The sequence below is a fragment of the Geotrypetes seraphini genome, chromosome 1 (assembly GCF_902459505.1).
Source record: "Geotrypetes seraphini chromosome 1, aGeoSer1.1, whole genome shotgun sequence".
In the NCBI taxonomy this organism is placed as follows: domain Eukaryota; kingdom Metazoa; phylum Chordata; class Amphibia; order Gymnophiona; family Dermophiidae; genus Geotrypetes; species Geotrypetes seraphini.
The window spans coordinates 49,620,806-49,692,894 of NC_047084.1; the positions used below are offsets into that span (position 1 = coordinate 49,620,806).

Here is a 72,089-nt window from a genome sequence, read left to right on the forward strand (position 1 = left end):
CGAAAAATACGGTAGATTGTGAGCCTGCTGGGACAGACAGGGAAAAATGCTTTGAATACCTAAATAAATTAATGCAAACCGTTCTGAGCTCCCTGGAGAAAACGGTATAGAAAATTGATTGAACAAATAAATAAATAAATCTATGACTGGAACCTTTTAGTTCTCCTTCTCTTAACATGCAAGGGCACAATTGGAAACACTCACAATATAAGTTATTCACTTCATTACATTGGTTAATGCTGTAGAAAATTTTCCTCAGAATGCAAATTTTGCTATTTACCTTTTTGCATGCTATCTTCAAACTTTTCCCATAAAGATTAAGGGGTCCTTTCACTAAGGCGCGCTAACCAATTTAGCGCATGCAAAAAGCTGAGGCGCTCATAGAATATAATGGATGTTTTAGCATTTAGCGCACCTTAGTAAAAGGACCCCTGAGTTAGATATTAAACAAATACCACTTCATCAATGCCTAGAAATGACTGAAACTACCCAATTCTTCTGCAGCACAAGCTCATAACTGTGCATCTTAATTTTATCTATTTGAATTATAAAATGCTAGCAATACTATAAACTATAGAATACTGTGCATTAATCCAATAATATAACTTATTTAATAGTACAATATCACTAATCATTCCTGCCAAATTGCTTGCACATTTGACCAAGTAGTATAGACAGCTAGGTTGACTGCAAGCGATAGTATCAAAAATAGAGCCCACCCAAGGATGTGCAGTCAGAGAAGAGCTAATGCAAAGATAAAGTATGGATACATAAAACAGTAAGACAGGTTGGCAAAAGGTCCAAAATAAGGTATGTAGGAGGATTAAAGAGCAAATAGATGGGAATGGTAGGTCATGAGAATTTCCGACCCAAGGGCCTTGCATTCTAGGCGATATCCTTTCTTGTGCAGGTGGTTAATTTCTAGACGGTATATAATGCCAAACACCACTGCGTGCTTTACGAGCCAGATATATCTTTGTTTGAAAAGCAAAACTTCACTCCTGGCCCAAACTATTTTTTAATGTGTGGGAGACCTCCTTGAAAACCTGTCACAAGTCCTTCAAAAACATTGCAAATATACGAATGCACTGTTTTCTTCTTCAGACACACCTCCCCACTCCCTGTGTGCAACAGAATGTTTGCCTAACCTTTCCATATATCTGACTCAGATACTGCTCAGTCTCACACCGTGGGGAATGGGAAAAGGTCAACAGACAGTGTAAGGAGTGTGTGTGTGTTTAGTTCTTCACTAAGAAGAAGAAAAGGCAGAGGGATTTTAATAAGTGTGGGAGGTAGTGTTTCCAATGTTTGGTGTTAGTCTCCATGCAGAATGGGTGTGTTGGCATTTCCATTTTATGGGTTATAAAATGCTTGATCTCTGAGAAATGTCCATGGGAACCAGACCTAGCTGCATACCCCAAATAACTGAAGGGATTGTACATTAACTACTACTTAATTCTGTCTTTCTTTCAAATTGAAAAGGCTGAACATGCTTAGTTTGTGCTATGAAGTGTACTGTACATTCACATGCTGCCACAGTGTAGTACTTTGGACAACTCATGCATGCTACATTTAACATTTGCAAGGGTGATTTTATTTATTTATATTCCACATCTCCTACAATTCTATACAGATTACAAATTATTCAGTTTCAGCAGGCTCACACTCTATCTAATGTATCTGTGGAACTGGGGGATTAAGTGACTTGCCCAGGGTCACAAAGAGCAGTGCGGGATTTGAACCCACAACCCCAGGGTGTTGAGGCTGTAGATCTAACCACTGCACCACACACTCTCCATGAATGTGACCTGCAGTTTGTTCTGTAATGGATGTCTGCAAAGCTATGCATTATATACATGGATGTATGTTTATGGCTGATTGGCTAAGTTGTAAGATACTGAGGCTAGAATTCAAAGAGTTTAAGCTCCTAATTTTGAAAAACAAGATCCTATAGGGCATGTCCTGCATTTGGATAGATTAGGCATATGCACAGAGCAACAAAATTTGGGGGCAGTTGTCCACGTCCACAAAGCAGGAGAGCAACTCATTAATGTTGCTTTAAGTGCAACAATATGCCTTTCGATACAGGCCAATATTCAAGAGCTGTCGTGTACCGCCCTTTCTGATAGGAAGTTTGCATCAGAGGGGGCAAGGCCATCCGTGCTCGAGTGTGGGCCTATAATGAAAGAAGCATTACTACTCTGAGTACCATTACAGCTTCAGGCATGAGAAGAGTTAGGAATCAGGATGAGAGCAGCAAGCCTGGCAAGAGAAAAATGCTGAACCCAGGGGTAGGAGGGCTTAGAGGAGGGGAGATGGAATGCTGGGCAATTAGGTGTTTAGAAAGAGGAATGGAAGATGCTGGTGGGGGATGGGGAGGAGAAAGCGAGATTCTGGCCTTCAGGGGCACAGATAAGGGAAAGGGGAGATGCTGGCCATCTGGGAGTGGTGGGTAGGGAGGGGAAGGAAGGACACTGGACTACGTGGATGGTTTTGAATCATGTCTTGGGGGGGAGGAAATGCACAGCTGATGGTTCACCTGGGTATCAGATACCCTCAGGCTGGCCTTTGGTTCCTAAATTGGGCTCAAAAATTTACTAGATTACTTTCATACAGTTAAGAATACTAGTGGAGTATTGACAAGGAAAATCTCTAATTTAATCTTACCCCCCCTTTTCAGGCCCCCCTTCCTCCTGATCCCCTTTCAACCCTTCTCTGAAAGTCGCCTAGAGCCTGAATAGGTATGTGCAACTCACAAATATAAGATTAGATTAGATTAGAAATAGAGTTAATAAGATTTTTAGAGAGATAATTGTCAAATCCTATACCATCAGTAATACAGTGTAATTAATTTCCTTTTGGAGTTTAGAAAAATGGTATAACTAGTTCCTTTCACTGAAATAGAAATATACTAGACAGTATTCAAAAGCACTTGAAAGGGGCAATTCTATAACTGGGCACTTCTAGGGTGCGAGGTTGGAGCCTATTCTCTAAAAGAACCTAAGAGCCTAGGATCCATTACAAATTACTAGTGTAACGTAGAGCTGACATAAGTGCACAGCCCTAAATGCAGTAGGGATGCACATGACTTGCAATATTCTGTAAGTTACATGTTGTCACCGGCAGCCTCAGGGCAATGGGTCCCGGGCTACCGGGACAAGAAAAAGTACTCTTGTGCACCGCTGTGGGCGGCACAAGGAAGAAAAAGAAAATAAAGGTTTAGTGAAAGGATCCACCAACACGCTAGGTAAGTAATTGTCAAATAAAGGACTGGATTTATTTCTTAAATCAAAAGAAACAGGCTGCTTCACTGGACTGTCCACAAACCAATCATAGAACAAAAACCAACTTGTCAGGATTCTTGAAAAATAAACATAGTCCCAAAACATCAACCTTGCATAACTCCACAGTCTCCGAGTTGCAGGTAACTTCAGGTGGTTCTAAACTCACCAACATGCAAACCTTATTCACAAGCTGTTAGTGCTCCACATTAAACTAGTAGTCCCAGCTTAGAAGGTTTCAAAAACAAAACAATAATCAAACAATCTTCCCTTTATGTAGTTGAGCCTGGCTTGTTCCAGTGCTACGATATTGGACTTCCCAGTAGCAACTGTGCTGGCCAGGCGGTGTGCTCCGTGGATCTGAGCAGGAGAAAAGCAGCTACAGAGAGAGGCAGAGGGAGAGAGAAGCCAAAGAGGGAAAAAAGCAGATAAAAGAGCAGGAGAGAGAAGCAGAGGCAGGAGACCAAGAGGGGAATCGGTGAGAGTTAGCTCCACCCACTCCCCGACATCCACCACCGAAGCTCTGCCTTAAAAGGGGAGGGGCCAACGGAGCAGAGTTGATCTGAGCAGGAGAAAAGCAGCTACAGAGAGAGGCAGAGGCAGAGAGAACAAAAGGGGGAAAAAAGCAGATAAAAGAGCAGGCGCAACCACAGCAGACCCAGAAGGCATCCGCAGCAGACCGGCAAGCAGACAGCAATGGAAGCAGCAGACGGAAGCAAGATGTTGAGCTACCCAGTTTTCTGTATCGTCTGCCATATGTATGATTACCTCCCCTCTGGGAGGCGGTCTTACGTATGTGCCCGATGCAGAGAACTGGAGAGCCTGAAGAGACAAGTCAGACTCCTGGAGGGCAGAATATTGGAACTGGAGGCACTTCAAGCAGGGGAGGAGGGAGACAGAGATGCAGAGAACATCCAGACAGAGGAAGCAGAGGACAAGACAGAAGACACCATCGAGGAAGAAATCCGAGAGCTGGAGAAGTTCATAGAGGAGGCATACAGGGAGGCCGTGGAAAATCACCGGCAACAGTGGAACTGCCGAAAGACACCTACAGAGAGTGTGGACCACCCGACAGACAACCACCAGGAAGAAATGGGTGATACAGTAGCGAGAACGAAGGATACGGACCTGCGGCAGGAGAGATGGACATACACCAGGGACACGGACCTGAGGCTGGAGAATCAGGAGAAGATAGAGAGGACAGCAATCGTCGTGGGTGATTCCATCAGCAGACAAGTTGACAGCCGCATAGCGGGAGGAAGACTTGATCGGCTGGTGACCTGCCTACTGGGAGCCAAGGTAGAAGACATAGTGAGCCACATCGACAGGATTCTCAACAGTGTGGAAGAAGAAGATACGGCGGTGGTGATCCATGTGGGGATGAACAACGTGAGCAATAGGAACTACAACAGGGAAGTACTGAAGGACCAGTTCCGGATGCTAGGAAGGAAGCTGAAGACCAGAACGCAGAGGATAGCATTCTCGAAGATCCTGCCGGTACCCAGGGCAGATGAGAAGAGGCAGATGGAGCTGCAAGCAATCAACGCGTGGATGCGGCGCTGGTGTGAGGAAGAAGGATTCCACTTCATGCGCAATTGGACAACGTTCTGGGGGAAGAGCAAGCTCTACAGGAAGGATGGACTCCACCTCAGCAGTGACGGAACGAGACTACTTGCAAGCAACATCAAGAGAGAAGTGGACAAGTTTTTAAACTAGGAACAAGGGGAAAGCCGACAGTCGACAGAGAGAGAGAGTCGATGATTCGGGAACCAGTATACCCAGAGGATACTGTGCAAGAAGATAGAGAGAAAGACTCACCGGATTTCAGGCAAGAGAGATCGAAAAGGACACAAGAGGGAAGGAAATGCAAGAAAGGAAAAAGCTGCAAACTCAAGTGTATGTACACAAACGCAAGGAGCCTTACAAATAAGATGGGTAAATTAGAAGCACAAAAAGATAACGTTGACATCATAGGCATCACGGAAACATGGTGGACTGAGGAAAACGTCTGGGACACTGTGCTACCGGGATACAAACTATACCACAGAGACAGAGTGGCTCAAAAAGGTGGGGGCATTGCCATATACGTCAAAGAGGAAATTGAATCTGCTGGAGAGAACACGCCACAAGTAACGGATAAGTTAGAGTCTCAATGGGTCAAAATTCCAGGAACAAATGGCCTGGAAACGAAGATCGGCATCTACTACCGACCCCCAGGGCAGTCCAAAGAAATTGATGGAGAAATGACAGATGAGATTAAACGCAACTGCAAAGGAGGCAACACAGTTATCATGGGTGACTTCAACTATCCGGGAATAGACTGGAACCTAGGCACCTCCGGCTGCATTAGAAAGACCAAGTTCTTGGATGCTGTAGGCGATTGCTTCCTGGAACAACTTGTCAAGGAAAATACTAGAGGAAATGCAATTCTGGACTTAATTCTAAATGGCCTGCGAGGACTAGCACAAGATGTAGAAGTAGAAGGGACGCTGGGAAGCAGCGATCACAATATGATCCGCTTTGATCTGGACGCAGGGGAGAAACATCGGTCCAAAACGACAGCCATGGCACTGAACTTCCGAAAAGGGAATTACGAAGGGATGAGGCTCATGGTAGGGAAGAAGATTAAGAAGAGGATAAGCACTGTAAAAACGCTAGAGCAAGCTTGTTCCCTTTTTAAGGACACAGTCACCGAGGCGCAAAATATATATATACCACGTATCAACAAGGGATCCAAGAGGAAAAAGAACAAAGAACCGGCGTGGCTCACTGTAGAGGTGAAGGAAGCGATCAGAGACAAGAAAACTTCATTTAAGGAATGGAAAAGGTCAAAAACGGATGAAAACTGGAACAAGCACAAACATCATCAACGCAGGTGCCATAAGGCGGTAAAAGGGGCCAAAAGAGACTACAAGGATAAAATAGCAAAGGAGGCGAAGAACTTCAAGCCGTTCTTTCGATATATTAAGGGGAAACGACCCGCAAACGAAGTGGTGGGACCATTGGATGACCATGGAATAAAGGGAGCACTAAAGGAGGACAAAGCAATCGCTGACAAACTGAACACATTTTTTGCATCTGTATTTACCGAAGAAGATGTACACAGCATACCGGAACCCATCAGGCTATATGCTGGAAACAAAGACGGAAAGCTGACAGGATTGACGGTCAGTCTAGAGGAGGTATGTAGGCAGATTGATAGGCTTAAGAGCGATAAGCGATGGCATCCATCTGAGGGTCATCAAGGAACTGAAAGGTACCATAGCTGAACTGCTTCAACTAAAAGCCAAGTTTCTGCTGAACAAGAACGTGCGCTGGTAGGGCTAGTTTCAGTTAGGGTGCTGGTCTTTGACCAGAGGGCCGCCGCGTGAGCTGACTGCTGGGCATGATGGACCACTGGTCTGACTCAGTAGTGGCAATTCTTATGTTCTTATGTGATACAATTGCCACAATTAGGCCCTCAATCCCACCTCTTTGAACGCCGGGCAAACCCCACCCCCTTGGCTTGAAACAGTTTAACTCCCACAAGGAAAAAGAAAAGAAAAAACCAATTAACAAAAGTCCTCCACAGTTCTTATAAATATTCCCACCATGCTTTAGACTCAACAGGGTCATCAGTTGTCAACTTCAAAATAGTCCAAAAACAAAACATAGGAATTAATAATCCACATAGGCAGTTTTTCACTACTTGCCCTTGGACCAGCACACTTCCATAGGTTGGACTCCGCCTCCGCTCTGCAGCTCAGCAGTAGGCTCCGGTTCCAGTTCCATGTCTTGAGGGTTTTCAGACAGGTAAGGAGAGAGTTCTGCTCCGGCTTCTGTTAGCTCCATGCACTCTGGCTGTGGACTGCCCTTCAGAGCTCTCAGCCCTGAGTGTTGTTGCCAGGACTCTTCCTGCAACTGCTTCTCTTCCCTCTGCCCCTCTCGCAAATCAGTCTGCAGGTTTAGAAGACTGCAGCCACGCCCCAAACTCCCAGGTGCAAAGGATATCCTGTTAGTTATTCTAGGACTGCGTGGGGGAGAGGAAAACTACAGCTCGGCTCCCTGCCTCTCTCTACTGGCAAAGGAAGGGAAATCAGGCAACCTAACAGTCTGAGTTTTAATATGGCCAGGTTGAGTTTGGTCTGCTTTAGAAATGGGTCTTACTCTAGGGCCAGACCTAGCAGGCACAGCCTGCATATCACAATGTGTAGGTGGGAGCCCTGCCTAAGTATGCCCCTTGCAAGTACATGATATCTAAGTTAAGCAGATAACTGCAGAGCAGTACTTGGACAGAATGTTGGCATTTATGTGTGTATATTAGTGATTTTTACAGTATTATAAATGTGATATTGTACTTCTTATAGGTATATACGGAATACATGTTTTTAAAAAAAATAAATATGTGCATACATGCCATTAGTCTAAATATTTATACATGTAATGCATGCAAAAATGTGGGCTCCTAAGTTGCAAGAATTGTCCTTTAAGAAGGTAATTCTAGAAAAGAATGCCTACATTTAGGGTAATGTGCCTACTTGGACATATTCCATAAAAACAACAGGTGTTAATTTTCTTTATTAGAATACCTGCATAACATGCCATGAACATGCCCTTATTCTAGGTGTGGTTTCTCAAACCTGCAATAGAGCTGAAGTAAATGATCACACTTAGATCACGAAAGAACATCCATAAATTATAGTGCTCTTTCCAAACTCCGCAGATGTGAATGGTGACCTGCAAACTATGTGCCATTGCGCTTAGGTGCCATTTTACAGATTAACATGTAACTGGATTATTGGCATTTCCAGCTACAGATGTGTGCAGATATGATAGTATTTTGGTCATTTATATGCATTTTGGTGCTTATATCTTGGTGTCTTCTATTTAGAATTAGCTCCTAAGGTGGCAGTTTTATATCTGAGTGTTCTGTGCTCCCAAAAAGGTGTCTGTAAAAGAGTCAGGGATTCTCCTTCAATAATGATGTTATTCTATCACTGGGCAGCAGAGGGCACTGGCCCAGTGGTGCAGAAACTAGAGCTCCCAGGATGCACTGGCCTCAGCAGTCCTGCTGAGTCATAGGAGCGGTCTTCCAGCAGGGAGGAGAATATATGCTTGAGCCTGGGATCAATTCAGAGAGGTCCCTGAGCGAGAGAGGTGAACTCCTGATTTTTCCCTAGATAACAGCTAAGGACAAAGCTGTGGGAAAAGGACCGATGCCTTTACTGCTTGGCTGAGGTAAGCCAAGCTAACTTTCTGTAAAGTGTGAGGCAAATTAAAAAGAATAAAATTGTTTTTCCACATTCCATGTTTATTTTCATGTTCTTATGGTTGGTTAGAAACATAGAAACATAGAAACATAGAAAGATGACGGCAGAAAAGGGCTACAGCCCATCAAGTCTGCCCACTCTACTGACCCACCCCATTAAGTCTGGGTGCTAATGACTTAGTTCTTTAGCTCGACCCTCGTAGTGATCCTACGTGGATGTCCCATTTATTCTTAAAGTCGAGCACGCTGGTGGCCTTGATCACCTGCATCGGAAGTTTGTTCCAGTGATCCACCACCCTTTCTGTGAAGAAGTACTTCCTGGTGTCACCATTAAAGTTCCCTCCTCTGAGTTTGAGTTCGTGCCCTCTTGTGACCGATGGTCCTTTGAGAAGGAAGATGTCGTTTTCCACCTCGACACGTCCTGTGACATATTTAAATGTCTCAATCATGTCCCCCCTTTCCCTGCGCTCCTCTAGAGTATAGAGCTGCAATTTGCCCAGTCTTTCTTCGTATGAGAGACCCTTGAGTCCGGAGACCATTCTAGTGGCCATCCGCTGGACCGACTCGGCTCGAAGCACATCTTTACGTTAATGTGGCCTCCAGAATTGCACAGAGTACTCCAGATGAGGTCTCACCATGGCTCTGTAAAGTGGCATTATGACTTCAGGCCTGCGGCTGACGAAGCTTCTCTTGATACATCCCATCATTTGCCTTGCCTTAGATGAGGCCTTCTCCACTTGTTTGGCAGCCTTCATGTCTGCACTGATGATTACTCCCAAATCCCGTTCTTCTGAAGTCCTAGCTAGTGCTTCTCCATTCAAGGTGTATGTTCTGCATGGATTTCTGCTGCCGAGATGCATGACTTTACACTTCTTAGCGTTGAAGCCCAGCTGCCATGTTGAGGACCAGTTTTCCAACATGATCAGATCCTGCGTCATACTACCCTTGAGACTGCTTTCACTTACTATGTTACACAGTTTGGCGTCGTCGGCGAACAGTGCTACCTTACCCTGAAGCCCCCGGGTTAAATCCTTTATGAATATGTTGAAAAGAGATGGTCCCAGGACTGATCCTTGCGGCACTCCGCTAGTCACCTCCGATGTCTCAGAGAGGGTGCTGTTGACCACCACCCTCTGAAGTCTTCCACTCAGCCAATCATTGACCCATGCAGTTAGTTTCTCACCTAACCACATCGATTTCATTTTGTTTAATAGTCTACGGTGCGGGACACTGTCAAAAGCTTTACTGAAATCCAAGTATACCACGTCCAGAGACTCTCCCGAGTCTAGCTTTCCTGTCACCCAGTCAAAGAAGCTGATAAGATTGGATTGGCATGACCTGCCCCTAGTGAATCCATGTTGACAGGGATCCCTCAGATTTTCCTCATCCAATATCATGTCCAATTTACCTTTAAGTAAAGTTTCCATAAGTTTACACACTATTGATGTGAGACTCACCGGTCTGTAATTCGCAGCCTCCGCTCTGCAACCCTTTTTGTGCAGAGGGACAACGTTGGCTGTTTTCCAGTCCAGGGGGACTCTCCCCGTACTTAGAGAGAGATTGAAAAGCATGGCTAACGGTTCTGCCAGAACATCGCATAGCTCTCTGAGCACTCTTGGGTGCAAATTGTCCGGTCCCATGGCTTTGTTCACCTTGAGTTTTGACAGTTCTCTGTAAACATTTGCTGGTGTGAACTCAAAATTCTGAAATGGGTCTTCCATGTTTTGCTTTGCTTCCAGACGTGGCCCGTGCCCTGGTGCCTCGCATGTAAAGACTGAACAGAAGTAATCATTTAGTAGTTTGGCCTTATCGGAATCTGTTTCCACATAGTTCCCTTCTGGCGTTCTAAGACGTACTATCCCTTTTGCGTTCTTTTTTCTGTCGCTAATGTATCTGAAGAAAGATTTGTCTCCTTTCTTAATGTTCTTCGCTAGAGTTTCTTCCATTTGAAGTTTGGCCTCCCTGACTGCTGTTTTGACCGCTGCAGACTTTGTCCTGTATTCAATGTTTGCTTCTTTTTCCCCCATGCGTTTGTATGAGAGAAATGCTCTTTTCTTCTCTTTGACGAGGTGCGAGATCTCATCAGTGAACCATTGGGGTTTCTTTTTTCTTTGCTGTTTGGTTACTGATTTAATGTAGCGTTTAGTTGCCTCATGAAGGGTTGATTTCAAGGTTGACCACATAGCTTCCACATTATCAGTTACTTCTTGAACCTGGAGCGTCTGATGGACAAAATTTCCCATGCGTGTGAAGTCGGTGCCCCGGAAATTGAGTACCTTTGTTTTTGTTTGTGACCTAGGGAAGCCTTTCTTAAGGTTAAACCATACCATGTTATGGTCACTGGTGGCTAGCGTTTCTCCCACCGAGACCCCCGAGACGCTTTCCCCGTTCGTAAGTACCAGGTCCAGGATGGCCTGGGCCCTAGTGGGTTGTAGTACCATTTGTTTGAGCCGTACTCCCTTCATGGACGTTAATATCCTTCTGCTATCACAAGTTGTCGCTGAGAGTGTGTTCCAGTCTACATCAGGCATGTTGAAGTCTCCTATCAGAACAACGTCTCCCCGTAGGGTGATATTCTCAATGTCTTCAATTAATTCTGCATCCTTGTCCTCCGATTGTCTTGGAGGTCTGTATACCACACTAAGGTACAGGCATTTTTCTCCGCTTCTGGCCAGGTTTACCCAGATGGATTCCCCAGTATACTTGACATCCGTGATCCTGGTTGTCTTGATGTTCTCTTTGATATAGAGTGCTACCCCTCCTCCTAACTTACCCTCTCTATCTTGTCGAACCAGGTTGTATCCTGGTATAGTTATATCCCACCCATGAGAGGTTGTTGGATTGTGCCTCTGTTTTTATGGTTAAAAACTCTTTGGAGACTTCGTCACAACAAGTGGAGTAGGGAAACATATTTAATGGATAATAAAGGGCTAGGAAGTCAAATTGGCTTAGTATGACAATATATGACTCCTAAAAATAGTATTTTCTAATGAGTTGCAACACAAAGCTGTTGAATATATACTTTAATCTAATTCATATTCGTATACACTCAGAAATGTGTAGTTCGACCAAGAGCCGAAGCTCCTATAGTCGAACTCACCATCCAATCACTGTGTATAAAATCGTGAAAGCTGTGAAAAAGTGCTATTCAAAAAGTTAAAATCTCTATGTTTGATGGCAAAAAAAGGATGTTCCCACTTAGCTTTTAGGGTTTTCAACAGGTCCCAACATGGTCCATGGTGGACCTGTTGAATAAATGGCGGTACCTCTGAGCCCTGCAGCCCCAACGATCAGCTCAGCCTAGATAGCAGAGGTAGTGGCCAAGGTAACTACAAGTTTTGATAATTTACTTGATAAGCGTTTTGTTCCACTCGATAATAAACTTGCCAAAGTCCAGAATAAATTGGAGGAGCTTAGCAAAGAGTTTAATATAGTCCAGTAACGCATTGGGAAACTAGAGGACTGTGTGAGCAAAGTGGAGAAGTCTCATACAAGTTTGGCCTTTATTTGCTGTCATGCTTCTATGTTTCTAAGAAAGGAAACTCTGCAATGAGAGGACATAGATTGAAGTAATCTAAGGAAATACTTTTTTACAGAAAGGGTAGTAGATGCATTGAACAGTCTCCGGAAGAGTTAGTGGAAACAGAGACTATGTCTGAATTCAAGAGGGCCTGGGATAGGCACGTGGGATCTCTCGGAGAGAGAAAGAGATAATGGTTACTGCGGATGGGCAGACTAGATGGGCCATTTGGCCTTTATCTGTCGTCATGTTTCTATGAGTTACGCACTTGCCAAGAGAAACTGGAAGAGCTTGAAAATAGGGTCAGAAGGAGTAATTTATGAATCATTGGATGCAGAATTGATTGGTTTTCTCAAGGCTTTATTTCCCCGGGAACTTCATCTGCCAGCCTATTTCGAGCCTTTGCAGATTGAAAGAGCACACTGATTAGGGGCCTACCAACCAACTCAGACCTGCCTGAGAGTAGTCATAATAAAGATATCGGATTATGCACATAAAGTAGTCATCCTACAAGACCTGCGTGGAGGCCATTAGTTGCAACTTGAAAATAAAAAATTGCTGTATTTTCAGGATTATTCATTGGTGGTTGTGGCGAAGTGCAGGAATTTTGCCCCTGTATTTACCCAGCTTTTTGAAAAGATAAAATTTGCATTGTTGTATCCTGTTAGAATAACTTGGCATGGACAGAATAAACTGCTTGAATTGATGAAAGCAGCTTGAGAATTTTTGACCATGATCAATGCTGACTGAGGACAATCCTTGTAATCCACCTGACATGTGGGCTTCAAGTCCTTGGGCTCCTTTTACTATGCTGCGCTAGCGTTTTTAGCGCACACTAAAGATTAGTACACGCTAACCCCGCGCTACACAAAAAATACTAACGCAAGCTCTATGGAGGAGTTAGCGTATAGCGTGCGTGCTAAAGCCACTAATGCAGCTTAGTAAAAGGAGACCCTAGACTTCCAGGAACATTCAACAGTTTTGTTTCCCCTCTGTGACTGTTTTTGTCAAAATAATTGCGAAGGACATTGCACCTAGTTGGATTCTAGCACCGGGCTTATAAGACACTGTGTTTTGAACATTTGAAGAGGGTCTGGGGTGATAATTAATTATATTTTGATTGGAAAATATCCCATTTCCCTATTCCCCCCCCTTTTTTTATTTCCTGATATACACAATATAATGCACACGCATATGTACACAATATAGTCTTATTACTACATAATGGTAACCACAAAATTTTAAAAAACCGCACAAAGCACACTGTAGAGAAAATGTTAATTATTATTTATATTTGTGGGGGTTTCAAAGCGGTCAAGGCAGATGACTTTAAAATATGCAATGTCACCTCAGTAACAACTGTAGAAAAATAGACAAATATAGTGCAAAATATAGACAGCAGATATAAATTCTCAAAACTGACACATGTCGATCCTAAATTGAAAATAATATCATTTTTCCTACCTTTGTTATCTGGTGATTTCATGAATCTCTGGTTGCACTTCCTTCTGACTGTGCATCCAATATTTCTTTCTTTCTGCCTCCTGCATTCTTCCTCTCCTTCGGACCTCACTCCCGTCACCCAACCAACATCTCTCTCTTTCCCTCCATGGGTCCAACTTTTCTTCCTCTCTCCTTCACCCCCATTGGCAACTTGTCTCCCTCTCTCTCTTACTGTCCTTCTCTCATTCCCTCTCTTGCTGCAAAGGGGGGGGGGGTGTCGCACTCCTGGTACTGGGTCCTGAGTCGGATACAGGGCAGTGTGCAAAACACTAACTCTGTCATGCCTTCAAAAGTTGAAAGCCCTGCTGGGATAATAATGTTCCGAGAAAATAATAGTCAGAATGGCAACTGTTCTCCCAACACAATAAGGCTACCGTTCAGTCACTGTTCAGATAAGGAAGGCTTTATTTAGTAATGCAGCCAATGTTCAAAATATATCCAAAATAAGAAAAAAAACAATTCAAACAGTTTATCTGTTCTGGCTAGTAGCCCTGCAGTCCTTCTGACTGCCAGGTCAGCACAAGGCTTACCTTGCCTCAGAGTAAGTCCTGGAAGTTCCTCACCGGCTTCTGTCAAGCAAAAAAGAAAAACCTTCAAAAATTGGTGAATATTGCACAGTCCAACAAATAACCAACTTGACCTTGAAAAGCTCACTCTGCCTGCCTAAATATAGTCAGGCTTTCCCCTACCAACACTAGTAAGTTGGTGGGGGTGGGGAATTGCTGAATCCACTCTCAAAAATAGCCTAATTGGCCCCGCAATCCCAACCCTGTAGATCTAATGTGGATTCTGCCCCCACAATCCTCACTGTAGCAACCAGTGGCTTAACTTTCCAAAACAGAAAAAAAAAACCCCACAGTTCAAAGTCCTTTCCCGACAGGACAGCTTTTCCCAGCAACGGGCTTTTAAATTTTCCAACAGCCAGCAAACATACAGTTCCTTTCTCTTATAACACAGTGCAGTGGAAAGTCTTTTCAAGCAGAGAAAATCAAAAAGTAAACTTAACTTTCATCCATTTGGTCATCAATCGGTTCCAGTGAAATGTCCATGGCTTCCTCCGGTCTCAGGCAGTCTGGCTGGTTTACCAGTAAGGATTCCTCTGGATCCTGCATTTCCACTTCATTACCTTGCCTGACCTCTGGAGCACCAGATATCCTTCCTCTCTTTCCCTGTACTTCAAGACTTGCTTCTTCAGGTCATGGTATCAGCAGTGACTCTCACATACTACTTGCTGCTATCCCGAAAGTCTCCCCTTTGCCATGGAGAGACATCTGAGTCAGATGGAGGCAGTGTATGGGAATTGCTGCCGATACCGCAATGAGATTTGATGCTAATTTGACCCCCTCCTGCCTCCGATTCAATGCTGATTCAAATCCCCCCCTGCCTCCAATTCAATGCTGATTTGCCCCCTCCTCCTGCCTCTGACCTGAACAGCAGCGGTAAACAGGCTGCTCAGTGACCTGCCACGTCTTCAGTGATGTTGTCAGTGACGCGGTAGAAGGAAGACCAGGAGCAGTCTGTTCACCAGTGTTGCTGCTTTGATCTGGAGGAAATGAATCCATTCAAATCGATTCACCAAAGTGAACTGGTGAATCAATTCGAATGAATCAGGCAGCATTACCACATCCCCCAACAAGTGGCTCGCGTACCCTTACCGCGTGTTGAGAAACTCTGGACTAGAGGTTCAAATAATTACTTATTGTGCACTTAATCACTATGATAAAACTTTAAAAAAAATAAATCTCAATTCCCTACCTTTGTTGGAACGGATTTTAATACAGCAGATGGATCCTCAGATGGATAAATCATAGAAACATGATAGCAGATAAAGGCTAAATGGCCCATCTAGTCTGTCCATCCTTAGTAACCATCATATAGAAACACTCTTCCATTCATGATACAACCGAAAGTACTAGAGGCCTGCCTACATTCTGCCAACTAAATGACCTGATTGATGTTTGGTGGGGGTTTATACCCTACAGAACGGGATTTTACTCACTTATCTAGGGCACATTCAACCCAATTCCTAATAAGCTACTTATTGGTGCATCAACACAACTGACCAATGTCAGCTTGTTTGACATAGGTCCATATACATTCTTGGACCATGCAATGGTAATGCTAAACTGGCAGGATAGGGGAGAGGGAAAGAGGAAGGGTAGTTGGAAATTTTCTCTCGCACTGCATACAGATACTACCTTTCAAGAATATCTATTGACTAAATGGAGAACTTATGCCCTTGATATAATCAAATCCATGTTTTGGACTCTTTGGGAGGCAATGAAGGCAGTGTTGAGAAGGGAAATAATCAGCTATTGGACTCATAAAAAAAAAAGAGAGACTGCGAGGGGATCTGATCGAGACTTTCAAAATACTGAAAGGATTCGACAAAATGGAGTAGGGAAAGCAGTTATTTACAATGTCCAGTGTGACACGGACAAGAGGACATAGACTGAAGCTGAGGGGGGACAGGTCCAGGATGAATATCAGGAAGTTCTGTTTCACGCAGCGAGTGGTGGACACCTGGAATGCTCTCCCAGAAGAAGTAATTGCAGAATCCACCATTCTAGGATTTAAGGGTAAACTAGATGCACATCTCCTTAAGAGTGGCATAGAGTGATAAGGGTAAATTAGATGCACATGTTTCTTGAGAAGCATACAGTGATATGGGGACTAAAACTATGCCAGGGTACACCTGGCGAGGCCTCCGCGTGTGCTGATCACCGGACTTGATGGACCCAGGATCTGATCCAGAGATGGCAATTCTTATGTTCTTATATCATTAGGCTGGGAAAATTACTGGTTATAGCCAGGAAATGATTTGGGAAGACACATGCACAGGCTGATAGACAGGATATTGAACATTCAGGCATCCCTCAACAGTTTGATTAATCAGAGAGTGGTGTAGCTTTTGAAATATTATAAGTTCCAATTATATAGGTATGGTTACAAAGGAGGGAAACTGTATAGAGAGAGGCGTAACCAGTAGAAGAAAGAAGGTGTTGATGCTCCTGTACAGGTTGTTGGTGAGGCCCCACTTGGAGTATTGTGTTCAATTTTGGAGACCGTACTTGGCAAAGGATATAAGAAAACTTGAAGCGGTCCAGAGAAAAGTGATGAAAATGGTAGGAGGTTTGTGCCATAAGATGTATGAGAAGAGACTGGAAGCCCTGAATATGTATACCTAGACTAGAGGAAAGGAGGGACAGGAGAGATATGATTCAGACTTTCAAATACTTGAAAGGTATTAACATAGAACAAAATCTTTTCCAGAGAAAGGAAAATAGTAAAACCAGAGGGCATAATCTAAGGTTGAGGGGTGGTAGACTCAAAAGTAATGTTAGGAAATTCTTCTTCACAGTGGTGGATGCCTGGAATGCGCTCTCGAGGGTCCTGATGAAGGCGTGTTAACCGAAACACGGACTGTGCCAGGTCCCCTAGTTTGTAATAAGGTGGTGACACTAACTGCAACCCATAATTGTTTTAATAAGCTTAGCCTGCATCTTGTACCTTTTTCTGCAGTTTTTCTCTGTTTTTGGCAGACTGGATGGACCATTAAGGTCTTTATCTCCCATCATTTACTATGTTACTATGCTTGTTGTCTCAAAATTCTGATCCAACAATAGTTTTGGCTCTACAGAATCAATAGGGTACTTTAACCCATATAGAATCAGATATTAAAAAGATATTTAATTCCTATTACACAAGCTCATATGCAGTGCCAGAGGATGAGGGCTTACACATATCTGGAGAGCTTAACTCTCCTACATATTACAATAGAAGACAGAGAGCTGTTGAATATTCTATTAGGTGTTGAGAAAGTGGAGTGGGCACTAAAGCAGAGCTGTTATTGCTGTGGCTGGCGCTAAAAATCACACTACAATTTTGTAAAAGTGTGGGGGGGGGGAGGGTTAGTTACTTGGGTGGTTTTTTTTTAACTTTTTACAAGTTGAGTATACCTAAATTGGACAGTTTTGTGTTAGTGGCTTTATAAATCAGACATTAGTACAGTATTCTCACTCATATGCTTTATTATTTCTCCAATGTGAAAGGTTACTGGAATGGGATTTTGGAGAAAATGTCAACAATAATTAGTTTAAAAAGTACTATCTCCTTTTAAATTATAATCTAGCACTCAATTGCACTTCCATAGTCCATTACAGCGCCTAAACAAAAACTTTTAGATTTGCTACCGATCTTGGCACTATAATAGGCCTCAGCATTAAAATAGTCCTCATCATTGTACAGTCAACAATTTGCTTGCCAACTGTATCCACAATCCAAAATCAAATCCTACACTGGAATTTTGGTCAGGTAGCTGGCCTCTAGTCAACGATACCATCCATCCACTTTTGGTTGCCAATGAGTACCTGGCCTTAGTGGGATGGGGGTGAGGGTTTGGGTGGAAGGCAATGACAAACAAACCATCCTGCTAATTGTTTGCCATGAAATCGTCAATCAAGTGATGAAACCTATAAATTGTTCATGACTCCTTGTACCTTTTTTTGTTAATCTTGGCACTAAAACTTATTTTGAATGATTACAAGAATAGCTCACAAACTGAAATATCATCCTGATAGAATCTAGTTACTTTTACATACAAATGGGAGTTTATGGTCATGGAGCATAGAGGTAATCTGGCTTCTATACGTAAAATAAACCATTAGGGGATTAGCTCAATCAATTCAAATAACAGTATGAAGTTACCATGCAGATTTCAACAATTTAATCTCTGCCAAGTTTATGCTCTTATGTGCATTATTTCAGTTTGCTGTATTTATATTATATTATCATTTATATTACATCATTTATTGATATAGGATTTTTCTTTCAGAAAGTCATAACAATTTAGGTTTTGTATAATATATAATTTCAATAAAGTATGAAAACAAGAAATTTGTAGGATGCAACAACAGATATTCAGAGGACATAACACAGGGCCCTTGTTTTGCAACCACTGAGATCCCTTTGCTGTAAATTGAGGAGTAATCACAACTGGATGCTGTAGCCATGGCTTTATCCAAGCCTGTGTTTCCTTGATGTTCCTTTTCCTGTATTGCAGAAGCCTCTACTCCTGCAGCACCTCCAAGCTCTCCAGCTGATGCCCTGCGGGAGAGAGAAATCTCAACTTCTAACAAGCCCAATATTGGAAAATCTGCAGAAGCTTCTCACCCAGGCTGAGGCGGCACATTTAACTGTTCTGGGGTTAGAGATTTCCAGCTCAGGAGCAGTGTCTGGCCGTGTTGTTTCTGGCATATCTCCAGTGGGTTCATCCCTTCCAGAAACCAACTGCATACCTGGTTGTATAACAAAACACAAAGGGGGGAACCTTGGACTTGGAGTAGAGAGTTACGCGGGAACAGAAATCCCAACCTTATCCACCCATCCCCACTAGTATCTCACCTGTCCCTGTCTGTCCCCACCAGAATCTCCTCTGTCCCTGCCTGTCCCCGTGAGGAATCCCCTCCATTCCCGCCTGTCGCCATGAGGAATCTCCTCTTTCCCCACCTGTCCCCCCCTAAAAGTTACCTGTCCCCATAAAAAGCAGCAATTCTTCTGACAGTTCTGATTTTTTTTTTAAAGTCTTAGTTTATTTAAACCAGGGGTCTCAAAGTCCCTCCTTGAGGGCCACAATCCAGTAGGGTTTTCAGGATTTCCCCAATGAATATGCATTGAAAGCAGTGCATGCACATAGATCTCATGCATATTCATTGGGGAAATCCTGAAAACCTGACTGGATTGCGGCCCTCAAGGAAGGACTTTGAGAGCCCTGATTTAAACCAACTATAAAATACAATTTAAACAAATAACAGTGAACAGAAATAAGAGATGCATATATAACGTGACCATTTATTTTTTTCATCAAAATGGGACATCTATTAATTTTCAGTCCCTCCCCCAATCCCGCCCTAGCCCCACCCCAGCCCCACCCCCAATATCTTCCATTCATTTTTCATGTACACACAATATCTTATTAATTCATAATGGTAAACATAAAATAAAAAAAAAAACACAAAGCACATTGTATGTAGAGAAAATGTTAATTATCATTTACGAGTTTTGGGTTTTTTTCACAGATGTCAAGGTAGATGATTTTAAAATATGCAATGTCACCTCAGTAACTATAGAAAAATAGACAAATATAGTGCAAAATATAGACAGCAGATATATATTCTCAAAATGGGCCCATTTTGATCACTAAATTGAAAATAAAATCATTTTTCCTACCTTTATTGTCTGGTGATTTCATGAGTCTCTGGTTGCACTTCCTTCTGACTGTGCATCCAATCTTTCTTTCTTTCGCATCCAACATTTCTTTCACAATCCAGCCCCATCCCCTTTGGATCCAGGTCTCTCTCTCTTTTCCGACTGTTATCCTCTCTAGATCCAGTGTCAGTTCTCCTTTGTACCTTTGTTCCAGGTCTCCCTCTCTCTCCCTCCTCTGTTATGATCTTGCATCTCTCTGTTCTTCCTCAGGGTCTCTCCCCCTCTGTCTGACTCTGAACCTCCTATAATCCTGCATCTGCCTCCTGTCTTTCCCCTTTGGTCCAGGCCTTTCTCTCTCTAGTCTTTCTAATCTGCTTACAACCCCCTATTTCTCTGCCTCTTTCTCTCCTTCCTCCCTCCCTCCCTCCTTCTTATGTCCCCCTCACTGCCTTCCAGCCTTTGTCCCATCCCCCTCTTCCAAAGCCAGCCTGCCTCCCTCCCTCCCAGCCACTCCGAAGCCAGCCAGCCTGCCTGTCTGTCTGCCTCCCTTCCTCCGAAGCCTGGCCTACCACCGATTCTTCTGCTTCCCCCACCCGGTTCGCCGCCGCCGCCCACTGCTGCTTCCCACCCACCATGGCAACAACTGCAGGAAAGGAAGGTCCAGGCACCAGCCTAGAAACATCGGAGAGGAAATTCCGGGCTAGCCAAGCAGTGATTGGGGAGAAGGCTTCCATTCCCAGAACTTCCTTTCTTGTGGTGAAGCAGGGAGAGAGCCCATTCTTCACGATTGCCTGTCCCGTTTTCCCCATACACAGCTTTGGGACGCCGCCTCTGAAAATGGGACATTTTGGCGTCCTGAAGCGGTGTGTGGGGACAACGGGACAGGCGATCTGAAAAAGGGACAGTCCCGTTCAAAATGGGATGTATGGTCACCTTATGCATACATCACCGGAAAGAATTAGAATAGGCATTAGGTCATGTGACAGTAGAGTCGACTATTTCTTGTTAAAAGAAATAAAAGAGTTGGATTTTTTGGCAATAAAAAACTCATATCTGTAAAGCAAACAAATCTGGTTCCACCATCTGGCATAGGTAACTTGTGAGAGGTCCTTCCAAAATCCACAAATGATTTTTAATGCAGCAATGAATAAAGAATCAAATAATACAGCATCAAAATCATTTAAAGCAGAATTGAGAGAGGCACTTTTAGGACAACGGTTGCATAAGAAAAATGTGCCAAAACTGAACTGGAAACCCCAAAACAAACTCAGCAAGTACTTCATTTTGTACTAAACACAATTGGTGGCATAACCATGAAAGGGGGCTGGGCCTCCCACTTTGAGCTTAGCTTCCCTCAAAATTAACATCTTCTTTGCTGTGTAGCTGGTGAAATATTTTGTTTTTCAATCATCTTGGTCTCAGTTTCTGCTTTGGTCTATCTTCTACTAATTCTCTTTCCAGGCCTCGGGAACCCCGGTTCTATATCCGTGGGAGTTCCGTGAGCCTGGGGGGATCACCATTGGAGTTCCATGAGCCTGAGGGGGATCCCCGTAGATCTGGGAGGGGGATCCTTGTGGGACCTGTGGGATTCCCGCAATCCCTGTTCCTGTGCAGACCTCTAACTTGAAGACAAATGTCTGAGGTTTTCCCTTGTGCTTCGCCATTTCACACAAGTTTCCAGTCACCATCTTGGATCCCCAGAGCAATATTTTCCCATTTATGTTCCAGGGTAATAAGATCTCTCAAATCTCCTTGTTTCTATCCTGGATCCTTTCCTTCTTGAGAATATATTGAATGTATTGTGATAGTGTACATATTATATGTATGGCTGCCTTGCAATTTGTTATTTCTGCAAGGACAAGATGTAGCCACAGGAAGGCCTTCAGGAGCTGAATGGACGGAAGTTACATTACATTACATTGGCGTCTTTTATTCCGCCAATATCTTGCAGTTCTACGCGGATTATAATAAGAGGAGATTCTGGTCATATTACAAGATTACAAGATTACATATTACAAGATTACAAGAAAACTATAGTATTTGGTTGGAACATTTAGGGTCTGGAGATAGATTGAGGTAACTGATTATATCATGAGCTTGTCTCGATAAATTTCCTAAATAACATAGTTTTGATTTCTCTTCTGAAGGTTTTGTAGTTTGGTGATGAGGTCAGTAAATTAGAGAGGTGGCTGTCTAATTTCGCTGCTTGTGTAGCGAGTAGCCCGTCATGCATTTTATTTTGCTGTATGCCTTTTATTGGGGGACTAGTGTTAAAGCCCGTTACATTAACGGGTGCTAGAAAGCAGCCCCCATTCCCTCTCCCCCTCCAGTTCCTCCCTGACTGTCTCCCTGTGGCCCCCTTCTGTCTCCCCTCCCCCAAGCAAAGCTGTCTGCCTCCCAACACACCCCTCCCCCCAAAGCAGCCTCCTTTCCATCTCCGCCTCCAGTTCCTCCCTGACTGTCTCTCCGTGGCCCCCCTTCTGTCTTCCCCCCAAACAAAGCTGTCTGCCTCCCAACACACCCCTCCCCCAAAACAGCCTCCTTTCCATCTCCGCCTCCAGTTCCTCCCTGACTGTCTCTCCGTGGCCCCCCTTCTGTCTTCCCCCCAAACAAAGCTGTCTGCCTCCCAACACACCCCTCCCCCAAAACAGCCTCCTTTCCATCTCTGCCTCCAGTTCCTCCCTGACTGTCTCTCTGTGGCCCCCCCTTCTGTTTTCCCCCCCCCCAAGCAAAGCTGTCTGTCTCCCAGTACACCCCTCCCCCAAAGCAGGCCCCTTTCCCTCTCCCCCTCCAGTTCCTCCCTGACTGTCTCTCCGTGGCCCCCCTTCTGCCTTCCCACCCCCCCAAGCAAAGCTGTTTGCCTCGCAGCACATTTTTTTTAACCTCGAGTTGTGTGTTACCTCCAGAATACCTTATAATGTCCTATAAATAAAGCTCAAGGGGTGTTTGGTTTGGGTTTTTTGGGGGGGGTTGGGGGTTGACTACCTTTCACTTTCCTGTACAGCATCGGTATGAGTATAATTTTGTCATATCATTTTCCTTTTGACTGCCGACGTTTTTCTCATTTCCTTCAAGCACCTTTCAGATTTCTCTTATTTGCCGCCCCTTTCCCGCGGACCCGACAAACGTCCTGACTCCAGCAGGAGCCGCAGCACTCTAAGCACGCTGCTTCGCGGCCTGCTACTGGCCTGATTTGCTCTGCCATGTCGGGCAGAGCAAATCAGGGCATTAGCAGGCCGCGAAGCAGCGTGTTTAGAGTGCTGCGGCCGCTGCTGGAGTCAGGACATTTGTCAGGACCGCGGGGCGGGAAGAGAAGAGAAGCGGCGTCAAGAGACTAAGGGAGCCGAAGGGAGGGTCGGATGGGAGGCGGGACCGCGGGGGGTGAAGAGAAGAGAAGTGGCGGCAAGAGACTAAGGGAGCCGAAGGGATGGTCGGATGAGAGGATGAACGGGGGTTCAGGTGTGCCGGGGAGAGGAGCGAAGACGACGACCTAGTGGCTGGAGTCTTTTTTCGTAGCTTTCCTTCCTGCCCCTTGAGGTGTCGCCGCGGCTCCTCTCGATCCCCGCCAGTGAGAGGAGCCGACAGGAGAGCAGGATGGTGGTGTTGGACTTGGGAGAAGCAAGAGGCACAAGGGATAGCTTTGTCAGACTTAGGCGGTGAGGAAGAGAAGGGAAGAGAGACTGGTTCCACGGAGAGAAGGTAGAGAGATGTCAGACAGCATGGGAAAAGAGGTACCAAACCCTTGGGAACTTGAAAGGGATGGGAAAGAGTAGCCAAGCATAATAGCAGGGTTTGAGATTAGCCATGGGAGCATGATCTAGGTATGTTTTGGATGGGTCTAGGATGGGATCAGAAAACATACATTCAGTCCCCATTTCAAAAGGGGAAATAACATCTGTGTCCAAAAAGATAGATGTCAGGAGCTAGAACTGCTACAATGAGTGAGGTGGTTAAATTTGCAGATGACACTACACTATTCAAAGTTGCTAAAACACATGCAGACTATGAAAAATTGCAGGCAGACCTTAGGAAATTGGAAGATTGGGTGTCCAAATGGCAGATGAAATTTAATGTGGATACATACAAAGTGACGCACATTAGCAAGAATAACCCAAATCATAATTACCAGATGCTAGGATACACCTTAGGGGTCAGAGGCCAAGAAAAAATGTAGGTGTCATTAATGTAGACAATATGCTGCAATCTTCTGCTCAATGTGCAACGGCAGCCAAAAAAGCAAACAAGAGGCTAGGAATTATTAGAAAAGAGATGGTAAGCAAGCCTAAGAATGTTATAATGCCTCTGTATCGCTCCATTGTACGACCTCATCTTTAATATTGCATTCAGTTCTGGTTGCCTTATCTCATAAAAGATATAGTGGAATTAGAAAAAGTTCAAAGAAGAGTGACCAAGATGATAAAGGGGATGGAATTCCTCTGGTATGCGGAAAGACTAAAAAGGTTAAGGCTCTTCGGCTTAGAAAAGAGATATCTGAGTGGAGATATTATTGAAGTCTACAAAATCTTGAGTGGTGGATTGAATTTTTGCTCCATCAAAAATTACAAAGACTAGATGACATTCAATGAAGTTACAGGGAAATACATTTAAATACATTTCCCTGTAGGAGGAAATATTTTTTCACTTATAGAATAGTTAAGCTCTGGAACGCATTGCCAGAGGATGTGGTAAGCGCAGTTAACAAGGTTTGGACAAGTTCCTGGAGGAAAAGTCCATAGTCTGCTGTTGAGACAGACATGGGGACAGACATTGCTTGCCCTGGATAGGTAGCATGGAATGTTGCTACTATTTGGGTTTTTAACAGGTACTTGTGGCCTGGTTTGACCTCTGTGAAGATGGTCTACTGGGCTAGACAGACCATTGGTCTGATTCAGTAAGGCTATTCCTATGTTCTTATAGTAGTGGAACTTGGACATCCTTTCTAAAATGCCGCTCCACATGTTCTTATGCCCTTTACTTCTAACTCAGCATACAGTATATATTAGTGCCACCTGGAAAGCTTTCAATATAGTATGACAGAAAGAGATTAGTTAAGTTATGCTTTGAAGCCATCATTTTTTTTCCAATTTATTAAGTTTTTCCAATATTAATCCTTTCATATAATCTAGCAAATGGCTTGAGTTTCATTACTCTAACCTAAGGAATGTGTGAGCCTATTAGAGCTGTTAACAATTAACAGTGTGTAGTTGAAAACAGTATTCTGTTCATTAGAAAGATCACCTGAGGCAGTTTGCTTTGGTTTCCGTACAAGAACCTGGAATGTGCTAATTTGTTATTTTTGTGTATTCTTATCTGCAAAGGCATGTGACGTTATCTTTTATAATAAAATCACTTAAAAAATGTAACTGTGAAAGCTGATTGTCCAGATTGGGCTAGATTCACAAAGCAAACCAATCGGTTTGCGACCCCTTAGCAACTCTGGCCCGATTCACTTACCTCTCTGCCGACCGTCCTGCGATCCGCACATGCAAATGAGGGCAACAGCATGCAAAGCAGGCAGGGACCCAATTCACAAATCAAAACCCTGCAACGTCGACTGGGCTGGCCGATCACTCTCAAGCGACTGCTGAGGACCAGTTGCTCAAGCCCTTTCTGGCTACCCTGCCTTCTGCCGCCCTGCTCTCTGCTTTGTCAGCCCCGACTCTCCCTGCCGAACGCCTGCCTGCCCCAAAAACGAACACGTCTGGCTGCCTGCCCTGAATCTCCCACCCTTCCCCGCAGTGCAAGCCTATGGTTTTAACCCGCGAGCTTGAAGTGGGTTAAAACCACGGGCTCCAATGCCTCTAAACTCCTGGTTTTGTTTATTTTCACAATGCTTATCTGTCAGTTTTACAAACGCAAAGCTTACAGCTGACACAAAAGAGTGTTTCAATAAATTAACCTCGCCAGCGCTCTTTTTGGGTTTTTCACCCCTCTCTTGCAAGAAAATTTCTCGTAGCTTCTTGTTACCACCCACTGCAGGCTCTCTCTCTTGTAGCTGAGGTGTAGCTGAGGTGTTTCTTTACAAATTTGCGTCCAGTTGTCATATTAATTGTTACACTGCGTAATGACTGAAATAGTCAAAATTAGGGGAGGCTCAAGAGAGCTTTTCTCTCGCTGCTGAAAGATTCGGCAAAGAAGACCTGCAACAAAGCACTGGTCTTCAGAAACTCTGTCAAGGCATGGAAGTAGTTGTTTTTGGTTTTTGTTTTTTTTTAATCTCTGCTATAGAGCGATCCGTGCAGGCAGACGGGGGCGTTCCTCCGATCACCCCCATCTGCATTTGTTTTTTTGAGAATTCATCAGACCTGCCCGGATCGGGCCTGATCGGGCAGGTTCATGAATCTAGCCCATTATCTTCTCCCTTTGCTCAATTTCATGGGCTGATGTTCAGAACCTAACACTGAGGCTAGAGTTGATTAGCACAGGACTAGCACTGGTGTTAATCTGCATAGAATGTTCGGAGGGCTGCATTGCATAAAACAATGGTCACGCCAACGATTAGCGCAAATTGTATTTAAATGTAAACGGATGTAAATGAGGTCCTGTGCTATTCCCTCCCAATGCTCAGAGAATAGCGTACAAACAAATCCTGCCCTTACTGCTAGAAAACCAGTGCCAGTTCAGAGCTGGCATTGAGGTGTTTGAAGTAAGGATTTCTAAATTTTTCCAGATTAAAATCAAATCAAATGTGACTTGGACAAGGGGACATGGACTGAAACTGAGGGGCAACAGGCCCAGGACAAATATCAGAAAGTTCTGTTTCTCACAGCGAGTGGTGGACGCTTGGAATGCTCTCCCGGAGGAGGTTGTGTCGGAGACCACCATTCCAGGATTCAAGGGCAAGTTGGATGCACACCTTCATGCAAAACACATTGAGGGATACGGGTAAACAAGGTCTTTAGCAAGGAACACCGGGATTGGCCTCCGCGTGTGCGGGTCGCTGGACAGGATGGACCTAGGGTCTGATCTGGTGAAGGCATTTCTTATGTTCTTAAATCTGGCAGATTTTAATCTGAAAAAAATTAGAAATCCTCTTTTCAAACACCTCAATGCCAGCTCTGAGCTGGCAGAGGTTTTCTAGCAGTAAGAGCAGGATTTATTTGCATAGACTTATAGAGGTTTGCATGGGCTTCCTTCTGCTTCTGAAACAAATCAAATTTCAGAAGCAGAAAGAAGCTCATGCAAGCCTCTAAATCAGGGGTGCCCACACTTTTTGGGCTTGCGAGCTACTTTTTAAATGACCAAGTCACAATGATCTACCAACAATAAAATTTTAAAAAAACACAACGCACACTGTACGCATAGAAAATGTTAATCATCATTCCTATTCCAGGGTTTTCAAAGAGGTCAAAGCAGATGACTCTATGCACTGTCACCTCAGTAACAACCATACAAAAGTAGACAAATATACCCCCCTCCCTTTTTACTAAACCACGTTAGCAGTTTTTAGTGCAGGGAGCTGCGCTGAATGCCCAGCGCTGCTCTCGACACTCCTAGGCTCCCTGCGCTAAAAACCTCTATTGCGGTTTAGTAAAAGGGGACCTTAGTGTAAAATATAGACAGCAGATATAAATTCAGGCACATTTTGATCACTAAATTTAAAATAAAATCATTTTCCCTACCTTGTCTGGTGATTTCATGAGTCTCTGGTTGCACTTTCTTCTTCTGACTGTGCATACAATCTTTCTTCCCTTCTTTAAAAGTGTATGCTTCCTCTCCTCCAGACCTCATTCCTTCCCCCAACTTTTCCTTCCTCTTCCCTGCCCTTTCTTTCTCTCTGCCTCCCTTTCATTTTTTTCTGTTTCTCTTCTTTCCTTCTGTCTCCCTGCCTGCCCTTTTTCTTTCTTTCTCCCTGCCCTCCCCCAAGCCACTACCACTGCCATTACCATCGGGGACCAGGAACCAAATGCCACCAATAACAGGCCCCAAGCTCTCCCTGCTTCGGCCAACCAGCATTCCTCTCCCAGACGTCAATTCTGCCGTCGGGAAGAGGAAGGCTGGTCAGCCCAAGATCGTGATCAACCTATTGGGGGAAATGCTGCCGGGTCCTGCCTTCGCGGAAACAGAAAGTAGGCAGGACCCGGCAGGAAGAAGAACAAATGCTTCACTAACCTGTCTCCCGCATTAGCCCGTAGCGAACGCTTGCTTCAGGGCTCTCAACATGTGCGCGCCGGCTTCCCTTCTCCCCTCCCCCCCCGGACATAACTTCCGGTTTCGGAGGGAAGAGAAGAGAAGCCGGCACGCACACGTTAGAGCCCGGAGCATAAGTTCGCTACGGGCTGAAATCTCCAAGCCGGTTTTTTGTTCAGCAGCGGCAGATGACAGCTGGGCGGATCGCCCAGCTAAAAGGCCCTAGGGAGAAAGAACACTGGAGAGGAAGGCTGATCGGCCCGTAGATCAGGACGGCAACACGAGTCTATCACAGAGCCCGGGATAGGCTCCGCGATCGACTCGCGTTGCCTTCCTGAGCTACTGGTCGATCGCGATCGACGCGTTGGGCACCCCTGCTCTAAATGCTGGGAATGAAACACAGAAGTGTGCAGGTTTGAATAAATGTGAAAGTGAAAGCACACATTGGTGCTTGTTTTCTGCATGTAAATATAAGCCTTTTGAGTGAAAAATTTTTTTGGGGAAAAGCTTATATTTAAAGGCATTAAAGTAGGGTTACCAGACATGTCCTCCTTTTCGATGACATGTCCGGAGGTATGGACGGCTTTTCAAAACCCAGCACTTTGTCTAGGTTTTGAAAAGCTTCCAGCTAGCAGCAACACAGGGATGGCATCTGCCTAAGCACAGATGCAATGTGGTGACGTCATGCACATGCAAGTGACATCATCACACCACACCAGCGCATGCGCAGATGTCCTCCTGACAATCGATCAGGTTGAAGGGAAGGTGCTGCATGCCAAACAGGGCCATGTGGAACTGGGCGGGCCTGAGGGCGGGGCAATGGGTCCGGATTTTCGATCCGAAAAATCTAGTAGCCCTATATTGAAGAACAGCATGGAAACCATTACCATCAGTAATATTGATACTATACATACAGTTTTTACAATAGCAGGAATGTATACATGTGTGTTATATGCACATTGTGAGCACATGTGCTGAAGGCACATCTTATGCGTGCCCGTTAGTGTAAAATATAAAAGAGGGCAGCAAAAAGATGGGGCTAATGAGAGAAGGCTAAAATTTTCATTCCTCATGATTAAAACATGTGCAAGCTGGGTCAGAACTTTATACAGCACCACCCTCATTTATGCCCCACATTTGCGTAGACTGCTGCTACCTCTCTGCAAAGCATCAAGGGATTGCCCTCGCTCTACTATTTAAAAGTGCGTGAAATGCAAGTGTTTGTTAACTGCGTGTGCTTTGTGCTCCATGGGTAAAGTACGTTCCATTTTGAACAGGATCGTCCCGTTATTACACTGTCTGTCCCATTGTCCCCACGCACCACTTTGGGACGCCGAAATGTCCCATTTTCAGTGTTGAGGGCGATGTAATAACGGGATGGACCCGTTCAAAACCCTGGAAAAGTTGGGGACACGCACATCCACTCAAGATGTCACCTCCTACAAGCCAACTGCTGCTTTGACCTGCTCTAATGCAACTTCCGCTTCTGATTAAGGCAGGACGCCTCCAAGGGAGAGGGGTTGTGTCGGTGAAGAATGGGTCGGCGCGTGATTGTCGGGGTGCTTTGGACGGGTCACCCTGCGAGATTGATGGTGGGCGACCTCAGGTATGAGTTTGATGGTAGTATGGGGAGTGTTTTTTCCAGGGAGAGGTGCTGAGCCGCGGATATAAATTTGCCCTCCAGCGGCAGCAGCATGCCACATGGTTGTGGACTGCAGTATAAGCAGGCAGGATGCCAGTGCAGGACACGTTTTTGAACTCGGCCGCTCTGTTCATGGGGTGGAATGCGAGTGAAGGAGAGCGGCTCTTCTCTTTTGGGGGCAGCCTGATGACTTATCAGCAGGGGGCTGTGGCCGCCTGACGTTGGATGGTAAAACGTGTTTGCAAGCCCCAAAATGAAGTGCAGAGACTGAAGCAAAGGGGATTTTGGAAAATGAAGACACTTTGGAAAACTTCGCAGGTAATGTAAAAAGTTCCCGTACAGCACAGTAAAGACAGCCAGGTTTGCTACTTCCCCAATAGATCACAAGCCTCCAGCAAGCCACCAAAATATAATCAGCAGAGTCAGGATATTGCACCGTAGCCAATGACCGCTGCTAGCCAGGGGGAAAAAAAACTGGACAAATCAAACTCCCGTGCAAAAGTTGTAGGTTCACAGCTCCAACCTATAGAAGTGAATCATTTTCCTTACCCTGTGACAAACAGAGCAAATGTATCATTTGCATCAGTCTGTACTACTTAAAAGGTAGTTTGTATTTGTTGGTGGTCGACTTGGGAGTTTTGTGCCTTGTGCTTTAATACTGTATTAGGTATTTTACTAAGGGGTTTGCCTGAGGGCGTTGTTACTGACCTGCATTTTCACATCCCTGCTTTCTGGGAGATTTTATGTACTGGATGCTGAATAAAAATTTTTTTTAAAAACTCTCTGAAGCAAATTGGGCAAATTCTGTAAGCACTTTTGCTCTGTCCTTTCTACATCCTTATTCACACAAGAGCATTTGTAGTAAAGTTTTTGGAGAGTTACTGTTACCCTGTGGCAGTGGCATACCAAGGGCGGGGCCAGGGTGTGTGTGTGTCAAAAAATTATGGGCCGGGGGGGGGGGGTGTCAAAAATGATGGCCCCAGGTGTCAAATACCCTAGGTACGCCACTGTTTCTCTCCAATGTCAGAGTTCACGTGGGAGAGAGGCGTATGGGTCAGCCACATGCAGCGTTTCAAAGCTGCTTGGGCCGGGCCGGGCCGTCCTGGAGTTCTGGGCCATCATCCGCCATCCAGAAGTGCTGGAGTAAGGAGCAGTTCAAAGAGTTGTAAAGACTAAGAGGAGCAGTTCACATGTAAGAAGAGAGGGGCTGCAAGGTGCGGATTTGGACATAGTAATGTGGGGAATGCTGCTGGGGACAAATGCTGGAAGGCAGGAAGGGGGGAGAAGGCTAAGATGAGTTGCATATGATGGTGGAGAGGGAACAGAGGGGATGCAGGGTGGGGGGATATTGGACATAGTGATGCAAGGAGTGTTGCTGGGGACAAAGGAGCAGTTCAACAAGGGGGACAAATGCTGGAAGGCAGTGAGGGGGAGGGGCAGTTTTGAGAATCTATATCTGCTGTCTGTATTAAGCACTATATTTGTCTATTTTTCTTTAGTTGTTACTGAGGTGACATTGCATATTTTAAAGTTATCCGCTTATAATGTGCTTATAGTGTACTTTGTGGGTTTTTTTTTAATTTTATGGTTACCATTATGAATTAATAAGATATTGTGTGTACATGAAAAATGAATGGAAGAAATTGTGGGCGGGGCTAGGGTGGGCTTGGAGTGGGGCTAGGGCAGTATTTGGGGCGGGGCTGAAATTAGTAGATGTCCCCTTTTGAGGAAAAAATAAATGGTCACATTATCCATGGGAGGTGTGTGCTTATGCTCCAACAGTCAACATTATGGACAGCGGTTGTAGGCTTTGATTTATGCAGGCTGCCCTTTCCTGGGAGGAAGAGGAAACGATGATGGCGATTGAAGGAGGGAGGACCAGCTGCCATGAAGAAGTTTGACGTAGCAAATCTGGCCTGAATAAGTAAGAAGGTACCTGGATTCCAAGGAATTGAGACTTCAAGCCAGATCTGTAATCAATATTGTACTGTAGAGTATGCTTGAACTCTAGAACACTACTATAGGGCTCTCACTACTAGTGTGTCTTCAACATGGTAAGGAGACAGAGGGGAATATGATTCAGCTGGAGAAAAGTAAGGCGCTGCCTTTGCATTATTTTAAAAGCATTTTCTTGAAATTTAACTTAGCTAAATAACCTTGGCAATGCTGCCTCCATTGCTTTCTAATCATGCTTCTCATAGAAGAGGAAAACCAAGCAAAGCAAACAGAACTGGAATTGATGATCTGGATTTAAAAGTTTATTAAAAAGTCTTCACAAATAAAAGTAATGCAGAGTCTCAGCATGAGTAAACTGCAGAGCCCTGAAGAAATGATTTTGCAATCATGAAACATAGGCCTTCGTCGGCTGTTTGGAGAGGAAGCTTTCACTAGTGCCTGTACCACATTATCAAGCCTGTCTGTATTGAAGCAACAGATAAGTGTGGCTTGCACTTTGTTAGATTAATATTTAATCACCTTACCGTTATAGCTGACACAGTAGGGTTGCCTATGATAGAAGGTTAACCAATGAGGAATTCGGGTTCTCCATCCTAGCTCTGGAGCAATGACTGTCCGGTAGCTTCTGAGGCTAATTCTCCTGCATATGTGCTTCAACTGTATGCTTTAGGTACAAAATAGTTAAGCCTTGAGCTTTAGCTTCAGCGTTTGTGGATTTTTGCTCCGGTTCCTCTTTATTTTTCTTTTTGATACTTAATATTATCACCTTTATGATTGTCACACAAGTTAATGACATCACAATTATTTATTCACATAAGTTTTTTTTGATACATGAAAGATACCGTGACATGCTGAAAGCTGATTAAACTATTATTATAAATCAGCGCAGGCATCTGCAGTCTTTTTCCTCTCATCAGATAGAAACGCTTAAGTTGTGTAAAGAAAACCTATTTTGCATATTTGCTATAAATGGGAGGGTGCCTAAGGTTTCAACACCTACTGGTGCTTAAGATCACTTAGGTGCTGCTAGATACAATTCTATAAATGGCACCCAGTGGATGATTGACAATTGTGCTCCTTGGTGCCTAGAAGTTAGGCATTATTTATAGAATCAAAGGTTTAAGGTCTATTCTCTAAGGGCACACATAAGTGGTAAATGCAAAGGGCATACACATGGGTGGGGCATGGGCATGTCTCCCATTTATATGCATAACTTACAGAATAATGTAAGTTACGCATTTCCCTGCTGCAATTATGTTATAGCAGTTATGCTGAAGGGCTGTCTGATATGGTTTGCTTCTTTGCAGATGATACTAAAATCTGTAAAAGGGTAGACCGGTGTCTCGCAAACTTTCCGGCCACCGGCACACTTAAACCCAATGCCCTAGCCGGAAGGCACCTGGAAGTGAGCGGTCGATGTTCGCGCATGTGCGGAGGCCCATTTGGCCGCGACCCGCTTCGGTGGAGGAATTCAGGAGGAGGGGAGGTATGGAGAGAGGAGTAGAGATTCTGGCGAGGAGGAGAGTCATTCGCGCTAGCTGACTGCCTCTTGCTGCGAGAGGCACGTCCTATAGGCAGTCAGCCAGCATGGATGACTCTTCTCCTCGCCAGTGTGTCACGGCACACCTGAAATTTCAGGAGGCACACAGTTTGCGATACACTGGAGTAGACTCTTGGTGTGGATAACAAGAGGAAGACCTAATGAAGTTTGAAGAATAGTCTGGAGTTTGGTAGCTATGATTTAATGCTAAAGACTGCCTTGTCATGCAATTGAGCTACAAAAACCTGAGGGAACAGTACTGTAGAGCATGAAGAACTTTTGTGCAAGGCAGAGGAATGAGAATTGCATGCCATCATATGTGATGATCTTAAGGTGGCCAAACAGGTAGAAAAGTTGACCACAAAAACTAGAAGGATGTTTGGGTACACAGGGAGAGGAATGGCCAGTAAGAAAAGGAATTAATGATATGAGAGCTCATTTAGAATGTTGTGTACATTTCTGGAGACCATGCCTTCAAAAAGATCAAGTCAATCCAAAACGTGACTTTTAAACTGGTCAGTGGTCTTCATCATCTGGGAACAGACTTAAAGATCTCAATATGTATACTTTGGAAGAAAGGCAGGAGGGGGGAGTTATGATAGAGATGTTTAAGTATTTATATGGCATAAATGTACTGAGATGAGTCTGAAAAAGAACTCTGGAATGAGGGGGCATAGAATGAAGGTGAAAGGGAACAGACTGAGAAATAACCTGAGGAAATATTCTTCACAGAAAGGGTGGTGAATTTGTGGAATGGCCTCCCAGTGGAGATGAAAATTGTATTTGAATTCAAGAAAACCTGGGACAATAGGATCTCTAAGGAAGATGGCATGGATGTGCTGACTGGATAGGCCTTATGGTCTTTATTTGCCTCCAATTTTCTGCTTCTGTGGTGTAACTGCTGGTGTGTAAATGTAAGGTGTGCCAACACCAGTTTCTGCCAGTATTATGTAATGGAATCTGGATGCCCAGAAGCCGTTATAGAAGGTTCTCATCACACAACCTTGGGGTCCTAAATGGAGGTGCCTAATTGTAAAATTGCTCCCATTCTTTTTGGAAATAATTTGCATCGTTAATGAAATGAAAGAAGAAATAAACCCCAGGTATGGCTGGATAGTTTTGGTTCATTTTGAAACATACAGAACAATCCTACCTTTTGAGATATAGTAGTGACAAGGAAAAATCAGCTATCGATTGATCCTGCCTGCATGAGACACAGATGGGATAAAGTATGGCGTGTTGGAGTCTGGAAGGATGCCTAGTTTTAGTAGAATAATCCAAAATTGGCTAATACATCTAATCCCTGGGGAAAAAAAGTCTAAGGGAATGGGGCAAAACTACAAATAAATGGAATGAATGAATAAATAATGGACATCAGTATGAGCCCTTCATAACTGAATGAACGTAGACCTCTGGCTCAGGCAATATCTCAAAAGGTGACCAGCACCAGACCGAAGTCTAAATGAGAATAGCCTCATACTTCATGTAGTCCATACATACCAAAAAAATATGTGCAAAATTTCACACCCTCCCAAAACCAAATAGACTTTTTTAACACCAGGGAAAAGGGGTTAAGAGGACATAGCATATACACTATGCCTGTAAGCACACCATGTGGACAAAAACTTTACTAATACATACAACCATAAATATAATAAATATTATAAATATACATATAAAATATATAATATACAATAGTGTCTGTGTGTGAATGTGCAAATGAGAAGAATAAATAAATAAATACCTGATAAATAATTAAAAAGAAGAAGAAAAAATGCAAAGTGCAAGGTGCTTCATAAAATACAAAATCTATGGCAAGAATGAGGCATAAAGTGCAATTGCAAAATCTGTGGCAAGAATAAAACATAAAGTGCAAATGCAAAATCTATGGCAAGGATGAGGCAGGCATAAAGTGCAAATGCAAAGAAATCCCACTACAGGTTCCTAATAGAGGTCAAGTTTAAACTAAACTAAAAGTGGGATTGTGAAGTACAAATACAGGTCATTGCTAATACACCGTTGTTTTGGAAGTCCTATCATTCAAAATACAAATGCAATTCATTGCTAACCAAACCTCATGTACTAACAATGAAAAGTTTGTGGGCTGAAAAGCACCTCAAACACGCACATACACGCACCAAGCTGAAATAATAAAGAATAAATACTAAACATTCACACATGTACAAACACACAAACGGCTCGGATAGAGCCCAATCACAAATATCCAGAACATGTGAACTTTAAAGAGTCACTCATAAATATCACCACTCTACGAATAAATGAAACATGGCGGCTTCAAGCTTTAAAGACGCCCTGGAGACCCTTCATGGCAAACGCCCAAAAATGTGCCGACGTGGTGACGTGATGATGTCAGGACATGGCAACAAACAGAGAAAAAGAGAATATATGTAATAAATGGGTAAATCAATGAATAAGATAAAAGAACCAAAATATAATTAGGGGAAAATTATGTATATATAACAAAATTCTCTCACTAGCCAGAACATGGGGAAGAGGAGGTGGTCTTGCAATAATCTTCCGAGACCAACTAAACTGTACCACTCTCAACACAACATCTTCGCCCAACTCAGAAATTCATACATCTCCCTAACATCAAAATCACTGCCCTCCTCACTAACCATCACTTTATTCTACATCCCTCCAAAAAAATGGACCACATCCAAAGAGGACTTCGCAGAAACCCTACTAACCAATTCTCTAACAAGTCCCTACAACCTACTATGCGGGGACATTAACATCCACCTCGAGCAACCCGACCAACCAGAAATCTTAGATTTTTGGTCACTCCTCACCCAACTAGGCTATGACAAACACCCCCCCATCAAAACCCACCAAAGAGGTCATCAGTTAGACCTGGTGACTCTCTCATCTAAGGATCAGACCAACCCCACTTTCTACTGGAAACAAGGCAACTGGTCAGACTCGCTTTGGTCTGACCACCGTCTATGTACCTTCACCATTGGATGCCAACATAAACCCTCCCAAAACAGCAAAACCAGAACTACCATATCCTACACTACCAGAGGAAAGATTGACCCAATTGAATTTTGGTCCCGTTTTGAAATCAACACCAACCCAACAGAAGAAATGGACCAGCTCATGAGCTCCTGGATCAAGGATAGTACCAACATATTAAACGAGATCGCCCCCATTAAAACACGCAGAATAAGAACCTCAAACAAAGAGGGCTGGTTCGACTCAGAACTGCTGCTATTAAAGAAGGACCTCAGAAAAGCAGAAAGAGTATGGCAAAAATCTGGTACCCTAGAACATAGACTGGCCTGGAGACTAAAACTAAAAAATTACAAAAACCTCACTAATGAAAAAAGAAAAAACTTCTACTCCCACAAAATTGGTAACATAAAAACCAACAGTAGTAACCTCTTCAAACTGGTTAATGACCTATACAACATCGAGACCTTCACAAACACACAAGAAGAATCCACTTTAACCGCCAACACCCTTGCAGACTTCTTCAACACCAAGATTCAAAAATTAAGATCAACACTACCTACCAGGCCCAACCCACTCGAGTTGTTCCCCATTCTCCTGGACCCGGACATATCGAACCCAGACACAGGAACTAGAACAGACCTAAGCTGGAAACAATTCGCAACAATCGACTGGCATACATTTAATACCTACTACAACAAATACACACACTCCTTCTGCAAACTGGACACATGCCCACCAAACATCATGAAAGCCGCCCCGCCCCACTTCAAAGCAAACATGATGATATGGGTCAATTCACTTTTATCCACAGGAAACTTCCCGTTAGAGCATGGTCATATTATGATCACCCCAATTATAAAAAACGCGAAAGAACCATCAAACTCCCCTGCTAATTATAGATCAATTGCTAGCATCCCCCTATTTACCAAAATAGCAGAAGGGATGGTAAAGGCGGAACTCGTTGCATATCTTGAAAAATTCAACATCCTAAGCGACAATCAATCAGGTTTCCGCGCAGATCACAGCACTGAAACCATCATAGCCTCCCTTCTCGACCACCTCCACACCCTCTTTAGCCAGGGCTCAAGCGCCCTGATTATACAACTTGATCTGAGCAGTGCCTTCGACCTGGTCGACCACTCCATTCTCCTTGAATGCCTGGCCCACATCGGCATCTCCGACCAGGTCCTCAACTGGTTCCAGGGGTTCCTAAGAAATAGATCCTAAACGGTGCTCAAGAACAACTTGTTCTCATATAGTTGGGACAATACCTGCGGGGTCCCTCAGGGCTCCTCCCTGTCACCCACCCTGTTCAATATCTACCTGGCCTCCCTAGGGAACCTTCTACACAACCTCAAACTTAAATCTTTCATCTATGCAGACGACATCACAATAGCCATCCCACTAACCAATTTCTCACAAGAACGACTCAACTACATTACAAACATTCTCAACCAGATTGAACTCTGGATGTTATCTTTCAGACTGAAACTCAATCCCGACAAATCAAAATTCTTCCTAGCCACCCCCAAGGACAAAATCAAGGACACTTCAATTCAACTAAAAGGACAAACTTTCCCCCTCAAACCCACCCTAAAGATACTGGGAGTCACTCTGGACAAAAATCTATCCTTAGAAAACCACACCGATCTCATGGTCAGGAAAAGCTTCTCTGTACTGTGGAAACTCCGCACCATAAAAAAATACTTCGACGACACCTCTTTTCGCCTACTTGTACAATCCTCCATCCTCAGCATCCTTGACTACTGCAACATCATTTACCTCAACGCCACAAAGAAAACCACCATGAGACTAAAAATAATCCAAAATACCGCGGTGCGTCTCATCTTCGGCCTAAAGAAATGGGAACACGTCACCCCCTTCTACCACCAACTTCACTGGCTGCCATTTGAATCTGGAGTCCTCTTTAAATTCGCATGCTTCTGCTACAAATCGATAAATGGTTCAGCACCAAGTTACATCAATTCTCACTTTAGCCTCTACAACACAAACAAGAAATCCCGTAGAATTCAGTTGTTCGCCTTCCCGTCTCTAAAACTCTGCCATCTTAAAAGATTCCTAGACAAAACCTTCGCCTTCCAAGCAGCTAAGCTCAACCCATGGCTTGCACAAATGATACTCGAGGCCCCCACTTACCTCGGTTTCAGAAAATCACTCAAAACCTACCTATTCGACAAACAAGACCCCTAACAACCCCCCCCTGCTTACATTACTACACACCCCCCCCGCCCTCCCCCCCGCTCTTCTCCTCCCCTTAATTGCTCCCCTCTCCCCTATCTCCCCTCCGCCCGTCATCCTCTGTTAAGTTCCATTAACACTTGCTTATATCCGATAAACTACTTATATCGGATAAATTGTCTTTACATGATAAAATGCTGTAAACCTGCTTTAACATTTGTTTTTATCTGATAAATTGTATATTGCTGATAAATTGTTTAAAATTGTTCAAACTGTTTGTAAATCTGCATGTCAACGCAGATACTACTGTAACTGATGTAAACCGCCTAGAACTCTCCGGGTATGGCGGTATATAAGAATAAAATTATTATTATTATTATAATTAATGCCTTGTAGATTTGGGTGACCTAGCAAATTGGTATGGAAGTTAACTTTGGATCATTGAAAAGTCTCAAAAAAACCAAGAAAAGCAGTGCTTTCTGCCTTAAATTAAGACATTTCAGTGCACTTATCAAGAAAGCATCCTTTTGCGAAAGTTTAAAGCCAGCATTCTGATATACTGAGAACAAAAGGCACTTCCTCGGCCACATTCCAGTGGGCAATTACAGTTAATGATCCACCTTTTGTTCTATCAATCGTCCTTCCAGCAACTCTGGAAGCTCACTACCCTTCCCCCCTCTACACCAGTAATCTATTGCTTAGTGACCAGCTGCTGGAGATTCTCTCTGCCCAGGAGGGTGGGGTGCTATTCAATTGCTGGGAGACGACTCACTGGGAAGGTCTCTAACTCAGAGATATCCTCCCACTTTATCTGGCTTTAGGTGTGAGTGTAATTTGAGTCAGTACACCTCTAGCAGGCTGCAAGCCAGAACTCTTCTTTAAGTCAGTGAAGAGAAAGGAGCAATTACTCTAGCCTTCCTGCCTGCAACCCTAGCTCCTTCTAACACAAGAACTAAATCCCTACCCAACAAAGGGAGGCAAATAAGCACATAGTGGCAGAATTTAACCCTGCACAGACTGAAATAGACGACAAAGCTGCTGTAGAAAACACACAGCTTCAGTGAACAAGTTTGGCTAAAAAATTAAACTGATTTATCTAAACTATGTACATAGGCCTAATCATGAAACAAATTGCCAAGAATAGCTTTCAACAATTCCAATACTTCAACACTTAAACCAATACTAGTGCAGTTAATTCAACAGTGTTTATATTCTATCCAGATATTCAAACCCTTGGTTTACAGTCTCTTGAACCTTTAACTCTCAGTTCAAATTCAGGATTTCCAGAACTCTTTGTGCCTCTCTCAGTTTTGACTGCCAATCCTGTGATTGCATGCTCCTCCCAAATTTATTGGCTTAGTCACTAGGAGGGCATGGCTATGTACCTAGACCCATCCTTTCCAATCCACCCTTGCCCAGTCCCCAAGTTCTCACCCAAACAATGGCAGCTCTTAGAGGTAGGTGGGTGTTCTCCTTTCCAGCTGATAGGCTTGCACCTGTGGCAGCCTTCTGGTAGTTATCCCTTAGCTATGAGGGCCCCAGCCCTCCCACGAACATTCTATCTCTGCCCTAGTCTCCAGGGAGCCTTTTCCCTTGTTGTGCCGCTGGTGCTAATTGCACTCAAGTGGTCTGGTACCTTTATTGGGCTACTAATGCCAATCTGCACTCTGGTAGCCTTCCCCTCTTTCTAGAGCAGGATTGTCAAACTCCCTCCTCGAGGGCCACAATCCAGTCAGGTTTTCAGGATTTCCCCAATGAATATGCATGAGATCTATTTGCATGCACTGCTTTTATTGTATGCTAATAGATCTCATGCATATTCATTGAAGAAATCCTGAAAACCCGACTGGATTGCAGTCCTCGAGAAAGGACTTTGACACCCCCGTTCTTGAGGATCCTCTGGGGTGGCTCCTTGCTGGGGTCCTGGTTACCAGCCCTCAACAAGACTTGACAACCACCAGTACCAGGACTCCCTCTAGAGCACAGGTGTCAAAGTCGGTCCTCGAGGGCCAGAATCCAGTCGGGTTTTCAGGATTTCCCCAATGAATCTGCATGAGATATATTTGCATGCACTGCTTTCAATGCATATTCATTGGGGAAATCCAGAAAACCCGACTGGATTCCGGCCCTCGAGGAGGGACTTTGACACCCCTGCTCTAGAGGGCTGCCTCTGCTCTTCATAGGCCCTTAGGCATCGATAGTGCCTCTGCAGGCCATTTTCTTCTATCCTGAGCTGCTCACAAAGGCCACATACTGTAAGCCCAAGCTCTAATATAAAACAATATAAAAAGAAAGTAAATAGAAGGCCTTCTTACCAACATAAAATCAAAAGATGCTTAAATGGTGGTGCGAAGTGGGAGCGTCTGAGGGAGCAAAGCGACTCTCCCATGCCAGCCCAACTCTTTCCCTCCCTCCAACAATGCTGGATCTTGAAGTGGCAGCTTTTAGTGACAATGGGGTTGCCCTCTGATTTAGCTTATCTCTTTCTGGTTTCTTTTCAATGGCGACATGTAGTGGGAGCATCAGAGGGGGGAAGGGCAGACCAACTCTCCCATACTGGTTCGACTCTCTCCCTCACTCCAACGACGCTGGATCTCAGAGGGGCAGCTCCTGGTGGCTGTGGAGCTGCCATGTGATTTAGGTTGTCTCTTTCCAGTTCCTTTTCAATGGTGGCAAGCAGTGGGACTGTGGTGGTGGGGGATTTAGAGCGACTCTCTCTCCCTCCTTCCGACACTGCTGGATCACCTAAAATATATACCAAATTGTTTTAAAATAAAAGTGCACATTTAAATTACAATATCTTTTTTTCTTTCTTATCCAAGAACCTAAGCTATAATACCAAACTGAAGCTTCAGTGACCACAGGAGTTTATGTCAACAAAGATGTCCTCAGTTTTCCTTAAAACTGCTAAATTTATGGATGGCTTTAGCCGCCATGAATAAATTTATCACAACTATTACAGATTATTTTTTCCAAAGCTTTCTCAAGTGCTATAGAAATTGAGATGGCCTATATAATATTGTATGTAGACAAAAGACAGACAAAATTGGACGAAAACTTATTTTTCTGTTTTATTACAACTTTTTAAAAAATTTGAACTGTTAATCCTAAAACAAGATATTGCTGTTCAGTTCAGTTCCAGTTTTGACGTAACAACAATTTAGTTCTACTTTCAGGAAAATACATTTTCAAGTCTGTTTTTCAGTTTTGGTTCAATCTGACTTTCTACTCAGAGCCCTAGTATTAGGCTAAACTTGTTAAAGGTTATAGGGCAAATGTGATGATCTATCCCCAAATATTTTCTCACTGTTACATAACTATGCAAGGCATTCTTCTCTCATCAGTTGGGTGTCAAAGGAGGACAAACTGAGGGAAAACATCATGAGCCACAACCTCTGTCACTATAGAATTCAACTGCATATATTCATGAAGGATTCTTTGGAAGCCTTTGATGCTAGTCATTAAAATACTTGGAAACTTTATAGTTCCAAAAATACGTATTATTGCTATGATGTCAGACATTGTCTCTGAGTGAAGCATATTGATGGATCAGTAATAGATAATCATTAACACATGGCTTATATTTAAATCGAAGGGTTGAAATGAATGCTCTTAAAAGCTTTTCTTAAGAGTAATGAATAGAAATAAAATGATACCTTTTTTATTGGACTTTTTGTGATGAGCTTTTAAAGGTAACCCTTCTTTTTCTGAAGAAGTAGGGTTACCTTTGAAAGTTCATCACAAAGTGTATTGTTAGCACAATAAAAACGGTATCATCTTCTTTTCTTTATTTTGCTTTATTTCCATATATTCCCCCCTTTTTACTAAGCCACGATAGAGGTTTTTACCGTTCCCCAGAGCGCTAAAGCTCCAATTCTTATGAGTGTTGGAGCAGCACCGGAGTATATAGCGCCCTGGGCTGCGGTAGAAACCTCTACCACGGCTTAGTAAAAGAGAGCCAATACCTTTAAAAGTGGACTAACACAGCTACCCTACCATTTATTTTAAAAAGAAAATGCTTTATGCTAATTATTCAGAAATATTTGTACTCTGTAGCAAATGTCACACAATGCCTAGACTAAAGCATCAACCTTTTAATTTTCTTACCAGTGCATTAGAACGTGAATTATCTGAAGATTAAATAAGAATATTAGTTACCATTTGTTTAAATTTTCCTTCCAGGTCCATAGAGATGACCAAAGCACTTTAGAAAAAAAAAAAGTAATAGAGCGCACATATAATTAAATGGGTTTAAAATACAACCATCGGAACAAACCTACAAGATGAATAATCCATAGAGATTTTTTCCCACCGCATTTCAAGCATCGAGTCTAGTTGGCTCTGTTGCTTTTGATCTTTGAACTCCAGCACCTGTCTCTGCTGCATTCCTAAAGGAGAGTTTTAGTGCTGTTATTTTTGTTCAACAAGGAAAGTATTCCCAGATATATCGTCTTTTGCAAGACAGACACTAGAGGCAATCTGATACTTTTATAGGTCAATGAAATACACAGGATTTCCAGTTACAAATGCATCTGAAGATGGAAATAACCTTATGTTAACTTAAAATGACCAAATTTTATGCTAAACTTGACTCTGTATATCTAACATTACTGTACACATGTAAATTCATCATTTATTTATTTAAAACATTGTAATCTGCTTTTCTCCAAAGCGACTCACAGTTTAACATGTATAATTTTAGCTACTAAAATCTATATTCAATTTGTTTGGTATACATTCTGATTTATTCAATTGAATCTCCTGTTATATTTAATTTTAAACTCATACATTTTAACAGAACCACATATAAGCAGATGAAAATTAGGGATCAGAATTACTGATAATACATTATAATGGTCTTAGATGAGGTAAACATCATCATTATAGAGAGGCAAAGTCCTAACCATGGAAGGCCTGAGCAAAAAGATAGGTGTTGAGCAGTTTTCTAAATTACAGCAAATTTCTACAAAACCTCAACATGCCAGTCATGGCATTCCTTAAAACTGGCCCAGTGGTTGAGAAACATGATTTTTTAGTTCGCACATATCTGACACTATTCGTTTTCCTTGTATCAAGTAACCGATGATTTTTCAGATCTCAGTGCTCTCAGTGGGCTGTACAACATCAGGCATTTAGCCAAATAATTTGGCAAGGTGTCATAAATACCCTGGTGGACAAGTTTTAAGATCTCTAATTGAACACGAAATAATATTGGCTGTCAATGTAATTTCTTTAAGATGTATGTATGTCAACCTTGTTATCCGTTCTGAGCTCGTTGGTGAGGATGGGATATAAAACTAACCAAATAACTAAATATCATCATCTTCTAGTCAGGTGTTCAATCTCCTGTAAACAAAATAAAAGACCTAGAGGCCACCATGTTAGAGGCAGATTTGAATATACAGCAGACCCTCAATATTCGCGGGAGTTAGGGGCAGAGCCGGCCCGCAAATATTGAAATATCGTGGCTAACTTTCAGGGCTGGCTCTGACCCACCCCCGCCTACCTCCTGTGTCCCGGACTTTCCCCAGACCTTACCTGGTGGTCAAGGGGGGACGCGGAACAGGATCGATCATCCTATGCTCCTGCCCCGTACAGAGTCATCATCAACGAGACTACAACAGGAACTCACGGCAGCCATTTTGATGATGGCTCTGCACAGGGCAGGAGCGTAGGACGATCGATCCTGCCCCGCATCGCCGCTAGACCACCAAGTAAGGTCTGGGGAAGGTCCAGGATGCAGAGTTTCTATAAAAAAAAAATCGTGAATAACCAAATCCGTGGGTACTGAAACCACGGATTTGGAGGGGGTACTGTAGTTGCAATCACCAAGTCATTGGCAAATGAACATATTTGGAAGTATTATAAACATATCTAGATGGAGGAAAAAAAAGTTGGTTTAGACTTAAGATGGAGGCACAAAAAGAGGCCCTACTTTACAAAGGGCAGTACTAGGAATCACATCCGATTGCCAATATGAAACCATTTACAGCTTGCCTCCTTTCCCTCACTACAGCTGGAATTAAAGGAAGAATCCATAAACTGTCCCAACTTGGTAATTTTTTTAAAAGAAATTATCATTGATTTTCAGTACAGGGATTTATATACTCTGCTATCCAGATTGGTAGAAAATTGGAGAAGGCAGTAACTTGGCAAACAAGATGGACAAATCTGTATTTATCTGTCTTCATGCATCATTTTCTATGATGCTCTATGACTTTAATGTACCTTATTGACCTGTAGCCTACCTATTGATACACAAGCTTGGAACAGAAATATTTTGGATGCTCTACACCAGGGCTGCCCAAGTCCAGTCCTTGAGATCTACTGGCAGGCCAGGTTTTCAGCATATCCACAATGAATATGCACTGCCTTCTTGGTATGCAAATCTCTCTCATGCATATTTATTGTGGATATCCTGAAAACCTGGCCTGCCAGTAGATCTCGAGGACTGGACTTGGGCAGCCCTGCTCTACACACTCGCGGCTTCAGTTTCTCAGCCCAAGGCAGTATGATGACATGGTGAAGGCTCCTGAGGAAGGGACTTGCCCGAAACTAGGCTTAGTAGAGCCAGATAGGATTGTGCCAGTTGGGGTATTGGACTGGTTCTGAAGGAAAACATTTTTGGACCAGAATGAATGAATCAGTAATTGATATATGGACATTACACTTGAGCTAAGTATCATTTTGAAATTTTTTTTTTTTTTTTTAAGTTCAAAGCTTTATTGATTTTATAATATTAGAAATAGCAAAACATTACAAGTGTATATGCTGATTCCGTAGTGGAGTAACACATTGGATGAGATTCACTGGAGAGATTTTTATATATTCATATTTATGAAATTCACTTAAAGCACTTTTGCGTTATTGCACTTCACACACGTGTATACCTGTGATGGTGTGGGCGTGGCTTGCATAATAGCCTGCCGACTGATTTAAGCTTGGATTTCTGCTTTGGCAGTTGCCATTATAGCTTAACAATCACACTGAGGATACACATACACTCATTTATTTAGTAGTAGTGATTTAAATATGTGGTACACATCTCCAGTGGACCTCAACTTTTCTCAAGTACTATTTTGAGGAAATTTTTTGTGAAATACATGATTGGGTTTTTGCTACACATTTCTGAGGCAACTATTGAAAGAGCAGTTTAAAAGACAACTTCATTGAATCTAGTACTGACAAATGGAGAGTGTCATGGACCTCCTAATAAACTCTGTTCAGGATTGAGTCTTGCAATTCAGGGAAGCTGACTTTCATGTGATTTGTATAGTGCATCCAAGAACTGAAGGATTCAGAGGAACTTTGGTATGAATAAAAAGGGGAACTAAAAACCCAACAATTTGCTGCACAAGGCAGCTTATCAAAGCGAAAAGGAGAAAGAGACAGGTGTTTAAAATAATAAGCTAACTGCCCATGCTGAGCATTAATGTGAGAATATATTAGAGGAGTGCTTTTCAACTCAGTCCTCTGGGCAAACCCAGCAAGTAGGGTTTTCAGGATATCCACAATGAATGCACATCAAAGATTTGCAAATTGAAGAGGCAGTGAATGCAAACCTATCTCATGCATATTTATTATGAATATCCTGAAAACTGGACTAGTTGGGTTTTCCCCAAAACCTGGATTGAGAAGCACTGCAATAGATGATTCTAGAACTCCTGCCTTTACATACTAATTCCCTATCCTTGCCTACTTGTACTTGTCTTCCAATTTACCTGTGCAATCACATGGGTTCCGGTGAATGTTGGCAATTTGCACTGAATTATTTCCCTGAGGAAGCCCATTGGACAGGGCGAAACGTGCCCCATTAGCTGATTCATAGTTGATAAGCAACTCGTTGTTTAAGATAAGTGCAACTCTTTTGTTAAATGAAGCTTACAAACCTGATATATATATATTCAACTCTCTTGCCTTTTCAAAAAGACGCCTCAGCCCCACCACTCCGCCGCTTAAAGTATTTCATATCGCGGGAAGCATATTGTGGTGCTTCATCATTGGCTATCAATTTTTGAAACAAATTTTATATAAGTTATTTTTTCTTTACTTTTTATTTATTTAGTTTCTCATAGAATAAATATTTAGTTGGAACTAATTTGTCCACTTATATCCTTTGGAAAGTAAATAGTACTTAGTACTTATCTCAGCCAAAGACCCAGGGAGTCAGACCCGACATGTTTCACACATCCTGGTGTTTTATCAAGGGTCTCCCTGCAAAAATAAAATAAAGTAAGAAGAGCTGCTACATACAATTGTGTACTGCCCTTAATAGATGAGATATTTTAGCTTATGAATATATCCACAACAATCACTCACCAAGGGTGCTGCTGTCATCCGACTCCTATAGTTATGAGAATAAGATGGCGGCGGCGTCCTTCGGACTAAATTTAAATAGTCTCCTTTTCAATGCAAACTCCGCCCCCTGCTGTTCGATTGGTCCCAGCAAGAAATTACAATGTCCCCCATTCGATCTCATTGTTGAGCCCGTTTGGCTCAACAGTATCCAATGAAAAAATGAATCTCTGTTCACTCTCATTTAATTTAATTTGATCACCTTCCCCAGCCCATCCCGTCTCTATTTTTATGACCCGCCATCTAAAATTGGAAATAGAATGTTTACAACGTATCCAATGCTCTACCAGGGGTGCATGTATGTTCTGATTAAGAATGCGAGATTTATGTTCGGTCAATCTCGTCTTTATTTTTCTACTAGTGCGTCCCACGTATACGAGGTCGCAGGGACATATAATAATGTAGATGACCCCCTGGGAATTACAGTCCGTCTTATGTTTGGATTTTAAAATCATCGATCTCCCAGGGACCTGCCAAGAGTCCCCTTGAATGGCAAAGGGACACCATTGGCATCGACCACATATACCATGGTTACCCATCTCCCCTTTCTCAGGACGAGTTCCATACTTTTGGAAATTGCATCATTGTCCTAAGGTGATGCCTCGTGTATACGCTATCCTGGGAAAATTTCTTAGGGATTCGTGGGGTTGTACTATGAACCAGTACTTCCTAAACATATCTACTACTGCTTTCGCTGCTCTTGAATAAGGAAGGATACAGGTAAGTTTGTCAATCTCATCTGGCTCACTAGATGGTTCCTGCAGCAACAGATTTCTGTGTGCAAATTTAGCTCTATAGAAAGCTTGCTTTATAGACCTCTCCGGGTAGCCTCTATTACGGAGGCGTGCCTTCAATTTAGCAGCCTGTACCTTAAACTCGTCTAGGGTGGAACAGATCCTTCGCATCCGCAAAAACTGTCCAACAGGTAAATTAAAACGAAGTTTAAAAGGATGAAAACTAGTGAAGTGTAATATGGTGTTACGAGTAACTGGTTTTCGAAATAAAGAAGTATTGATTCTGCCCCCTTGTACTCGCACGGAAATGTCTAAAAAATCAATTTTAGTTTGGTGGTATGTCATGGTAAATTTGATGTTCAAGTCCACTGAATTCAGATGTTCAAAAAAAGCTTCTAGATCTTGTTTGTTACTATGCCAGATGAAAAAGATATCATCAAGAAATCTGCCCCAAAAACAAATATAAGGGCTCCATACCGATGGATATACCCATGTTTCTTCAAACCGTGCCATAAATAGGGCAGCTACCGAGGGGGCCAAAGTGGCACCCATCGCCACCCCCTGGGTTTGTTGGTAAAACTGATGATGATGTTGAAAATAATTATTCTTAATGACCCATGTGGCCAATTGCATCAAAAAGTCAGTGGAGATGCGGGGGGTGGGTCTATTTTGCAATACCTCCCTGATCACTGTCAGCGCCTCATCTTGGGGAATCTGCGTGTACAGTGAGACAACATCAAGAGTCACTAGCCATTTGTCTGTCATGTCCAATTGGAGATTATCCAGAGTCATCAAAAAATGTGAAGAATCCCTAATGTATGATTTTATTTTCGGGACCTCATCTCTAAGGAAGAAGTCCACCGTCTTAGATAGGGGTTCTAATATGGAGAAGCGGGTATTCACTATAGGTCTACCCGGAGGATTTATGAGAGTCTTATGTACCTTTGGGATGAATGAAATGCTCGGTACCCTAGGATGTTTTTCAAACATAAAGAAATATTCTTTTTTAGTGATTTCGCCCCGCTGATGATAAACATTCAATAGTTCAAGAATTTCTTCCCCTAGTGCCGTCGTGGGATCCCCATCCAGGCGTTTATAAGCTTGTTCATCCGCCAGTTGCCGTGTGGCTTCAACATTATATTCATCTCTATTTAAAATGACAGTGGCCCCACCTTTGTCAGCCTTTGTTATGATTATGTCATCGTTTGCCAATAGTTCATGAAAACCATGTAACTGGGCCTTCGTGGTATTATAGGGGCCTATATTGTGCCAGTTTGTTTGAAGCTCCTTAAGATCTTTACTAAGAAGTTCACGAAATGTAAAAATCAAGGGGTCCATCGGGCTGAGATAAGTACTAAGTACTATTTACTTTCCAAAGGATATAAGTGGACAAATTAGTTCCAACTAAATATTTATTCTATGAGAAACTAAATAAATAAAAAGTAAAGAAAAAATAACTTATATAAAATTTGTTTCAAAAATTGACAGCCAATGATGAAGCACCACAATATGCTTCCCGTGATATGAAATACTTTAAGCGGCGGAGTGGTGGGGCTGAGGCGTCTTTTTGAAAAGGCAAGAGAGCTTTATATACATCCAGACAATTACTATTTTTACATCAATAAAGATTTGACTGGATAGATAAACAGTAATAATAATTTTCCTGCCACATTTTGTAGATATATATATTCAAAGCACTGAAGGGTGATAAAGGCTGATTCACAGGGGCTTTTCATTAATTATGAATTAAAATGGAGCCAGTGTGAAGCTATTAGACAGAAGTATTTTTATGGTCTATAGCATTGGCTACTGAAGTCTCTTTCCCTCGTTATATATATCAATTTCAGGCAGTCTCTTTTGGTTTGATCTTTCTCATGTGTCCTATTCCCTCTTGTGGTGTTCACCTCCTATTGATTCTTACCAGATGTCTCTTCTACCCCGTGTTTCCTTCCTGTTTTTTACTGAACATATGTTATTGTTGAAAAAAGGTACCAGATAGACATCAGTGAAATCAGTTAGCTCATCAGGGTTTAAAAATGGTTTGGATAATTTCCTAGAAGAGAAGTCCATTGGCAATTGTTGAAATGGTTTGGAGATATCCACTGCTTATTTCTAAGATAAACGGCATAAAATTTGTTTTACTACTTGGGATCTAGCTAGGTACTTGGAACCTAGGGTGACCACTGTTGAAACAGGATATTGGGCTTGATGGACTTTCGGTCTGTCCCAGTACGGCAATTCTAATGTTCTTATTACTGAAAAGCGAAAGCCCTCCTTATCTCCTTAGAACAAGTACAGTATGGTGCTTAGCATTTGAGTCTTACGCTCAATTTTACTCCTGTCATAGTTGAAGTTGGCAGGATCTCAAAGGCAATTGCTTATGAATGAGAAATATTGACATTAATTCAGAATTCGAAACAGAGAAACTTAAAAGAATGGTGGCAGATAAAGGCCAAATGGCCCACCCAGTCTGCCCATCCACAGCATTTACTATTTCTTCATCTCCCTAAGTGATCCCATGTGCCTGTCCCATACTTTCTTGAATTCAGACACAGTTTTTGTCTCCACCACCTCTACTAGGAGACTATTCCACACATCTACCACCCTTTTTGTAAAAAAAAAGTATTTCCTTAGAATACTCCTAAGCTTATCACCTCTTAACCTCATTCTTTGCACTCTCACTCTGGAGTTTCCTTTCAATTGAAAAAGACTTGCCTCGTGTATTTATGCCACATAGGTATTTAAAAATCTCTATCATAGCTCCTCTCTTCTGACTTTCCTCCAAAATGTGCATATTGAGACTTTTAAGTCTGACCCCAAATACCTTATGATGTAGACCAATAACTATTTTAGTTGCCTTCTTCTGCACTGACTTCATCCTGTTTATATCTTTTTGAAAGTCTGAAGAATTGTACACAATATTTAAAAATGATTGGAAAGCCTAGCATTAAGTCTTATGTTAATGTTGGTCAGAGGGAGAATGAGAGAATTCTGAGAGGAAGAATGAATTTACAAATAGAAATTTCCTTGTTATGTTGTAATCTAGAAAAAAGAGAGGTCATAGAGATGGAAGATAAACAAGATAGCAGTAATTCTGTAAAGTGGGTGCTAACATTTACTCGCCGATTACAATAAGCAGTTGATTTCCCCAAGCCACCTCAATAATGGCCTATGAACTTCTCTTTTAGAAAACTATCCAAACCTTTAAAAAATCCTGCTAAGCTAACCAATTTTCCGGCAATGAATTCCAGAGATTAGAAACATAGAAACATAGAAAGATGACGGCAGAAAAGGGCTACAGCCCATCAAGTCTGCCCACTCTTCTGAACCACCCCATCAAGTCTGAGTGCTAATGACCCAGTTCCCTAGCTCGACCCCCGTAAGGATCCCACGTGGATGTCCCATTTGTTTTTAAAGTCGAGTACACTGGTGGCCTTGACCACTTGCACCGGAAGTTTGTTCCACTGATCCACCACCCTTTCTGTAAAGAAATACTTCCTGGTGTCACCATTAAATTTCCCTCCTCTGAGTTTGAACAGGTGCCCCCTTGTGACCGAGGGACCCTTAGGGAAGAATATATCGCTTTCCGCCTCGACACGACCTGTGATGTACTTAAACGTCTCAATCATGTCTCCCCTTTCTCTACGCTCCTCAAGAGTGTAGAGCTGCAGTTTATCCAGTCTTTCCTCGTATGGGAGACTCTTGAGTCCGGAGACCATTCTAGTGGCCATTCGCTGGACCGATTCAGCTCGAAGCACATCTTTTCGGTAGTGTGGTCTCCAAAATTGCACACAGTATTCCAGGTGAGGTCTCACCATGGTTCTGTAGAGCGGCATTATGACTTCAGGTTTGCGGCTGATGAAGCCTCTATTGATACATCCCAACATTTGCCTTGCCTTGGATGAGGCCTGCTCCACTTGTTTGGTAGCCTTCATGTCTGCGCTGACGATTACTCCCAAGTCCCGTTCTTCTGAAGTCCTAGCTAGTGTTTCTCCGTTCAAGGTGTAAGTTTTGCATGGGTTTCCGCAGCCGAGATGCATGACCTTACATTTCTTTGCGTTGAAGCCCAGCTGCCATGTCGAGGACCAGTTTTCCAACGTGATCAGATCTTGCGTCATACTATCCTTAAGATTGTTTTCACTTACTATATTACACAGTTTGGCGTCATCGGTGAACAGTGTTACTTTACCCTGAAGCCCTTGGGTCAAGTCTCTTATGAATATGTTGAAAAGGGATGGTCCCAGGATTAATTACATATTGTGTGAAGAAATACAAGGGTAAATCAAAACTAAAGGCAAAATACATTTAACGGCTTTAATAGAAGTAACTGTGAGCAATTGAACATATCACTTTTCCACATAGTCCCCATGTAAGACGATGCCTTTGTTGTATCATCGTTCAACTAGCTCCTGTATTCCTGTAGAGAAGAATTTCTTCAGCTGCTCCTGAAGACAGGTGAGCACTGCTTCCTTTACTTCATCATGCTTTGTCTTTTCCTCTCTGGGTTGAAGTGATAACCCATGACTCATCACCGGTGATAATTCTCTCCAGAATACTCAAATCTTCCTCATACCATCTCAGGAACTGGGTTGCAACCTCCACATGCTGTTGCTTGTGTAGATCAGTAAGCTGTTTGGGAACCCATCATGCCCAGACTTTCCTATATCTCAAGTCATCATGTATTATGGCAAAAGCAGATCTTTAGCTAATATCTAAATTTGCAGCCAATTGAGACACCGTTATCCATTGATCTTCTCTAATCAAGACATCTACCCTGTCAATAAACTCATGTGGGCGTGATGTTGATGGGCGACCAGAACTACCTTCGTTGGTTACACTAATTCTTCCTACTTTAAGCCTTTTTACCCAATCATAAATCTTTGCTTTCCTGACTGCTCTACCAACTTCTTTTAACTTTTCGAGATATTTTTGCCTGTCTTCCTTTTTCTGTGATCCTTTTTAGCTACTACTTTTGAGAACAAAAGTGTCTTTCTTTTCCTCTTACTTTTATATACTTTCCTTACAGAATGGTTTATTGCCTTTGCAATAGCTCTGTTCAGTTTTGCCCACTGCTTTCCGGGAAGGGGTAAAACGCGGACCTGATGGGCCTGATGGACCTCACGGATCTAAAACCGCACATCCTTAAAAATCTGAGGTCCGTGCCACTTGTAGTTAGTTTCTGGCTCTGACAGACCTTGATGACAATTTAGCGCTGACGGATCCATCTTAGCTTAGGGAGGGAAAAGTATTAGGATCTGTCAGCGCTAAAATGTCACCGAGGTCTGTCAGAGCCAGAGACTAAAAGTGGTGCGGCTACTGTACTAGCAATAATTGAATGTTTATAGAGCCCGGATGGTTGGGCCGGGTCCCCGCCACTGGTATCTTTTGCAGGAGAGCTTTTCTGCAAAAATTCATTAAGGGAAATGGTTTTAGTCTCTTGCTCTGACAGACCTTGGTGACATTTTAGCACTGACGGATCCTAATACTTTTCCCTCCCTAAGCTAAGACGGATCCGTCAGCACTAAATTAACATCAAGGTCTGTCAGAGCCAGAAACTAACTACAAGTGGCACGGACCGCAGATTTTTAAGGACGTGCAGTTTTAGATCCGCGAGGTCCGTCAGGTCCGTGAGGTCCGCATTTTACTCCTTCCCCTGCTTTCCTGCTTCTTTCAGATGTTCTTATCCAGAAAACTCCTTGACATAATTCCCCCACCCCTATCTGAACAAAGTAAGTCTTTTTGAAGTCTAGAGCCTTCACTTTCGAATGAACCCTCTCTACACCTGTCTTAATATTAAGCCATACTATACAGTAATCACTAGATAGCTGATGATCATCCACTATAACTTCTTAAACACTCTTCCCATTCGTGAGCACTAGGTCCATACTGCACCCATCCTATATGGGTTCCAATACCAACTGCTGGAACAGTTCTCCTTGTAGAGAATCCAGGATCTCCCTACTTCTAGGAGTCCCTGTAACAGAGATATCTCAGTTATCATCTGGCATATTAAAATCACCTATTAGTAGTACTTCTCTTTTATGGCTATATTTTGAATGTCTTCAATTAAATCTCTGCTTATTCTATGAGCCCCAAATCACATGCCAAAAGCAAAATGCAGACCAACTACAAAATTTAAAAAATCCCAAATCAAACAAACAAAAATGGCCAACAGCAACAAAATCCCACCAAAATTGCTAAAGAGTATGCCCAAAGGAGCATCCAAGGAAGTATGATTTTCTTTTTAAGAGCATAACACAGGCACATGCTATACATGACTCCACTTTAACTGTTTGGCCTTCCACTGATGTCACTTGTGCAAAGCCTAGAGTCCCATGAACAAATTTTTTTACCGTCCCCGTGGGAACTAATTTTCCCATCTCGTCTTTTCCTGTCCCTGCCCCATTCCTGCAAGCTCTGTCCTTATCTGCACAAGCCTTAAACACTTTAAAATCATAAGTGTTTGAGGCTTGTGTGGTTAAGGCAGTGCTTACAGGAATGGGGCAGGGACAGGGGAAGCGACAAACGTCAAGGGGGACAAGACAGGGAAATTGAATTCTGGTGGGATGGGGAAAAATTTGTCCCCATGTCATTTTCTACTAGGAAGCATGGCTACAAAGTAAGCTGGGCTGATAAGGTGAAATTGATTCCAGTCAGAACGACAAATAGAGAGAGACTGAGATTTGCATTCTAAGGGAGATAGTATTGCTGGTTGAGTTATGAAAATGAAGTCTTTATTTTTCTATTTGTAACTGATACTTCAATGCCAAGATAATTGCAAATAAACCTTTTCTAATAGTGTTAATATATTCTTTTAGCAGGGAGGACAAGTGTTTTGCTTCCATTAGACTGAGATTATTATTCATGCAAGTGAGAATAATTTTATTTATTATTTTAAAAAGATTGCTTTCTCATTTACAAAATTGTCCGCTATATAATAATTTTTGGGAAATGGGTGGCCCATGGGGGAACAACCTGCTAGTACAACTTGTAGAAACAGCTGTGGAAATTGCAGATGTGTCTGGAAACTATTTTTCATGACCAGACATAGACTTGATGGACTATTTTTTAAGTTAAGTTATGCTCATTTGTACTCTACAGTCAATTCATATGTTTTTTATTTCCTTCTAATGCTACTAATTTTGCCATCTGCTAATAGTTCTGAAAGACAAACTGGGACTAATTACGGAGGACAAACTTGAACCAAGCTAGCACTGGGCCTGTAAATCCCTAATCATAAGGATCTAAGAACAAAGTTCTATCAACCCGTTATCCTGCTTCCAACAGTGACCAAACCAAGTCACAAATGCCTGGTATGATCTAAAACAGAGGTATATTTTAGGTATATACATAACCTCCCCCAACATTTTGTTTAATTTCCTGTATCATTTGCTGATTTATTTTTCATTTTGTTTTATTTTTAATATCTTTTGTTTTTATAAATTGTTGACCCCCCCCCTCATCATCATTTCAGTCCCATTGCACTGAAGGAAAGAAAGCGGTAGCTGCTGGAGTCTTAGATGTAGGAGGTCTTAAAACAACTTAATACCACAGACCGTGGAGCATTTGAGGGCACCTCAAACAAGGGTCATGGCAGTTAACAAAGTTTTTAAGATTACACACAAGTGAGCTGCTCTCATTCAGCAGGGAAATATCCCAGTATAAGGTTTATTCTTTGAACAGGAGGCAATAAAGCCTATCTGGACCTTTTCTCTACCCCCCACCCCCCCAATTAAAAAAAAAAAAAAAAATCCTGTGGGTATGTCAGGAACCACTGGAAGCAATTTATTAGCACACACTCTAATGTAGAGTTGCCAACTTACTTGGTTCCAGGAGGGAGACTTTTTATCTAAATCTTATTTTGAATTTAAACTGTGTGGTGGACTCTGTAGGAAATTACAGGTTCTCTGTAACAGCATTCCCTCTTAGGGCCACCCTACATCTTACAGTTCAGAGCAGAGAAAGCCTGGCCCAGTAAGGCAGAATGAAGGTGAGCATGGTTTACGAAGCCAGATTTTAAAAAAAGTTAAAGAACAAGCAGACCAGAGAGGCCTGGGGAAGACCAGAGCAGCCCTCCAGCAGATGCCTTCACCACATATATGTAAGAAGCAGAAGCTTAATTCAGGTAGGTCAAGTTTTATCTGAATTACTGATCCTTGAGACAAAACCTAAATTCTGTCTAAGGACCAACTAGACATTTGCAAAAATTTTTCTTTGTGAGCAGAGGACTTACTTGACATGAGCACAAAATTTCTGATACTTTGCCTTGTGATAATCACACATGTGATTGTCTACCATAGGGCTCCTTTTACAAAGCCATATTAGACTTTTTTATCGCCAGCCATGGCAGCATTAGCTCCGACGCTCATAGAATTCCTAAAAAAGGGGGGGGAGGGGAGATATATAGGGCTCCTTTTATCAAACTGCAGTAGAGCTTTTTACCGCGATCTGGCAAGGTAAATGCTCCGATGATCATAGGAATTGAATGAGTGTTGGAGCATTTACCTCACAGTCCCGTGGTAAAAAGCTCTACCGCGGTTTGATAAAAAAAAGCCCTTAAAAAATATCAAAAAATGAACTGAACTGATATAACAAACCCTTCCCCCCTTTTATGAAGCCACATTAACGTTTTTTATCGCTGGCCATGGTGGTAAAAGCTCAGACGCTCATAGAATTCCTATCAACAGTAACAGTCTGTCCAGAATTTAAGAAGAGTTTACACAATGCTATAACAAATACAGGTGAACGTACTGTGAGATACAGTATATAGCTTGTGAATCTAATCTAATCTAATATTTGTGAGTCGCTCAAACCAAAACAGGCTCTAGGCGATTTGAAAAGGAATAGGTGTAAGAATAAAGGGTCAGGTCTTACCAATACCAAGAAGGCTTGGATTGGACACAAAATGGGAAAGCCCAAGATAAGGTGTCTTACAACAAAAATATATCTTAAATGCAAATCTCCTGCTGCAGACATTCGGGGGTGGGGGTGGCTTCGGGGGTTCCAGCAGGAGGGACATGGCATCCTTCCTGCTGGCAGTCTTCAAGGGGAGGGTAAGACGGGTCCCTGCCGCTACACTGATCGTGGCAAGGAGATTCCCTTATTGCGATCAACTCAGCAGCAACCCGATTCTCCAACTGGTGTCTGTGACATGGATGCCAGTTAGAGAATAGTGATGTTAGGCGGGCTTAGGGGTCTGTCCATAAGGACAGATGTGATTCTATATAGGACACTCATGTGCGATTCTCAAAAGCCGCTCAGGTGGCTTCTAAGACCGGACATCCTATACCGAATCTGGCCCCAAATGTCCAAAGTGTATTTTCAAACATTCCCAAAAATCCCATTCTGTGACACTAGTCGCCCAAAGAAAGATATCCTCAAAATGGGCATTCTGTGGGTGTTACAAAAGAGTGACATGGGTGACATCAGGAGTTGAGCATGTTGGCACAAGAATGGATAGCAAAAGCATTTGTTTAGGCATGCTGAAACATGCTCACAGTTCGGACAGATGGGGTTCCAGTCTGTACTCATTCCACTGTAAACACATTCCGTTGATCTTCCAACTGTAGTGTTTGAGGAATCCATCTTTCCAAAAAGTCAGTGAGCTCAGAGTCTATAAGCAATTGGCCAAACCTACTAAACGTAAATTGTTGTGGCAAGACCTATTTTTAACACCATTCACCTTTTGCTCCAAGTCTGTCATGCGTTTTAAGAGTTGTTCCCCTAGTCTGAATGCAAAGCTGGGCCTGTTCTTCCAGGATACCAGTCTTAGTGGCCGGAGAGTCCAATTCAAGTCCCAGACTATCCAATTGCTCATGAACCTCCTTTGCACGACTGAATACAGCCTGAAGTTTTTTTTATCTAAAGCTGCCTCCTGTGCTACAGTAACCTCTGTAGTAATCTCTGATGTCCAAATCAAACAAACCAACGGGCTGGGAGGAGAGTGGGAGACTGCCATTTTAGGGTTTGGCACACACAGTTTATCATGGTCTTTGGTTAATTATGTCACCATTCACTGGTCAAAATGCCCTGAAACTGTGTCAAAATATAAGTCTGAAAAATCATACACAAGGTGTAGGAACGGAAAAGTATGCCGTGATTGTGAGAGGCTGACTTTTAGCAGAGGAGCTCACTATTCATTGTCCACTTCTCACCACTGTGTCACGTGACCTCTGCTCCCAGTGATGTTTTTTAAATCACTGACTGGTGCTGGTTAGTTGTGTAGCCATACATGCTTGATTAGCTATGTGGACACCGGCACTGAAGAGTGCAGGTGACTGTATAATACTCAGCTCCTCATGACTCTGCCCCCAGGCCACCTGACTTTAACCTGTGAGTGTGTTCACTGTAGCAATTTTCTTCAGGTTTTTTTTAATCCACACTTAATATTTTTGCTGGCACTGGCACTGTCTGGTTAAATGCCACTGAATATTGGTTCCTAGGTTGTCCAGCATGATTTAACCAGGCAGGAGGAAAGACGGGATATGATAGGGAGGGACATTTAAATATCTCCTTGGCGTTAATGTACAGGTGAGTCTTTTTCAAATGAAGGAAAACCTCAGAAGGAGAGGGCACAGGAACAAGTTAAGAGGTGATAGGCTCAGGAGTGATGTCAGAAAATACTTCTTTACAGAAAGGGTGGTAGATGCGTGGAATAGTCTCCAGATGGAGGTGGTGGAAATGCAGACTGTATCTGGATTCAAGATATCATGGGACAGGCATGTGGGATCTCTTAGGGAGAGGAGGAGCTAGTAGACGCTATGGATGGGCAGATTGGATGGGCCATTTGGCCTTTATTTGCTGTTACGTTTCTATGCTTCTAGGAGCCAATTCTGCCCAGTTACATTGCTTTGAATAGCAGCCCTTTTAGTAGTACTGCTAATTCACTGTAGCAATTTTCTTCAGTTTTTTAAAATACACTCAATATTTTTGCTGTAGTTAGACAAATTGTTAAACTCTGACTGAACTTTGTTTATCCAATTCAACATATTTCTTAACTTAATGTAAATGAACTCTAAATTAGACTAACTGTACAGAGTCTCTAAATCGTTACCGCTGTTGAGTATTTCTTAGACCACTTCAGCTGAATGCAGTGCAAATAGACAATGCTTTCCTTTGGGGGTCTCAGAGCGACAGGAGTTGCATGCTCAGCTGCAATTCCTTGTCTGAAATGACCTGCAGTAAATTATGTTCATCTTACTTGCACGTTCATAAAAGTGCATGCAAGTTTTTATTGTGATATTGCATTTATGTATTTATTTATTGGGATTTATTAATCGCTTTTATGAAGAGATTCACTCATTATTGAATATAATCATTATTATTTTAATTCTGGATCTATGTATTCTTATTTTATTAATAGAGTAAACACTTTCAACACTGAATGTGAAGATGTCCAAAAATGTAAGACAAGAACACCATAGACCTAACTCAATCCAAAAAATGAAGGAAAAAGCCTCAGAAAGGGCCCTCCCACCTCACCAAAATGGCTCAAAGAGGTGGACGAGCGTTCACCTCACTGGCAAAAAACTTTCATTATGTGATAAAGTCTTATGCTATGCTGTAATGTGCCAACAGAAATTAAATAATAGAGGAAATATTCCATTTATCTTCACTGATCGGTACACCAACATAGGCCAGCGTTTCACAAATTCATGCTGCCTCAGGGTGTATCCCGACCAATGAGGTTTCTTTCAGAACAGGACACCAAACCACTTGCTTCTCAGAATGCTAGGAAATATAACAAAATACAATCAAATAGTTAGAATATCAAATATTCAACAAGCGTATCTCTACTCTAGCTTCTCTTACCATCAAACAGACTCGCAGCCAGTTTCTGTTTCATTCTAACATGGCGGCGGTGTCCTACTAGCTACTTTAAATATCCTGAGATCATGTGACTTTTTGAACCAATCATAACAGGACACCCAGCTAAGCCCTGGAATAACTTTATTTATAAAACTTAGGTCAGAGACAGCCATTCAACCTCACTATTAAGTCCAGCAGAACTAAGTGTTTAGATCAAAGATCCATCGGGGTGAAGGGGGTTAAGGTGAGAATGAGCAGGTGAAGTGGTAAAGGGTAGGATAGAAGTTTGATGTGCTAGGTAAGGATGGTTGCTAGGGGTGTAGTGAGGAATGATTGGTGGAATGTGTAAGTGGTTATGATTAGATGTGTTTTAAGCAGAAGATGTGGTAAGTTTGAGGTTGTTTTTAGCAGTTTAGATTGTGGGGTGGAGAGGGTGGTTTAGAGAATGGGTGTGAGTGATCAGCGGGAGGAACAGGAGGCTGGTAGTGTTATGGAAACTGCCCTTGCTAAAGTCTCTAATGACCTGTTCCTAGCCAAATCCAATGGACTCTACTCTATCTTCATTCTTCTCAATCTGTCTGCTGCCTTTGACACTATTGATCACTGCCTCCTTCTCGACACGTTTTCTTCGCTGGGATTCTGGTGTTCTGCTCTCTCCTGGTTTTCTTCCTATCTCTCTAATCATACCTTCAGCATATATTATGGTGGATCCTCCTCCTCCGCCATCCCGCTGTCTATTGGTATACACCAAGGCTCTATCCTAGGCCCTCTCCTCTTTTCCCTATATACCCTCTCTCTTGGTACGCTGATCTCCTCTCATGGTTTTCAATATCACCTCTATACTGATGACTCCCAGATCTATCTCTGCGGGAGTTCAGGCCGGAATTTCAGCCTGCCTGTCTGACATTGCCGCATGGAAGTCTCGCCGCCATCTCAAACTGAATATGGCTAAAACTGAACTCCTTATCTTTCCCCCCAAACTCGCCTCCCCCCTCTCGCCATTCTCTATCTCTGGGGATAACACTATCCTCCTCCCTGTCTCGTCGGCTCGCAACCTTGGAGTGATCTTTGCTGCCTCTCTCTCCTTCTCTGCTCAGATCCAACAAACCGTCATATCCTGTCGCTTCCTCCTCTATAACATTACCAAACTCCATCCTCTTCTCTCTGAACACACAACCAAAATCCTTGTCCATGCTCTCATCATCTCATGCTTAGATGACTGCAACATACTTCTCTCAGGCCTCTCGCGCACCTGTCTTGCCTCTTTAATCCGTTCAAAATGCTGCTGCGTGACTCATATTCCATCAGAGCTGCTATTCTCACATTACCCCCTCTCTTCAAGTCACTTCATTGGCTCTCCATCCATTTCCGAATACAGTTTAAACTCCTCTTGCTGACCTACAAGTGCGTTCGCTCTGAAGTCCTTATAAGATATAAGATAAAAGTACACATTTTCTACTAAGAATGCAATTACTATAACAAATAAACATTAAAAGAGAGAAAGAAAAAGAAAGAGAGAGAGAGAAGGCAGATAGATTAAAGAAAGAAAGAGAATGCATGGAGTGTGGTAGATATGACAAAGTGGTATTTGCAGATAATATCACACTACAATAGGAATTGGAGCTTTCATGCCCACCCTGTCCCATTGGGGCTGTTGGGATGCTGTTTGGTGGAATGGGTGGTTGGTCGGGATGTTCAGGTTGATGGCTTGTTGGGGGGGCTTTGCATTTGGGGAAAGGAGGGTGATGCCATTGTTGTGGCAGAAACTATTGGCTTTCAGGCGGTCAAATGATAACTTATGGGATTTGATACAATGAGTGGGGAGTGGGGACTGGGGACTGGGGTTGGTGAAGACCACTTGTGTAAAAATGTATTTAAAATTCATGATTGTAATGTTATATAGTTGTTTTGTTAATAAACTGTGGCTAGAATTAATTTATCCATATATGATGTGGTTTTGAGTGGTTATTTTAAAAGTATGTATGTGGAACGTTTGAAGCAGTGTGAATGCCAGTGTTATGACTTTGATGCTGGTAAGGTCAGGAGCAAATGGGGATCACTTCTGCAAGCCAGCCACTACAATGTATAGTAGGCCACAGGAATGGGGGGTTGTTTGAAGCTATTTTGTTGAGCTTCAGAAAAGCATCTGCTAATATTGCTTGAGTTCTTTATAGTAGGTTGATTACTTCTTTCTCTGTAAGCAGGCACTTTACACTTCCCCCTTGGTATTCGCAGTTTCGTTAACTGCGGTTTTGATTATTCGCAGGTTTTTGTTATCTGGCTCCACCCCCAAATTTATGTCACAGGAAATCGATGCTTTCGGCGTTGAACAGAGGAAATCATTGCTCCTGGCGCTGTATGGAGGAAATCGCTGCTCCTGGAGCAAATCAGGTTAGGTTATTCGTGGTTTTTTATCTTTTTAGGGGTTTGTTACCAAAAAACCGCGAATAACATATGAAAAGTTGTTTTTTGGTATTCACTGCTATGCTTTTCCCCTATCACCACAAATGCGGAGGGGGAAGTGTAATCTATTATCCACATAAACATCTTTTTCTATACATTTTCTGTGAAAATTGTCTGGTGCACTTTAATTCATTATCCATATAAATGTCTTTTTCTCTAAATTTTCTATGCAAATTTCTTCTTTCTTATGCTTCCCTTTTAAGCCCATAGGTACTCGCTATACGTGATGGACTCTTGGCTGAAGACATATACTCTCATTCTATTCTCGATGATCTTGTTATTGATGTCATTGGCATCATAATATAGGAATCTTAGGTAGTTTCTGTAATCTTCCTGAATAATGAAACAGCATACCATTTGCTGGATATCAGCTATTATGACAACAAATATTCTCCTAAAACGGATTAAGAGAAGCTGTTGGTTAAATAGGTCCAGTAAAGAGCATGTTGCTCAGAGAGACTCCCTGAAACTGAGTACTTGAGTTCAACACAATTCTGATTTGACCTAGTTTTTGCAGATGGTATACAGCCAAGCTAGGAAATCATCACAATGCTTCACCTTCTTTGAGAGGCAGAACTGAATATGTCTTTCATTAAAGTAACAAAGTGTTGTTTCATCTCTGGCTTTCTCTCCAGTGTTGAATACAGAGAGGCAAGTCACAAAAGGGCCTGTCTTTTGTGGTTGGGAGATAGATATCTATGTCTGTGAAATGGAAAAGGAGCAACCCGGCTGTTTGACTAATTTTTGAGGAATTTTGTCTATTATTTTCAGGAGTTTCTTGTTTTCTATTGAGAGGGCAGGCATATTGTCATCTTTTAGTAACTTGAACACTGTGCTTCCCAGATGCTCTTCCAGGGTTTTATTTTGGTTTTTTAACATGGAAGCATCCATGTGATTCTTAGATCATGACTTGGTTGCTTCTAATGGAAGAGGGGTTAATTAAAGTGTTATCTATTTTCTAGCAGACTACAAGTAAAGGTGCTAAAGCTGTCTGGTTATTGCATTTTATCAATGCAGTCACCTATAACCCGTCAAAGATAAAAGATTTGAGCACAAGGGTGTTGCATGCACTAATGAACAATTTGAAACCTTTTGTAGCTTCACTATGGCACTTTTTCTAAAACTGCTCTTCACAATTTACAAGTGCAAATTCTGGATTTTAAATGTGTTATATAAAACCTGATTTTAGAAAGCCAATGTTTACATGTGTATATTGCCATGGGCACATGTGCATCTGGCAAGGAGTTTGTCTTTCCACCAGATCTTCTCCTCTAGCCACGTTCTCCACTGGAGTAGTTCCTGTAAGTAAGCCCTTTCTTTCAACAACACAAGTTAGTTATTAAGGTGATAGATATATGACCTCCTTTGGAGGGTAGATATGATTGAAGTCTACAAAATCCTGAGTGGAGTAGAAGTGGATCGATTTTTCACTCCATCAAAAATTACAAAGACTAGGGGGACACTCAATGAAGTTATAGGGAAATACTTTTAAAACCAATAGGAGGAAATTATTTTTCACTCAGAGAATAGTTAAGCTCTGGAACGCATTGCCAGAGGTTGTGGTAAGAGTGGATAGCTTAGCTGGTTTTAAAAAAGGTTTGAACAAAGTCCCTAGAGGAAAAGTCCATAGTTTGTTATTGAGAAAGACAAGGGGGAAATCACTGCTTGCCCTGAATCGGTAGCATAGAATATTGCTACTCTTTGGGTTTTGGCCAGGTACTAGTGAACTGGATTGGCCATCGTGAGAATAGGCTACTGGGCTTGATAGACCATTGGTCTGACCTAGTAAGGCTATTCTTATGTTCATTCAATCACTAATGACTTCCTGGTGAAGTTACAAACAAAATTAGAGTCTTTAGATCAAGTGACGTGACAAACACAGCATTGTCCCATGGAGATTTATTTCTCTGCTGTAATCTCCTCAAAGTTCTTAAGTTTGGCCAAGATGGGTCTATGACTGGCATCTTGTCTCTCCATCAAGCCCCCTTCAAAGTAGCGCATAGGTCAGGGCCCTTCCCCTTTCAAGGGCCCCAGTAATTTCAGAGGGGGTACCCCTCCTCTCTAAGATGCTCTCTCGCTCTCTCTTTCTTTAATTCTTGGGTTTCATTTAACTAGTCTTTCATACTAAAGTATGGCTATAGTTCACTTCACTTGCAAAAATAATATTTTTTATTCGATTATTTAGCCCGTCCTCCTGACAGTGCTCAGAATGGGTTTCAAACTATCACAGTAAAAAGGAAACTCCCAGTCCTGGCTTTAGGCCACATCCCTCAGCAGAAACCCTCCCTGAACGGATCTTTTAAAAAAAAACAAAAAAAAAACAGTCCAAATCAATCACACTGTTAAAAATCCTCAGAAATAAGTTCTCATTCAAAAAGTGAAAAATGTATTAGTGTGTGAGGAGTGAGTTCAGTATCAGGGGTCTGACACCCTGATTGGATCTACACCTGTGCCGTCTAATATGGGTCATCTCAAAACTGGGTTTTCCAACACACTGCTCCTTTCTTCACTCCATTATGGGCTCTGCTCGCGTTTTTAGCATGCGCTGAGAAGTAGCGTGCGCTAACCCCCGCGCTACACAGAAAATACTAATGCCAGCTCTATGGAGGCGTTTGCGTGTAGCGCGCACGCTAAAACCGCTAGCGCAGCTTAGTAAAAGGAGTCCTATGTGTAAAAAAAAATTAGCATCCATAAATTGTGACACCAAAATGTTAATCTGTGGCTACTTATTAAAAAAAAATTAAATTAAAAATAAAAAAAACCAATGAGAGGCAAACATCTGCCACATTGCTTAAAAAGTCTCAAATCTTTACATAATCAATTAAGTATACATCAATTGTGACTTATCTCATTATGACAGAAAGCAATTAATTTGCCTGACAGAGCACTTCGTTTCGCTACTTCATCAGGGACAGTGATAAAAATAGGCACTCTTATTATCCATGGAAAGCTTAAAGATGGCAGCTATCTTCTTCTTAACATACTCCTATAAAATGTAAACACACTGACGTCATCACAAACAACTTTATTGCTCATTGCTGTTTTGTTCACTCACTTCACAGCCAGCCATTCAACACATTCATTCAAACCATATGGTTCTAAGTCTTTAAATGATAAGTCTAGAACTGTTCGCTTGCTAGTAAATGAGCCATTTTATTCCCATTAAAACAGGCTGGAATCTTCTCCAAAATGCACCATCTTAAATTTGAAAACATGTGCACAATCCACATTGAGGGATACCATTGGGGCTGTGTTCATACACCAAAATTATATACAGGATGAGAAAGAACATATATTCATTTCAAAAAATACCCTTCTTAAGTGTCATTTCCATTTTCTTAGTCCAAGTTATCCAGAGGTGTAAATCCACTATGAATAGCTCATAAACTTAATTCCTTTTTGGTTACTATCTAAGGAGCTGAGCCTCAGATCCCCGTGTGTTGTATGATTCACAAGCACACTAGAAAGGGAATTAACCTCACTGGCTCATGCTCCCCTCCTGCCCTGTTATTAATTAAAAAAAACACTTTTAGTTCTTAAACTTATGGTTTTTAAACAAGGACTGAACTTTTAGATCGTGGGCAGGGTGTTGTTAAAAATAGGCAGTGAAAATCGTTGTTATTCAATATTTCCTGCTGTCTCTGCGCAAACGTTCACCAACGTTAACATAGCTGTCCTTTTCAGGCTGCGTCAGGGCTGTGGACCAGTATAATGTTGCGGCTCTATGATTCAAAAGCTTTTTAAGGACACGGTCACCGAGGCGCAAAATCTATTTATACCGCATATCAACAAGGGATCCAAGAGGAAAAAGAACAAAGAACCGGTGTGGCTTACTATAATGGTGAAGGAAGCGATCAGAGGCAAGAAGACTTCATTCAAGAAATGGAAAAGGTCAAAAACGGACGAAAACTGGAAGAAACATAGTAGATGATGACGGCAGATAAAGACCCGAATGGTCCATCCAGTTTGCCCAACCTGATTCAATTTAAATTAAAATTTTTTTTCTTCTTAGCTATTTCTGGGCAAGAATCCAAAGCTTTACCCTGTACTGTGCTTGGGTTCCAACTGCCGAAATCTCTGTTAAGACTTATTCCAGCCCATCTACACCCTCCCAGCCATTGAAGCCCTCCCCAGCCCATCCTCCACCAAACGGTCATATACAGACACAGACCGTGCAAGTCTGCCCAGTACAGGCCTTAGTTCAATATTTAATCTTATTTTCTGATTCTAGATCCTTTGTGTTCATCCCACGCTTCTTTGAACTCAGTCACAGTTTTACTCTCCACCACCTCTCTTGGGAGCGCATTCCAGGCATCCACCACCCTCTCCGTAAAGTAGAATTTCCTAACATTGCCTTTGAATCTACCACCCCTCAACCTCAAATTATGTCCTCTGGTTTTACCATTTTCCTTTCTCTGAAAAAGATTTTGTTCTACGTTAATACCCTTCAAGTATTTGAACGTCTGAATCATATCTCCCCTGTCTCTCCTTTCCTCTAGACCAGTGATGGCTAACCTTTTTGAGCCCGAGTATCCATACTGCCGCACAAAACCAAAGAATTTCCTCAAAGTGCCAGCACGTCAATTAAACCTTAATAACAAGATTTTAGTATCTAAAAACTCTTTATAAAGTTGCCTGAACTATGTAACATCATTTTTAAAGGTTGGAATCTTTGTATTGTCAGAGAATCAATTTGATTCACAATCCTTTGGTTTTCATTTCAATTTATTGGCAATTTATAATGTTTTAATGATTTCATTCATGGGCCGAATACACACATACTTTTCTCTGTTGCCGCACTCTTTGACCAAAAGATTTGTAAGCCTGCAACCACGTCAAGGTAGACTCTTTCAGCAGCTCCCCTCCCTCCCCCTTACCTTTGTGGCCAAGTCAAAATGATCTACCAACAATAAAATTTTAAAAACACAAAGCACGATGTACGCAGAGAAAATGTTAATTATCATTTATATTCCGCGGGTTTTCAAAGAGGTCAAGGCAGATGACTTTATGCAATGTCACCTCAGTAACAACTATACAAAAATAGACAAATATTCCCCCTCCCTTTTTACTAAACCGCGATAGCGGTTTTTAGTGCAGGGACCTGCGCTGAATGCCCCACGCTGCTCTTGAAGCTCATAGGCTCCCTGCGCTAAAAAAATGCTATTGCGGTTTAGTAAAAGGGGGCCATAGTGCAAAATATAGACAGCATATATAAATTCTCAAAACGGACACATTTTGATCACTAAATTGAAAATAAAATCATTTTCCTACCTTTGGTAATTTCATCAGTCTCTGGTTGCACTTTATTCTTCTGACTGTGCATCCAATATTTCTTCCCTTTTTTCAGCCTCCTGTATGCTTTCTTTCCTCCAGACCTCATTCCCTCCCCAAACTTTTTCTTTGTTTCACCCTGCCCCCTTCTTTCTTTTTCTCTCTCTCCATACCCCCTTTCATTCTGTATGTCTGTCTTTCTCTCTCTCTCCGTGCCCCATTTTTCTTTGTTTCACCCAGCCCTCTTTCTTTTTTTTTTGGCTCCCTGTCCCCCCCTTTCTTTCTTTCTCCTTGCCCTCCCCTATGCCACCACCATTGGGAAAATGCTGCCACTGCCACTGGGGAATAGGCTGCCACTGCCGCTATCGGGAACAGGCCGGCGCCGAGTTCGCCCTGCTTCTCTTCCCCACGGGGCTGACCAACTCTCGCCACTCGACGTCAATTCTAACATCGGAGAGGACGTTCTGGGCCAGCCAGGCAGCGATTGGCTGGCCCAGAACGTCCTCTCCGACATCAGAATTGACGCGGGTGGCGAGAGTTGGTCGGCCCCACAGGGAAAAGCAGGGAGAACTTGGCACCGGCCTGTTCCCAATGACGGCGGTGGCACTCAAGTGGCTAAAGAGACGCAGTTTGCCAGCTTAGGGAGAACACTGGAGGGTGGCCAGCTGTGCACTCCCTTGGGGCGTAAAATCGGGGCAGACCGCCCCCACCTCCACCTTGGTATGCCACTGTCTGTACCTCACTCCCTCCCTATGACCAAAAATTCTCCTTTCTTCTATTCCCTGTGTACACAACCATCTCTTTCCCTCCCTTCCTCTCTCCCAAGTCCTTGCCTTCTGTGTCCCAAAACACATTCCCTCCCCCACCTCAGCATCTCTTTCCCTCCCTTCCTCTCTCCCAAGTTCATGCCTTCTGTGTCCAAAAACACATTCCCTCCCCCACCTCAGCATCTATTTCCCTCCTTTCCTCTCTCCCAAGTCCATGCCTTCTGTGTCCAAAAACCCATTCCCTCCCCCACCTCAGCATCTCTTTCCCTCCCTTCCTCTCTCCCAAGTTCATGCCTTGTGTCCAAAAACCCATTCCCTCCCCCACCTCAGCATCTATTTCCCTCCCTTCCTCTCTCCCAAGTCCATGCCTGCTGTGTCCAAAAACCCATTCCCTCCCCCACCTCAGCATTTCTTTCCCTCCCTTCCTCTCTCCCAAGTTCATGCCTTCTATGTGCAAAAACCCATTCCCTCCCCCACCTCAGCATCTCTTTCCCTCCTTTCCTCTCTCCCAAGTTCATGCTTTCTGTGTCCAAAAACCCATTCCATCCCCCACCTCAGCATCTCTTTCCCTCCCTTCCTCTCTCCCAAGTTCATGCCTTGTGTCCAAAACGCACTCCCTCCCCCTTTTGTGTTCCCCGTTTGTCTCCCAGCCCATCTTAGCAACTTTCTCAGCAAAATGTAGCTCGAGCCGCGTAGGCTTGTCTTCTATTTCCTGCCTGTTCCGCCGCGCACACATAGCCGATCGGAAATCTTCCCCGACTTCAGCGCTGACGTCAGAGGGCGGGCTTTGCTTAAGCCCTCCCTCCGACATCAGCGCTGATGTCGGGGAAGATTTCCGATCGGCTGTGTGAGCGGCAGGGCAGTCGGAGTAGAAGATGAGCCTCCCGGCTCGAGTTATATTTAACCCCGCGGGTCCCCCATCGTCCCCGTTCAGCTCTCTCTCCTGTGCACCCCCTGGTAGTACTGCCCTGATGGCGGCCCTGCGTGTGCCAGCTGCAAGGCCTTCGCGTGCCACAGGTTCGCCATCACTGCATTAGACCATTCCTCTAACTTTTGCAGATCCTTTTTCATATTTTCCACTCCCTCTTTGGTGTCTACTCTGTTACAAATCTTGGTATCATCTGCAAAAAGGCACACTTTTCCTTCTAACCCTTCAGCAATGTCACTCACAAACATATTGAACAGGATTGGCCCCAGCACTGATCCCTGAGGGACTCCACTACTCACCTTTCCTTCCTTCGAGCGACTTCCATTAACCACCACCCTCTGGCGTCTGTCCGACAGCCAGTTTCTGACCCAGTTCAGCACTTTGGATCCTAACTTCAGCCCTTCAAGTTTGTTCAACAGCCTCCTATGAGGAACTGTATCAAAGGCTTTGCTGAAATCCAAGTAAATGACATCTAGCATATGTCCTCGATCCAGCTCTCTGGTCATCCAATCAAAAAATTCAATCGTTTGGCACAAACAGCATCAACGCAGGTGCCATAAAACGGTAAAATGGGCCAAAAGAGACTATGAGGAAAAAATAGCCAAGAAGGCGAAAAACTTCAAGCCATTCTTTCGATATATTAAGGGGAAACGACCCACAAAGGAAGCAGTGGGACCGTTGGATGATCATGGAATAAAGGGAGTGCTAAAGGAAGACAAAGCCATTGCCGATAAACTGAACACGTTTTTTGCATCTCTATTTACCAAAGAGGATATACACAACATACCAGAATCCGACAGGCTATACGCTGGAGGCGAAGACGGGAAACTAAGAAGGTTGACGGTCAGTCTAGAAGAAGTATGCAGGTAGATTGATAGACTTAAGAGTGACAAATCCCCAGGACCGTATGGAATCCATCCGAGGGTCATAAAAGAACTGAAAGGGACTATAACTGAACTACTTCAACTAATAGGCAATCTGTCAATAAAATCGGGAAAGATTCCAGATGACTGGAAGGTGGCGAATGTTAAGCCGATCTTCAAAAAAGTTTGAAGGGAGATCCAGGAAACTACAGATCGGTGAGTCTGACCTCGGTACTGGGAAAGATGGTAGAGGCGCTGATAAAAGACCGCATTATTGATCACCTCGACGGACACAATCTGACGAGGACCAGTCAGCACGGCTTCAGCAAAGGACGATCTTGCTTGATGAACTTGCTGCACTTCTTCGAGGGAGTAAACTGACAGATAGACAAGGACGACCCAGTTGACATTGTATATCTGGATTTTCAGAAGGCGTTCGACAAGGTTCCGCATGAACGACTACTTCGGAAGATTGCGAGCCATGGAATCAAGGGTAAAATACTCATGTGGATTAAAAACTGGCTGGCGGATAGGAAACAGAGGGTAGGGGTAAATGGACAGTACTCAGACTGGAAGAGCATCACCAGTGGGGTGCCGCAGGGCTCGGTGCTTGGACCCGTGCTCTTCAACATCTTTATAAATGATCTGGACATAGGTACAATGAGCGAGGTGATTAAATTTGCGGACGATACGAAGTTATTCAGAGTAGTGAAGATGCAGGGGGACTACGAAGATCTGCAATGTGACATAATCAGGCTCGAGGAATGGGCATTGGCATGGCAGATGAGGTTCAACATGGATAAGTGTAAAGTGATGCATGTAGGTAACAAAAATCTCAGGCATGAATACAGGATGTCTGGGGCAGTACTTGGAGAGACCTCCTAGTAAAGGGACCTGGGAGTTCTGATCAACAAGTTGATGAAGCCGTCTGCACAATGTGCGGTAGCGGTAAACAGGGCAAACAGAATGCTAGGTATGATAAAGAAGAGGATCACGAACAGACTGGAGAAGGTTATCATACCGCTGTACCGGGCCATGGTGTGCCCTCACCTGGAGTATTGCGTACTGCACTGGTCGCCATACATGAAGAAGGACATGGTACTACTTGAGAGGGTCCAGAGAAGAGCAACCAAGATGGATAAGGGGTTGGAGGAGCTGCCGTACAATGAGAGATTGGAGAAACTGGGCCTCTTCTCCCTCGAACATAGGAGATTGAGAGGGGACATGATCGAAACATTCAAGGTACTGAAGGGGATAGACTTAGTAGATAAGGACAGGTTGTTCACCCTCTCCAAGGTAGGGAGAACAAGAGGGCACTCTTTAAAGTTGAAAGGGGATAGATTCCGGATGAACGTAAGGAAGGTCTTCACCCAGAGAGTGGTGGAAAACTGGAACTCTCTTCCATAGTCTGTCATAGGGGAGAGCACCTTCCAGGGATTCAAGACAGGGTTGGACAGGTTCCTGCTGAACAAGAAGTACGCTGGTAGGGCTAGTCTCAGTTAGGGTACTGGTCTTTGACCTGGGGGCTGCCGCATGAGCAGACTGCTGGGCATGATAGACCACTGGTCTGACCCGGCAGCAGCAATTCTTATGTTCTTATCTGGTCACTTTGGATACCTTTTTGCCACTTAGACCTGGTTTTACATGGCCTAAGTCACAACGTTCAACTTCTGTCCAGGCAGCCTTGTTAAACTTTCGGTTATACTTGCAGAACGACTAAGTTTAGATCAGTCCATGTCCCGTCCAAATCCCACCCTCACCACTCCTCCTAAAATGCCCCTTTTAGCTCTGGTCGTACAGCAGCACTGAAAAGACCTAAGTCGTTTTTAAGTACGTCTAAAATGCGTTTCGATTATCGGCACTTGGACAATTTGTCTTGTAGATTGTCCAAGTACCGAATTAGGATGATTTTTGCACGTCTTTCTTTTTTTATCATGAGCCCCCTATTCTTTATGATGTTGTCTGGGCTTTTTGAGCGATTGGTCATTTCTTGTTTTTTATAAATTACTTTGAATTTTGGCTTTGGTTCTTCTACCAAACTGTGAAATATAGTTAAATATAATTTGATTTCTTATATTATGTAATTTCAGATATGTATAATTTTTCTTTTTTCTATTAATTAGGTACCATCAACTCATGTTCAAGTCCTAGCGAATTGATGAATTACAGATCTAAAAAAGAGATTGGTTTTATGCTAGTCCAATAAGGTCTTCCAGTGTCATACCTATGGTCATTTTCAACATGTCTAACCATCTGATGGCAGGTTTGCCCTCTTTGCCTGGCTCCTTCGATCTTCCCAAACATAATGTTCTTCTCCAGTGGTCTTTCTCTTCTGACAGTGTTACCAAAATAAGACAGTCGTAACTTCATCATTTGAGCTTCAAGTCACATAGCCGGTTTGATTTCTTCCAGAATCAATTTGCTAGTTCTTCTGGCAGTCCACGGCACACATAAAATCCTTCTCCAGCACCAAAGCTCAAATGTCTTATTTCTATTGTGTCCAGCTTTCGCATCCATAATTGACCATTGAGAAATGTACAAGTCTGATCTTCGTTTGGAGTGTTATTTCCTTGACTTTGAATACTTTGTCAAGAGCCTTCATTGAAGAGCAACCCAATACTATTATACTATTAAATATTTCTATAGCGCTACAAGACAAATGCAGCGCTGTACAGAGTCACAAAGAATAAAATAGTCC

At 42.9% G+C, this 72,089-nt stretch overlaps 1 long non-coding RNA gene across 1 annotated transcript; it reads right to left on the reverse strand.

Annotated features, from left to right (window-relative positions):
- Positions 1-18,583: 18,583 nt before the first annotated feature.
- LOC117352635 lies at positions 18,584-42,689 on the reverse strand. The gene is made up of 3 exons (XR_004537743.1): positions 42,479-42,689; positions 40,518-40,947; positions 18,584-18,849 (listed from the first exon to the last, which is right to left on the reverse strand). It is a non-coding gene; the product is annotated as an uncharacterized LOC117352635 (long non-coding RNA).
- Between the last annotated feature and the right edge of the window lie 29,400 nt (positions 42,690-72,089).